General features: G+C 40.3%; 1 protein-coding gene across 2 annotated transcripts; it reads right to left on the reverse strand.

The window, feature by feature from the left end:
• Nucleotides 1–19,922: 19,922 nt before the first annotated feature.
• On the reverse strand, nt 19,923–56,388 carry LRRN1 (leucine rich repeat neuronal 1). Of its 2 annotated transcripts, none has more exons than XM_032458048.1 (2): nt 55,839–56,388; nt 19,923–23,181 (listed from the first exon to the last, which is right to left on the reverse strand). In XM_032458048.1, the coding sequence occupies exon 2, from the start codon at nt 22,900–22,902 to the stop codon at nt 20,752–20,754; it is 2,151 nt and encodes a 716-aa protein (XP_032313939.1). In that variant the 5' UTR covers nt 22,903–23,181; nt 55,839–56,388; the 3' UTR covers nt 19,923–20,751. The 2 variants fall into 2 exon arrangements, with proteins under 2 accessions (XP_032313939.1, XP_032313940.1); XM_032458049.1 differs by lacking the exon at nt 55,839–56,388 and adding an exon at nt 55,706–55,820.
• Between the last annotated feature and the right edge of the window lie 15,701 nt (nt 56,389–72,089).

Below are 72,089 nucleotides of genomic sequence, written 5' to 3' on the forward strand. Positions count from 1 at the left end.
TTCTCTTAGGAGAGAGGGAGAAGGAATGATTGGGAAATGCTGCAGGATTCCTCTGTACCACTGAGGTCCTTTTGAGGTTAGTGGCCGTAAGCTTAAAGGCAGAGCATTTCCAGTGGTTGTAGGTTTTTCCCCCCAGCCATGTTCACTACACAAGTGTAAATTCAAGGTTGTACAGAGTTGGAGTTAGCTAGAGTAGGGTTTGGTTAGAGGGTATGAACACAAGAAGAAGGCGTAGGGGAGAGACGATTTTATGTACATCAAGGAAAGTAACGGTATACCAGGAATACAAGCTGAGTAAGAAGGAAGTGAGGACACATGAAGGCGTAAGGGACAGGAAACTGGCATTAGGACTAAAGCGTTGCTCACCATATTTGGGTACAAAGAATGAACGAAGTAAGCTGGGATGATAGGAGGTGGTGGGTGGAGAATGGAATGTTCGAAAAGAGAGTATGGAGGGTTGTTGGGACTGACAAAGTTCAGAGTGTGGCAGTAGGGGTGAGTGGCTGAGGTCACATGGGGGACAAGCTGATTGGAAGAGAGGAAGGACATTAAGGGATTAAGATGTCAGCCAGTTGGAAGGGTTGTCTACAGCAAAATTAAAGTCATCAGAAATTGTGACAAGAGTAGTATTGGAGATAGTGACAGTGAGTTGGGGCCCAAAATCTCCAAGGATAACTGGGAGTCACCTGAGGGTACGTAGCAGCCTGTAACAAGGAGGAGTCGTGAGTGTTATTGCCAGAGAGTGGGGTGTTTTAAGGAGGAGGGGAGGAGAATGCTCATTAGTAGAATGAATTACAGGATGCTTCAGAACCCTGGTCTTGCCCTAAATGCCGGTACCTTCACCTAACTCCCATAAATAGGGGGTCCTTCTAGGCAAGGGGAAAGGGCTGGGCTCTGCTCCCCACAAGAGAGAGTTGGCATTGCCCGTGAGTTTTGTCAGTTGAGAACAACTGTATATTCCTGGGTCTCAAGGCTGAAGATCAGATACTTGATTGTAGGAGATGCTGGAGGGAACACACCCACTGGTGGAAGGTTTCAGCTCCAGAATCAGAGAATGCTCTATTCAAATGCCCTTTTCCCCGCTTACTAACTGGGTGCCCTTGGGCAAGTCGCTCAGCCTGTTTTTGGCCACCGTGTCCTCAACTCTGTGGTTGATGTCTGAGGTCACAGTAGTGTCTACTTCATCAGATCATGGTGAGGACGAAAGGCTAATCTAAGTCAAGGGCCTTGAGTGTACTATGTATTTGATAAGTTTTACTATTGTTAATATTCAGATTGTGATGTTTATCTTTACTTAGCAAGATTTACTTTGTGAAATACAAAGATTCCTTAAATTGGGATTTGGTTCATTCCTTTCAAGAACTGTACTTGTGATTCAGGTAGGTGCCACCAGGGGGAGTGAGGGCCTTTAGATTTCCCAGATAGACTTCCTCCCAAGGCTGGCCCAGCTGGTTAAGTGTCGCTGCTCAAAATTTGAGAGGAAAATTTACCTGTGACCTTGAGCAAACCGTTTAATCTGCATCTTCATTTCTGTATCTGTAAATTGAGATAACAGCACTTATTTTACCTAATTCAGGATTAAACGAAGAGTCAAATGACAAGTGTGAATTATAAGCCATATTATTTATGTAAATTTAGTAAGAGTTTTGTATTATTAGTATTACTAACACTAGCCTTATAGTCATTTCTTAATGATTTTCCCCCTCAAACATCTGTCTAAACTTATATTTTTATAATTTGGGTTCATGAAATTTTGTCATTCTCCTCATATGTAACTTTTATATAGATAGATCTCAAACAGAAAAAAATCTCTAGGATGGCAACATTGTAACTAATAGTTCACTAGAAAGTAAGTCCAGAGGACAGAGGCTGTCTGTATTGTTCCCCATTCTTAGTGATCAGCATAACTGACACATAGTAAGTGCTCAGTAATTATTGTTGAATCAATCAATTGATCCATCAATCATTGAATCTGTTAGTTAATTGGCCGCTACTTGGAGGAAGCATAGCTTTCCAACCTTCCTCATTTCTAACTGCTCTGAATCTTGAAATCCATACTCAACTCGTACCAGAATATTTGTATTTCTAGAATAAGCCATTTACTTGTGCACCTCTGTACTTTGCCTGTGTTGTTCTGTCAACTGGAATTCTACCCCTGCTTTTCCAAATGACAAAATCCTACTTTTCTTCAAGGATCAACCATAAAATAACCTCCTTTTCTGAAACCATCTCCATTGTCCTTATTAAAAGTTGTTCACTCCCTGCGTTCTGTGTCCAAGGCATTCTGCATATGCTGTTGTGTTTGTATTGACTATCATGTCTTATTATAGCAGAGGGGTATAAGAGTTTTCGTTGTTACATAATGGGTTCCTTATGGGCAAAGATGAGTTTTACTTATAGTTATATTCCCAGTGGTTAGTGCAGGACCTCAAAAGTGGTACACGTCTGAGAGATGCTGGCCGTGTTTCCAAGTTGCAAGCAGGCTGTGTGCTATTTCATACGTGTTATCTTTTAAATTTTTATAGTAGTATACTAGGAGGTAATTACTGTCATTATCTTCATTTTACTAATAAGTTAAAAGACTAGAGGTGAAGTCCTTGTCCAAGGTCACAGTCAGTAAGTGGCAGAGCCTGTGTTTGACTCTGGACAGTTTGCCTCCAGTGCCTGTCCTCCTGAAAACTTTGCAATTAAAATGAGAGCTTTAAATGCAGGGCTTTTGTTTTGAGCATCTCTAGTTCATGTTTCAAGATGCCAACTTTGCAGATCATTTTGGTAACAAACAGGATTTGATGAAACTGTGCAGTGAAGAAGTCTGCTGTCTTTTCTTACATTGTAGTTACTGCTGCCTCTCAACCTTCTTGAGGCAAAATAAAGCCACTTTTTAAAATCTCTTCTTGAAAACTTAATTTTCAACTTCCAGAGGTGCTATGTTTCTAAAGAGAGAGGGGGAGAGGAGCAGAGCACGAAAGAGTAATTGGAAGAATAGGGTAATCGGAGTAATGTGCGGACGGGCCTATTTCTATAAACATAGTTCGGTACAAAGCAGATCCGAGCAGGTCTCGGAAGAGGCTTGTTGATGTTTTCTTTGCCTTTCTGTGAAATTTTCACATCCATTCTCTCCTCCTCTGAACTCCTGATATAGAAATCTCGATTACACAATTTAATATTTGCCTTTGTTTTGTCTAGATGTTTCTCAGCTGTGAGAGTTCCTAAAATTCTAAGATTTGGGGAAGTTAGAGCTAAAAGACACATTGAACACCATTTATCCAAGTCCCTCATTTTCAAATGTGGAAATTGAGGCCTGGCCAATGTGAATGACTTGCCTGAGTTTGCCCAGAAAGTGAAGGACAGGGCCAGAATTGTCAGACAGGTCCGCTTCCTCTCAGACTAGGGGTTTGGACACTAGGTTGTACTGCCTCTTACCTTCTAAGTTAGATTTGTTAAAAAAAAAAAACTCATCAAATATCCATTCTTGCGTTCAGCTGCCAGACATTTACAGAATGCCTCCTATGTGTCACACATGCATTAGGAACTGAGAAACAAGGAATAAACTATGATCCGACCTCAAGCAGCTCAGATGCAGAGACCAAACATTTCCTTGAAAACACATCGTTGCAGGTGGTGAGCATTAACACAGGTGTATATACAGTGCTCCCAGGGCCTCTCTGTGTGTCCAGGTAATTCCCTGAGCAGGAGTTTCCCAGACAAGGTAGGAGGAAAAGAGCAGCCTTGCAGAGGGATGGGTTTTTGCAGTGGAGGAGGGTGGTGTGACATATGAGGTGGGGAGGGGTGAGGATGCAGTGGGACACCTGGAGGGAGGGGGGCTCTTGGGGAGTGAAGGGCAAAGAGGCTGAAGACTACAGAAGAGGGTGTAAGATGGTGTACTAGAAAGACAGACTTTATCATAGAGGGGATGGGAAATTACTTAGCAGGTTTTAAGCAGGAGACTAATAGGATCAGATAATACTCCCTCTACTCTAAAATAACTACCTAGAATCAGGCAGGTACTGGGCAGATAATAACATGAACCTAATTGACTTAGAAACAGAAACAAGATCAATGGAAAGTTTCCAATCACATGTGCACTTTCTTCTTCAGGAATTTCTGAAAAATAGTATGCTTTATTTATTAAAATTTAGCAGCATTTTTGGAAGCAACTACAATGCTTTATATTTATAGTGGTTGCTGTAAAATTTACTGTCTTTTAAATAAAGGAGTAGCTCGCTTATTGTCTCTTATTTTTATATGTTTTGATTGAGATATAATTCATATTTACCATAAAATTTACCTTTGAAAAGTATACACTTTGGGGGATTTTATTTTAGCATATTCACAAAGTTGTGCAACCATCACTACTAATTTCAGAACATTTTCTTTACCCCACAAGAAATCCTGTACCCATTAGCATTCACTCCTAGTCTCTCCTCCCTCCTCCAGCTCCTGACAACCACTAATCTACTTTCTATAGATTTTTTTTCCCAAAGGATTGGCCTATTCTGGACTTTTCATATAAATAGAATCATATAATAGGTAGTCCTTTGTGAGTGAATTCTTTCACTTAGTTTTAATGTTTTCAAGGTTTAGTCATGTACCAGCATGGATCAGTACTTCATTCCTTTTCATGGCAGAATGATACTCCATTACAAATACATGCTGCATTTTGTTTATCCATTCATCAATGGATGGACATTTGGGTTGTTTCCACTTTTTGGCTATTATGAATAATGTCATTGTGGATATTCGTGTATAAGTTCTTGTGTGAACATATGTTTTCAGTTCTTTGGTGTATATGCCTAGGAGTGGAATTGCTAGGTCATATGGTAATTCTATGTTTAGCCTTTTGAGGACTTGCCAGACTATTTTCCCCATTTTACATTCCCACCAACAATATACAAGGACTTTACTTTCTCCATATCCTCCCCAACACTTGTTACTGTTTATCTTCTCTTCATAAAGAGTGGTTCTCCAATTTGGCATTAGCACCAGAATCTCACTATAATGCTGTCCTATAGGATTGCATGTGGATAAAGAAATATAGAAGAAGGCAGCATGGATTAGTGGAAGATGCTCAGAAAGAACTTCAGGGATCCATACTGAGCACTTAGTTTAATAGTGGGTACTTTAAACCCACCTTAACCTTCATTTCTCTTTGGTTTGTTTCATTATATACTGCTTATAATCTGTATTTCCTTCCATGAATGGTGTCAAATAGTAACATTATCCAATTAAAAAAAAATTTTTTTACAGTCTTCTTTTGTGATTCTAGAATAAATTGAGATCCTTCACTTTTTCTGGGGTTGCTCTGTAGATACTTGTAAATTGACTTTTTGTGTTATTTGTGATACTTGGATATTAAACCTTGCAGAAGATGTTGTGAAGCTAAATTTTATCAATGACACCAATAAATTACAAGTCCCTGTTCTTATCTGGGACCTTTTTCAGTGATAATAGACAAGGCCATTTATCTCAAATTGCCAAGAACCCATAGTAAGAAAGTAACATTCCAGGATAAAAGCCACAGAGAGACATGGCAAAGTGTTCTCCTTTTGCCTCTTTTAGTAATATTCTCCATTGCTTATTTAATGATTGAATTGTTGTGGTGGAAGGAGGGTGTTTGCTGCTTTGGGAGGGAATTTGGAAATAGGCTGAAATTTGGTGATATAGTAGAGGGAGGGGGTGTTCCGCCCTTATCACGCCATTGGACGTACACCAACCTGAGGGGTAGATGCCTCCACCTGCATCTCGTTGCCTGAAGGCTTTTTCTGATCACCTTAGTACACTCATCTGCTTGCAGGCTGGATGTACTGGGGAATTACCACTCTGGGAGCAGCCCCAAACCAACAACTGATTAAGAGATGATACATGTATGAGTTTCCTCTTGCTGCTGTAACAAATTAGCACAAACTCAGTGGCTTAAAACAACACAAATTTATTGTCTTACAGTTCTGGAAGTTAGAAGTCCAACATAAGTCCCATGGGGCTATGTACTGTCAGGGTGTCAGCAGGGCTGTGTTCCTTCTGGAAGATCTAGGGAAGACTGTCTCCTCACTTTTTCCAGCTTCTAGAAGTCTTTGGCATGTGGTCCTATATTACTTTGACCTCTGCTTACATGGTTACGTTTCCTTCTCTGGCTTTGACTCTCCTGCCTCCCTCTTATAAGGACCCTTGTGATAACATTGGACCTGCCTGGATAATCCAGAATAATCTCTCTCTCTCAATATCCTTAATTTAATCATACTAGCAAAGTCCCATTTGTAAGGTAACATATTTACAGGTTCTGGGCATTAGAACAAGGGCATCTTGGGGGTCTTTATACTGCCTACCTCAGCATATAAATACCCTAGCTCCTTCACTCCTTGAATGAGATAGCTCTGAGCATATGTTCTGCACAGTTCCCAGAGTCTCCCAGCAGGACTTCTCTCTGGCTATCCACACTGGTTACTTGCTCAATAATATACCCTTTCCTGGTTTCCTTCCTTTTCCTATTTCACTACCCACTATTTCTCAGAATAACCTCTCAGATTTAAATATAGATGGTCCCCAACTAATGGTAGTTCTACTTACAATTTTTCAACTTTATAATGGTGTGAAAGTTGTATGCATTCAATAGAAATTGTACTTTGGATTTTTGATTTTGATCTTTCCCAGGCTAGCAAAATGAGGAACCCTCTCATGATGCCAGGCAGCATCAGTGAGCTGCAGCCCCCAGTCAGCCACATGATCACAAGGGTAAACAACCAGTGCACTTACAACCGTTCTGTACCCATATTACCATCCTGTTTTTCACTTTCAGTACAGTATTCAATATATTACAGGAGGTATCCACATTTTATTACAAAATAGGCTTTGTGGTAGATGATTTTGCCCAACTGTAGGCTAATGTTAGTGTTCTGAACACGTGTAAGGTGGGCTAGGCTAAGCTATGGTGTTTGGTAGATTAGGTGTATTAACTGCACTTTCAACTTATGATATTTTCAACTTTTGATGGGTTTATCAGGATGTAACCCCACTGCAAGTCAAAGAAGATCTGTACTTGCATTCAAATCTTAGGGTCAGCTTCTTACAGCTCGGTTGCTTACTGTCTGTAAACCCTTAGAAGAGAGAATTTCTTCAGGTACTTAAAAAAATGATAGAAGTAAGTCAAAAGGACATAGGAACCAGCTGGAAAGAACTTCCACTAACCAAATCTAGGACAGTAAATAATGATCATAAAACATTACCACCTATTGAATAAAGTAAGAATCCATGAGTTCATTGATAAACAACAAGCAAATAAATAAGAAGGGAAAGTTCCTCCTTACATTCAAATCCAGCTAATAAATGAAGAAGGGAGGATGGAATCATAAAATCATTATTTGGCAAACATCATAATAATAACTGATTCAAGCAAGAAAATTCAGTGAATGCTAAAATCAGGGGGTAAAAGTTTGGGAATAAGAGGAATTTACACAGTCTCAAAGTATTTCCCTACAAGATCATCAGAAAGGGTAAAAGAGTGACTTGACAATGGAGAAATCTGGTAGACATCACCTTAACCAAATGTTCTAACTGGTTAATGGGACATATTCACATGCCTTCCAATATGATGCACTGAGAGGATCTCAGCATCATTTCTATAGTGTTCCTGCCCAAAGTGCATAACTTGAATCTAATCATGAAAAAAAGTGACAGAACCAAATTGAGGGACATTTCATAAAATAACTGGCCTGTCTTCTTAAAAAAAAATCAATGTCATGAAATACAAAGAAAGATGCAAGAACTATTCCAGAATAATGGAGACTGAAAATACATGAAAACTAGATGAAATACATGATCTTGGTTTTGTTTTTTTTTTTTTTTTTTTTTTGCTATATTAATTGTCTTGATTCTATAAATTGTACTGTGATCATGTACAAGAATATTGCATGAGTTCCCAACTTACACTGAAGGAAGGATAGAATGAAAGGTCTAGTGGAAACAGCTAGTAGCGGGGGCTTGAGCTCAGCTACTGCCACAACTCTGCAGCTGTTGACTCCTTGGTGTTTGGCTAGGGGTAGTTCTCTAGTCATTGCCTTCCTCTTTTTTTTTTAAATCGAGGTAATGAGGCTTGAACCTCTCTCTTGCCTCTCAGAAGTGCTGCAGTGATGAATGGAAATGCCATTTTCAAACTGCTGTGGGACCTTAGTGAGGGAAATAGTTAAGTAACAAAGCATCCTCATCAGAGTACAGCCAGCTCTCCCTACAGTACCAGGACCCAAGGTATGGAGTCTTTGCATGTTAGCGTGATCTACAGTGTACTGCAGACGGCCACGTGGGGGAGAGGAATAGACTGCCTTCTTTCTCTCACACCAGTTACCCTGATCTCAGTGCTTTTATTTTCTTCATAGCACTTACCATAAGCTGCAATTAATTAAGTATTTGACTTATTTCTCTCTGGTTTCCCCTCAAGAACATAAGCTCAAAGAGGGCAGGAACCAAGTCTGCTTTGTTCTTGTGTCCAGTGCCCAGCACAGTGCCTGACAAATAGTAGTGGCTCAATAAAGATGTATTTAGTGATGAATGAATGACTTATATAACCCATGACATAATCTTCCTATTCCCTTATGACCGGATTTGACCACATTTGCAAGAAGCTTAATAACTGCCCATCAGCTTTCAAATTTCAATAAACAAATAGACAATTTCCCGTGAATGTGGTTTTAAAGATACCAATCACGGATAACAAATAAATAAGTTGACATGTTGATACCAAACATGTGGGTATCTCCTGTATCAATGAGAACTTCTTAAGGAGCTTCAGCCTACAAATCTGGTAGCTGCGAAATGGATGATTCAGAATGTGGATTCTTTTTAAGTTTGAAAAGTAATCTGTTTATCTATTTTTCTGGTAAAGAAATTCTCACATTTCGTTATGTTAAGTTGCTATAAAATGTGCGTCCGTTTTGTGTCAGTTTTGAAAAGCTAAACTGCTCATACCACTGACGACAGAAAGGAGATGAGGGGCGGTAGGGACACACATTGGGATTAACCATTTGTCCTGGATAATCTCCAACCTGTATACAGCTTCTAGAGGTGTTTGTTTTTGTTTCTATACAGTTTTAAAAGATGGAGCAATTTGTGTATTAAACCTGTATCACAGCAGCCGCTTGTGAGGATTTGAGCCACCTGTCCCTCTAGCCTCCTTTGTCCTGGTGCCCAGGGTCTGACAACCTGGCGTGGCACCTGATGTGAGCGGGGCAGGGCGGACGGAGACTCTTATTAACTACATCAATTCCTTGATGGTGGTTGAGGCTGGGAAAGAACCTTTGTTCTTGCAAGCTGTGCTTCTGTTTTTTGCTTTCTGTATAGATTTTAGGAAGTCTTTTTTGTGTGTGTGCATATTTTGGATGCCTGGTCTGTGATCATAAACCCCTTTGCCTTCTAAAGAATGACTTTGATTTTGTCATGCTTATTTTTCAAACCTCCTTCACCCGCTCCCCAACACTTGTGGAATAAAGTCTCCAGCCTTCACTCTGCATATACTTTTCTTGCAATCGAATTCTAGAATGGTGGTGTGGTGACAAGCACAGATTCTGTGATTAAATGTCTGCTTCTGCCTCTTGGATGACCTTGGGCCAATTGCTTAACCTTTCTAAACCTCCTGTTTCCTCATGGAGAGCACAGTGGAACCTACTGCATTGGGTTGTTTTGAAGATTAATTGAAATTATGCATAGAAGGCATTCATTCATGCTTATGCCTAGAAGTTTGTAAAGGCTCAGTAAAAGGTTGTTATTTTTACCACCTCTCTCCCCTGATCCAGAAAACTGAGCTAATTACTGTTTCAGGCACTACTGCAATTACCCCATAATTTGCATTTGCTTTCAGACTTCTTTTGCCTCATGCTTTTTCTCACTCCTTCCCCTCTTCCCCAAGTTCAAATGCCCTTCACTGTCTGATGCCCTGTCACAGTGTTGCCTCCTATCTAACCGCTTCTACAAAAGTAATGCCTCCTTTCCTACTCCCCACACTTCTAAGTGACCTCTTCTTTCCTTAAATCTCCTTGACGTGATTTTCGGAGGTGAAAGTGGCAGCTACTTGAATCGAGGATGTTCTAGACCCCACGTAGGTGTCTCTTCCTTTCCCCTGCATCTCGGAGGTAAGGCCAGTCCTCCCTAGCGTGCTGCTTGGCCGTAACTGGTAAACACAACTGCCTTGTGATCAGGTCCAGCACACAGCCGACGCTCAATAAATATTTATCCAGGGAAAGGATCTGTGTGGAGTGAAAGGAACGCTCTGTGGCTACCAGATGTATCATTCCATCAGAAGACCTGGTTTCATCTTAAGTTGAAATTCCTCAGGGAGTGTGTGTGGTGAGATTCGAAGAGCCTTTGAGCTTCAAGCCTGGGAGGATTTGGTGACATGTCAGATATATTTTATGGCTCATGGATTTAAGTTGGCTTTGGGGATTCTCCGTGTGAGGGCTGAATCTTCCCAGATTCATGGTCCTGTTCTCTCTGACAGCTATCATTTTCACTCATGGCCCAGCTTAAAAATGGTTGCATGAGTGCTTCATTATTTGAACAGATTATGATGGATTATTTCTGTCCTGCCATCTTTCTCTTTGTGAGATGATGGAGCAAAAGACGAAGCCCCTATATTTTTGAAAAAATGTTTCTTTTCAAGAATAGAATTGGCCTTAAGGTGGGCGGGGGCGTGCTGTCTCTGATTTTGTTCAGCACAGTTGATATGGGCAAGGCATTGAGGTGAAAACATTAAGGAATTTCCCACATATATTATAGGAGCTAAAAGCAAGACATTCATAACCAGAACTCTGTACAATTGCAGATAATTCCTCCTTGACGGACTAAAGTAAATAAACCTGAGGCAATTATTTTTGATGCAAGGTAGGAGAACTGGTGGGGGGGGGGGGACTTAAATTGCCTATTTCTGAAATTCAGGAGACCTTGTTCTAGTTTCAGTCTCTCCGCTCACCAGTTGGGAGATTTGGCCAAATTGACATCTTTCCCTGGGTCTTACAATTTAAAAGACAACTTAAAGACTAGGACCTGCCTCGATTCTTTGAGGTCCAATTAGAACTTCTCTCTTCTCCCCAGGAGAAAACTCAAATTGAGAGAGGGGTTAGGAGTAATCATAGAAATGTCTGGCACCTTTGCCTGGAGAAAATGGGGGTGTCGGGTAGGAGACTGATTCACAAATGATCCATTTAAAAGGCTCTTTTTTTCAGCAAACATCCTTTCTCTGCTCCTACCATGGTGGGTAGTACAGAGCTTTTAGGGAGGGAGGGAGCTGTCTGTCTGCACTGTGCCCCTAAGCAGTTTTCTGTCCACCCTGTCCTCCTTGTTTGGCACTTCTACAGCAGCGGCACGGCGTCTTTCCATTTCTCCCCCAGTGGCATGCCTCATCCCCACACTCTGCCCAGCCTGGCTGTTCGTAGTTATAAAACATGAAAGAGACTGAATATGAATTCCTGCTTGTCTTCAAAGTGCAAAAAGCACTGGGGTTTTTTGTTTGTTTGTTTTGTTTTTTGGGGGTTTTTTGGTGGGGAAAAAACAAAGACAAAAGGATGACTGTCCTATTTTGAATGGGGCTTCCGGAGTTTGGGAATTGGGACGGTGTACTCCACTGAACTATAAAGAATATGTACTCCTCTGCCTGGGGAGTATGTGAGGATACCAAATGCACTGACGGTTGCTATAATCCCAGACAATGTAAGCTGTTGTATGGTGTGTTTAGGAAATCCCCCAAATCCTGGGTCACCACAGGTGGCTCAGCCTAAGCAGACACCTTGCGTTGCATGATTTCCACAAACTTGGACTGAAGTTAAGGCAAAATTTCCCAGGCCTCAACACAGAAGAAAAAAAAGAAAGAAGATACAAGAAATGCAATCTGCTTCCCAAATGAACCAAATGTCAGTCTGTTCCCTGCAGCAGTCCAGAAATCTATTACCAGACAAAACAAAATCTCACTAGGAAGATGAATCTGCTTCTAGCAAAAACTTATTATTCACTCCAAAGTCGAAGTTGTGAATGAACTTGTTCATTCAACAAACCTCTATTGACTTTTGGATTGCCCAGTGTTTTTCATTGCTACAAAGCTGCTTGTCTCAATCTGTGTACCTAATGGAAAGCTAACTATAACTTACATTGTCTGTGTAGGGAGATGGATTGGAATGAAGATACCGGTGGAATGGTTATTTGACTCTCTCTGCAGAGAGAGACCAATAATTCAGAGGGTGGGTTGATGGAATGGGAAAACAGGCTCGGACAAATCTCCCACTGATAAACCACCACTAAGTATTAGGTCCATTGATACACTTCCCAAGACCAGAATTAGGAAACAGAAAGTTTCCACCAGTCTCTTCTAGCTGTCATGAATTTCTGTTCCTGAGAACTAATCAAATTAAGAAGCCAAAGGAAATTCCGTATTTATGGATTCTAGATTCAGAAGTATTTGGATTAGGTTACACCACAATGTCTTTGACCTGTTTTACTTTGGGGAACAAAGAGGGGCACAAAGTGTGCATGTGGGGGTAGACGTGTCAAAGTGTGGTTTGTTCTTTATTGCTGTTCCCAGCCTGAGGCCTAGTTTGTTACATTAAAAAAAAACAGATTTTTTTTCCTAAACAAGTGAACCAGGAATATTTGTGTTTAGCAAGCAAGAAGCAAACTGAACAGGGAAATTCTGTGCTTTAAAACCCCACATAACTGATTTCCACTTTCTGAACACGTACTTCCTATTTCCTTGATACCACAGTCACCAGAGGGAACCGGAACTAGCTGCAGGCCACAGACTGGGGTACACGTAAGCAGTCAGGGCAGTCTCTCATCTGTTGAATGCTTGGGTTGCATGCATTTCCACAGTTGAGATTCCACACTGAGGCCCCGGGGCTTGGGAGGCTTATCAAGTTGCTCCTGCAAGCTTCTCTTATCTCACTTCCCCACGGATTGTGAGGAATGGCTAAATGAAGTCAGACTGGGAGCCTCCTGGCGTGACTCAGCCTCACCTTCTCATTTTGGCACAAGAACTTGCTGTAACTTTTCCCCTACCTCAGCTTCCTACTTACTCACTGTGTATTTTTAGTAGCCCCTTTGCCCTCAGCAGAATGTCTCTAGAATCCCCAGCTCCTAGAAGAAGGCTTCTTCCATGTCGACCCTCACTCTGTGATCGGGGGATTTGCTCCCCTTGCCGAGGATGCCCGCCCCCTGAATGCTGGCTCATTGAATGCTCACCCCATCTTTTAGTTCTGACCTTAAGTAGTGAGATTTGAAGTTTGTGTTCCCCAACTACCGGGGTTCTTTCTCCTGTGCTTTCATGCCACCATGGCATCCTCTTGGTGGTAGCTCTCATACTGGGTGGTCATTTATGTGGACATTCACCTTCCTTTGCACCTGTGCCCTGGAGAGCAAGGGCACGGGAGGGTCTATTTTATGCCCCTAGTGTTTGATGCAGAAACGGTAAAACACTCCCCAAAGAAGGAATTGCTCAGTTACTGGATATCCATATGATTATACAGACTTTAACAACATGCTTTACAGAAGAATTTAATGATATGAGAAGATGCTTACTTTTTGCATGAAGAAAAAAAAGCAGTGTACAAACCCATATGTACCAGGATTCTAATTCTATATTCATAAAGATGTATATTTTAATAATTATATGTATATATGCATATATAAATATACACAAAGAGGGAAAAAAGGACTAGAAGAAAGTATGCCAAAATCTCACTTGGTAATTTTGAAACTGTGGAATTAAACACTATTTGTTCTTAATATTTTACTCTAGCTTCTTTATAGTAAACATATATTACTGTTATAATCAACAACAAAAAAATACCATTTAAAAATGAATGGCAGATGGGAACTGTCTCATAATGGCGGGGGCACACCTAAGCCAGTTAGGATAAAATCTGATGAAATCAAGCATTGTTGTGTGTGATATTCTAACAGGAGGGAAAATAATATGGGAGCATATACTTTAGTTAATATTCATAGTGGCCTTTTTATGGCTTTGTAAGCAGCTTTTGGCAAGAACGAGCTTTTTGCAGGAAAGCACTCTCTGCAGGAGGCCGCTTCTGTCTTGTCACTAACCTTAAACCAGGTGCCCCCATGCTCTGCTCATCTCTGGTCATCTCAGGCCCTAGCACACCTTTCAGATCTTTTGATCACACAATACCTTGCCTAACCTATTGATTCTTTCCACAGACCAAAGAAGTAGAAATGAAGAATGAGTAATTAATGTCCTATAATGGAAGAGAATATGTATATCTGTATATGATTGAATCACCATGCTGTACACCAGAAATTAACACAACACTGTAAATCAACTATACTTCAATTTTTAAAAAGTAATTAACAGATGACCAGATCTCTTCCCTAGCTTCCCCTTCAGAAATCTCGCGAGCAAACTGAACAAAATAGCATCCGAGGAAGGATCAAGTCACAAGCCTGTGTGCAGAGGGGGGATGGCTATGACTCTGACCCTCTATCTCAATGATTAACTGAGATTACTTCCCTTTTTCCGTTCAAAAAACTTTCATGGCTGACAGAATCTTCAGAGATGGTTTTTGGGGGGACACTGAGCCCACCATCTCCCCAGATTGCCAACATTCTGGTTAAAAGCAACCTTCCTTTCTACCAGCAGTTGCCTCTCTCACTGGTATTGATTTTCGAGCTTTGAGCAGCTGGACCTGAGTTCAGTAACAGTTTCATTGGTAGAACAGGAGGTATTTAAACCAGTTTGCTTCTTAGAAGATAGAAAGTAATATATTTTGAAATTAAGGGCTATTGAGATCACAAAGATATGTGATTAGACATAAAACTTTTCACTTAATGGTTCTTCAGGGAGTTTAATCCTCCCTTGCATCCTGTTTCCCCTGGAATGATTTACAGGAAAGTCAAGATTAGATTACACATGGCATCAGAACAAGTCATTGCCTTGGATGATGGGGTATAGCTTTAAAAAACAGATCAGAGAAGTAACTAAAATGTGAGACTAACCTTAATGGTTACAAAGGAAAGGAGTGAGACAGCATCATTCTTCCTGCCAAAGCCTGTGCATTAATCTCTCGTGTTAACACACTTTTGTGGGAAGGTCCTTGAAAGATCCTCACAAGGTCATGAAACCTATCCTTTTTCCTGCGCCCCACTCTCAAGGAAGAACTAAATCAATTAAGCAAATGAGATGGCCAGCCCAGTCCTCTGGGTGCTTCTTTAGCTACAGAACAGTTTAGTGGTCAGTCTTGGTCCTTGGAGTCTGACAGCCAGGGTTGAAATCTTGGCTTCAAGTGTTGACTTCAGATTATGACTGATGGACTGAGGCTCAGTTTCTCCATGTGAAAAATGAGGCTATACCTATTTCATAAAAATAATTACTTCATAAAGTTATTGAAGATTACATGAGATAATACAGGTAGAGTGCTCAGTACATTTGGAGCATGCCACATGCCCAAAATATGGCAAAGTATGGTATCTGCTCCTACTCCCTAACTGTCTCTCTTTTTCAAGCTGTTTTTTCTTCTGCAGCTTTGGGTATCGTGCATTTGCTTGTATAGAGTTGCTGACACAAACTTTGAATAGTTGTCCTTTACTTTTTCCTCTCTTTGGCTTACTGTTATTTCTGTGTATCGATCTTAGGTTTGCGTCTTAAATTAGGCCCCTGTACTCTGAGGTCTTACTGCTGGGCAGTGCCTCCCTTTGCTCGGTTTTTCCTTCTGTCTCAAGTGCCCAAATTGGCTTTTAGCTTGCAGACCATTTTATAACAGAAAAACAACAAGTTTTAGTCATATAGACCCTGAGTTTAAGTTCTGCCTCTTACCAGCTATGTGATGTTAGGTAAGTTGCTTGCATCTCTGAGGCTAAGTATTCATTTTCCTCCTCTCTAATAAAACAATGGTACCTGCCCCACACCCACCTCCTGGGGCGGGGCTGGGGGGGTTGGGATTAAAAGGATTAAATGTAACTCATCTATGTGAAGCTCCTAGCAGAGAGCTATATACACAGAAAACATTTCTCCCTCCTTATTCCTTCATAAATCACCACTGTAAATTTGTTTTTCTTGCTTCCAGGACCACCCTATGTTGTTTATACCAGTGAGACACGCTAAGGTGCAGGCTGATGCATTAAAATACAACTTAGTTCAGGAAAGCCCCCCTATTGGGAATTCATGACCATTCTGTCAGGGCTCAGGCTGAAATTCACTTTGTCAGTTTAATCTCGTGGGAGAGGGAGGGAGGGAGGCCAAGATGGGAAGAAGGCAGCATGGTCTGGCCCACTTTGCACTCAGAGCTTCTTTCATGAAGTTCGTGAAGCTGGTTTTGCTTCATACTGAGTAGTATAAAACTGACAAAATGGAGAATGTCAGGAGGGCTATCACATTTATTAAAAAAAAAAAAAAAATAGACATCATTTCAGTGTCTTCTGCTCCAGATGGACTTTTCTCAGGGGAACAGGGAGATTCCTGAATATAAATATCACACCAACTCCACAAACTTGGTGATTGTACAAAAGCCATTTGTTTCCAACTGTGTCGGATACACCCTTGCAACTGCCCAGTTGTATGAATTTCACATTTTCCCCCTTTAAGCTTTGGAGCTGCACATTGAGCCTGTCACTCATTTTACATAAGCCTTCCATGGTTACTGCTAGGAAAGAATGAACTTGGAATCTCCTCCACTAAATCTTTAAAGTTTAAAATTTTCTCAGCAGAGGAGAGTATACGGAGAATTGAAAGTTAGAATTAAAATTTAGCCTGATGTGAACATAGCTTTGATGGGTATCTCCCAGATTCCCAGTGCACAAAAGCTTTTAAGGGGGAAGAGAGAAAAGCGTTGACAGAAAGCTCAGTGTCATCTCCCATGAGTTCTCCTGTATTTACTCTGCCTTCCCCATGTGCCCTGTGACCTCCAAACTCTACCCTTTGACAGAAGCCCCATCTCCACTTTAGAATGGTGCTGGATGGGTGGAGAGGAACCTGGAAATAAAGGGTCCCATCGTGGTCACCCACTTACAGAACTGTACGGGGTCAGGCAAATGATTACTCCTGGGGCCTTGGTTGTCTCATCTATAAATTGGGAAGAATAATACTCAATTTATCAGGATGGCTTTGGAGATTAAGTTAAATCCTCAGTTTCTCAGGATCTGTAGTACAGAATAGTAGCCTGAAACACACCACGGTCAAATGGCTGTGGGATATGCTCTGTACTTTTTATTAGTACCGTCAAGTCTGAGGAATTCTACAATACAAGAAACCCATTTAGTTCTGTTAACCTGTGCTAGGCAATGCTGAACCAGCGGGTACAAAAGTGATGAGTTTCTCACCATCTCCTTATTCTTAACCCTATACCCTAAGTTCCTGACTTGGAGGAACAGAGAGAAGGAGCTGGTACCACTGCAAGTAGGGGAAGAGGGAGAGCAGAGGAGTCCTGCCCACACTAGATGAGATCAAGTCCTGCAGGGGTTCTAGGCCAAAATCATTCCAGAGCTCTGGACAGTGATTCTCTAACTCATCTTTTAAGAAACATTTCTCTTCCAGCTAATCCCTTATGAATAATAACCAAAAAACACCTCTATTTGCAACAGGATGAGAGTGAAAGAATTGAGGTGAAGAAAGCATTTTCAGTTGCTGTTAGAATGCATCAGAAGCAGTGAAATTCCCCTTTTCAGTGAGTAGAAAGGCTGGAAGTGTGCTTTTCCCAGCAAAGTGTTAGGGATGTGAAATGATTTTTCCTATCGGTAAAAGCAGTCATGAAGAAAAGAAAATGCCCTCAGAGATGCATACAGAGGTAGAAAGCAAACACCAAGTAAAGGAATGATTGTGGTGTCCTTACAAATGAATGAATGAAAAAACAGAGAACTACTTGAGAGAAAATAATGGACTTTGGGATTGTTTGTGAAAGAATGGAGGTGATTCTTCTTTGTCAGTCACGCAGCCAAATTAGAAAAAAATGATAAACATGGGATTTGTTTTTATATTCACGACATCAGTTCAATTTATCATTAACTGAGTGGGCAAATTTGGGAATGCCTGTTTTAAGAAACTGCTCCAAAAATAACCTTGTAAAATCAGGTTAGAGACACACTATATGCCCTGAGGGCGGCAGGGAGCAAAAGGGAAAATATGAAATTAGAAAGTGACCTATAACAGTCACTTCATTGGTAAAGGTGATAGAACCTCCATTGTCAGTCAGGACCTAGTTCGATGTCTAATTTCACTGGCTGTCTAACTTATCAAATTAAATTAAGTACAAATGAGGAAATACCTGGCTAGGAAGAAAATACCATGCCATTTTGCATTCTATCAACTGAAAACCATACCAAGTGGCACAGACAAGGAAGAATAAACTCAAATATTTTATTGGAGGAATAAAAGTTAAAAGGGATTTTTTCCCCCCAAACTGGCCTGACAAAAGGTAGTTGACAACACTTGGATTCCTTGGTGCTTGCTATATGTCCGGAATAGAAAAACGTTTGTTTTCTTTCATTTATTCCACTAATATGAGTGCTGATTATATGCCAGGTTCAAGTCAGTGCTTTATGGGATAAATGATGCCTCCCCCTGCCTCTGGGCTGAATGCTTTAGTGTCATTCCCCTTTCGCTGCAGAATTAACAGGAGCGTTTGCTGGATAGTTCTCTCTCCATAGACAACTGAAGACAAGAGTCCCCCCAGTAGGAACCCCGCCCCCCGCCCCAAGTTGCATCCAAAGCATCTCTCATTCTCAGCATTTCCCACATGTACTTGGCAGTGCCAACAATGTAGAAGCCTTCCTGACCCTTTGGTTAGCCCTTGTGCTAAAATTTGTCCTGAGTAAGTGGGAGCTTGAGGATACAGTGCATTTTTGAAGCAAAGGCACCAGAGGTTAAGGAAAGATGAAAAAGATGAGCTCTGCCTGGGAATCTAGAAGGCTGCGGGACCCAGAGCAATGGAAGGAGGGCAGAGTTCTCAGTGAGCAAGAGAGTCTGACCAGGGCAAGGTACAGATCTTCCCTGGATCTAGGTCTTCCTGCCAACAAATGAAGGCTGTGGCAAGAGACGCTTCTAGCTCAGGTGCTCGTTGTGTTTCTGTGCAGCTCACTTGCTTCAGCACTTCAAATTTTCTCCACCTTGGAAATGGGAAGGAAGGTGATGACTTTTTTCTAAGTGATTCATGAAACAAGGAATTTTACAGACAGAAACCCTTCAGCCTTCCTCACCTGTGCTTTCTTCCTCCCTTTTCTGTGCTTTATCAATCTGCATTTTCAAATGGGTCTCTTCCCCTCTACCTGTACAGTAACCCCCCACCCCCACCCCACTTTGTGGAACTAGCCTCCTACCTAAATCTGCTCCTTCTGTTTCAAAATTTCACACCACACACATTCCCCGAGAAACACTTAATTCTGCTTCTACATATTATTCGGATGAAAAATGCCAACTGTAGATAAGTTGTTCTGTTTCCTATTCATCATTTACTTTCCTCAACGGATCTCTCCCCACTGATACGTGGACTAATATGGGTCTAGGCATAAAGACAGCTGTTAAAGGAGGAATCACATGGAATACATTTTGGACACTACATAGCTGTGTGTTTTAGACTTTCATGGGGAATGTGGATACTACTTAAAAAAAATCAAATTTTAACAAACCCTTATAGAAAAGGAATGTGACAAATCTGACATATCTGTCCCTTTCATTGTGGGATACAGTCATATACCTTTATCCTTCATAGGAACTTTCCCTTCCATTAGGTCTGGTCAGTAATATTTAAAATATAGAAATCCTGTTCATTAAAATAGCTTCATTAAAATATTTATTTCTTCCTTTAGAAAAAAAAATCTAAAACTTTTTAGGGCCCAGTTTTAAAAAGCAACATGCTGTAGCTGATTTATTTTGGTGGTTGTTTTTAGGGATGTGAAAAATATCACCACTGCAACTAGCAAGAACTATAAATGATACGTTATTGCAAATGTTCTAAAAAATCAGAACAAAACTAATTTATTATAATTCTGTCTTCATTATACACCACATGTTGGTGAGTTAAACACAACAAAATTATTGTCTTTTCTTTTAAAAGTGTCTACTAAAGATAAAAAGAATAAGGTAACAATTAACATGTAGTTTGTTACATTAAAAAATCTGATATACATATTTCTATTGCCTGTTAGCTTGTTCTAAGCCTTTTAACTATTACAAAAAAAGAAAAAAAAAAAGAAAAGTCATTATTCAAAAGCAAACATTCACTTCCGTTGATACAACATTACAGTACAGTCAACTAACATCATTCAACAAAGGTAACAAGTCTAACCTTAGCTTCTTGAGTTAAAAGTCTGTAGACCAGATTGCTACAAAAGGTTCAATGCTGCTTCACAATTGTGTTAGCTTTTTGGAGGACATGGTACTGTCTGCTGATGGCTTCAGAAGAAGGGGTCATGCTACTGGTAAAAGCACAGGGGAACCCCAACCTGTCATTAATCATTTTATTGAGCATTGTAGTTAGAACAGCATTATTGAGTTTAGCACAACAACTAAAAATAATAATAATAATATAATAATAATCATAATCATAATAATGATAAGAATAAAAACCAAACACAAACTGGAAGCCTGGAGATGCTGCCAGCTGTGTCAAACCCTTGCGATACGCTATACTAAAAAAATCTGAAATATCCACCCGTCCTCTCCACTCTGCCACAAACTAGCAAAGTCAAAAATACAAAAGTCTTCAACTTGTTACTTTTGCAGAATAAAGCAAAAACGTCTTTGTGCTCCTTACTACCAGAAGCAAAATATCCACTGAGTTACCACATGTAATAGCTTCTGGATGTGTCAACTTGGTTTGGCTTGGTGTCTGCAGAACCATCTTTGTCTTTCTCGCTGTCACCTTCCCAGAGGTTAATGAGTGGTGGGTACAGCTCATTTAGTGGGATTGAAGAGGTTTTTTGCATATACTTTTTTAATGAATGGTGGTAGTTTTTTCTCTTAAATCTTTTGGCAATGTACACAGCAATGGACGCAAGGCTGATGACGGCAAACATGGACCCCATCACTGCAGCAAGGGCTGTGCTGGTTTCTTGATCAGAAATGTCCAGTGCGAAGGCGGCGTTTTTGGTTGTGACATTAACACATGACCTTTGAGTCTGCTGATGAATATTAGACACTGTGAGACACACTTCATAATCTGTGGAAGGCTGAAGATGTGTCAGGTTGTATTCGTGAACGTCTACTGGGACCCTGGCGGTGTATGTTATGTGGGGGTTGTCAATCTTCATGGTGGCAGATGACCATCTTAAATTTGATGTCATGACATTGGAATTAACTTTCCAGGACACTAAAATGGAATGAGATTCTGTCTGCTTGACGTATATTTTCAGCACTTGAGCACCATCCAGAAGGGTTCCGTTAACCTTAATTGTCACCACTCGAGTGTCTGCCCCTTCAACATTCTGGGCAACACAGGTGTATCTGCCTGAGTCTTCAATTTGTATGTTAGCTATTTCCAAGGTGCCTTCGCTGCTTAGCTTGTATTTATCTGAAAGGGTTTCCACAGTTATCTTATTTCCAAGGGGAGTGACCCAGTAAATTTCAGGTTCTGGCTCGGCCATGGCCCGACAGTCTAGGAAAACTGCTGCGCCAATATCCATGTTTAAATGATTTGGGAAGGTGTCGTGAGATATCATTGGGAGGCACTGTTCACTTGAATCCTGGATTAAAACTTCCTTCACCTGCTGCCCTCTGAATTCGGGCGGCATGGCACAGAACATGGATAAGGGCTCCATGAAGCGGATGTTTGTCTTGTTGGAGTTAATCCAGTGAATGACACAGTCACACCTTAGGGGATTGCTGTGGATGCTGATCTCACGCAGATTGGGAAGGGATTCTACTGTCTTTTGGTAAACGGCATTCAAGGCATTGTTGTTCAGCATCAAGCTTTCCAGGGCGGGGACACTTCGAAAAGCCAAGCGGTGGATGTAAGATAATTTGGGGTTATTGGTGGCTTCTAACTTTGTGAGTTCAGGCAAGTTATCCAGGGCGTAGCGGTCCACAGAGACGAGTTCCCCCATATTGTTGATTCCCAGTTCTTTTAACCGGAGCATATTCTTGAAGTCCCCTTCCTGGATTTTGTGTATGGGGTTTTTGTTGAGGTCTAAGAATTTCAAATTTGGAACTTTTTGCAGGGCAAGTTGAGGGACTTTGACTAGTTTGTTATCATAAAAAGACAGGCTCTCGAGGCTGTCCAAGCCCACCAGGGCATTTCCAGGAATATCAGTGAGATACATTCCAGCCAAAACTAAGCTTCTCAAATTTGAGAGGGGTTTGAAGTTCATATCCAGAATTCCAATCACAGGATTTTCCCCAATCATGAGAATTTCCAGGTTGGGTGTTGAATCAAACCAGCGGCTATCAATAATTTTCAATTTGTTGGAGTTCAGGTGAAGCCTTAGAAGATTTTTTAAGCCTGAAAAAGCATTAGCAGAAATAGTGCTAATCTGGTTATGGTTGATGTAGAGTTCTTGAAGGTTGCTTAGGTCTTGCAGACAATAATCATTCATTTCTGTAATCTGATTTTCCTCCAAATGCAGAGTGGTGAGCTGGGTCAGGTTTGCCAGACCTACCTCCTTAATATTTGTAAAGTTGTTTTGGGAGAAATCTAGCTCAGTCAAGTTGAAAAGCTGCTGAAGTTCATCCACAGTCTTTGCAATGTTGTTGCTCTGTAGGAGAAGAACTTGTGTGTCACTCGAGAGGTTACTGGGAATCCTTGTTAAGCGGAGATCGTTGCAATCAACGGTGGTGGCTTCTCTATAAGTTGATTGTGGGGTAAACCAGGGCCTGATTTCACATACGCAAAGTTGTGGACACTCACTGTTTTGTAGGGAAGACCCAGTTAATGAAGTCATTAGCAAGCCCAGCACCAACTGGCAAGCTGCTAAAACAAAGCTCATTCTAGCCATGCTGGCTTGCTGAGCAAGCTCAACCCCTCACACTTGTTAAGTTTTAACAAAAGGTGAACACTATACAGTGGTATGAAAGACAGCACGCAGAAAAAGTAAACATTCAAGCAAAGTCTCTGCTGAGATGTGTAGAATTCCAGAGTCTGAAGGGACAGTTTTCTGGAGTTTTCAAAAGGCAGGAAGCAATTTGGAGCCTTCTAACTGTGTCTCTCAATTCCAGGCATGCGCACAGCTCTGTGGCATAAGTTACTTCAGCCAAATCAAAGTCTGGAGATGTGCCTGAAAATTAGATTAGGACAGATGTTACGTTTATTCCATACGCTTTCTACGTTATAGCTTTTCTTTTGTCTACTAAAAAGGCATAATCACTTAGAAATCTAATAACAGAATGTTCAAATTAACTAAACAAGCTTTTAAATTGTAGAATACTTTTAATATATTATTACACTTACTACACTAAAGTAATTTTAGAGTTCCTTCACTTTTACAATTGAATTGGGACTACTTGTATTACTGGGTAAAATCATTAAATACACATGCACCCAAGTTTAACAGAAACACTCAGAAAAGCACATAGATGTCATTTCTTTAAAAACAAAGGTATCTGTCTTTCACTTTCTAGCTTACTTCATTTAGTATGATAATCTCTAGGTCCATCCACGTTGCTGCAAAGGGCGTTATTTCATTCTTTTTTATGTCTGAGTAGTATTCCATTGTATATATACACTACATCTTTATCCATTCATCTGCCGATGGACATTTAGGTTGCTTCCATGTCTTGGTTATTGTAAATAGTGCTGCTATGAACATTGGGGTGCATCTATCTTTTTGAATTAAGGTTCCCTCTGGATTTATGCTCAGAGTGAGGTTGATGGATCATATATTGAGTATATTTTGTTTTTTAAATGAAGTAAGCCAGAAGTAGAAAGACAAATACCATATGATGTCATTTATATTTGGAATCTTAAAAAATGACACAAATGAACTTATTTGCAAAACAGAAACAAACTCACAGGCATAGAAAACAAATTTATGGTTTCCCAGGTGGGATGGGGAGGGATAAATTGGGAGTTCAGGATTTGCACATACTAACTACTATATAAGATAGATAAACAATGAGATCCTACTGTATAGCACAGGGAACTATATGCAATATCTTGTAATAAACCTATAATGAAAAAATATGGAAAGGAATATATATGTATATGTGTACCTGAATAACTATACTGTATACCAGAAACTAACACAACATGGCAAATTGACTATACTTCAATTAAAAAAAAGTGGTGGCTTTAGAAACCACATATATTTATGGTTCCCCAAAATCAAAAGGTCATTCCTCATAAAAGCAAAATGTGAAAGCCAGCTTATTAAAAACTCAAAGTTCACTTTTAGTTATTTATACTTTAATTAAAATTTGTTTTCAGGAATTTGTTTTCAGGAATTCTTTCTTTTCCACATGCTACATTCTGTAGACATATTCACAGATGATCTAGCTCAATTATTCTTATGTAAAAAATTAATTTAACACAATAACAAAAGTAAAGTATCAGTTTTTCTTGTATTCTAACAGCCACATCTGATCTGGTCAATAAAATTGTAAAAGGATCTATTCCACCACACTACTGGCCTTCATTAAAAACACAAATATACACATATATATATCTCACATGTGTGATTTCATCAATCTCATGGGAATGTCACGGCCACTTAATACCTATAAACCATGGATATGTTATTTAACCTCCTAAAGCCTCAGCTTCAACCTAATGTAGGATTGGTTGTAAAAGTATCTCTGTCATAGGATTATTGAGAGAAAAGGGAATCTCTGTAAAGCTCTTAGTGTAGTGCCTGGCAGATATTAAATGCTTATAAAGGTTAATTATATTTATTATCACCTTATTATATCTCTCATCTATTTGATTTTAGCTAAATAGTGTTTATTAGAGGATAAGTAGAAGTAGAAAAGCTGGAAATACTTGATTTTATTTAGCCATCATCTATTGATTTTGATAAGGTTTTCTGAGGTCAAATATCTATTGCTTACCTGCTTATGAAGATAGTATTAGTAGTTAATGACACTAGTTTTCTGGATTCCAATTGAGTGTAAAAAGCTATTATAGATTCAGTGTCTGTCTTGCTTTCCCAAGCCTAGCCTAGTCACTTGCTAAGATATTAAAAGTAGATATTTCCTTACATTTGTCTTGTTATAATGCACTTGAGCTTTGAGTACTGAAGGAACTTCATGACTAGTGTTTTCTTCATCTTCTGTAAAGTAATCTCTATAAGATTATTGTAATGATTCAATAAAATAGAGCATATAATGTGATTGAAGCCTAGTGTTCAACACATAAGCTCTCAATTCATTTTAGCTTCTATTATTACCTTTGTACTTTGCAAAACACAGTTATCCTTGTGATGGACCAATAAATATAATAGAAGAGCCAGTCCTAAAATTCTGAATTTGTTATATTTTCATAGAAAGAATGAAAAGTTCTACATTTTTTGGTTTGTTTTACAAAATACACAAACCAAGTTACTGCTCTAGTAAGAAATTTTAGACACCATCCAGTCCTGACCTGGCCAAGTCAGAAGTGAGAGAAGGAAGTGAATGTGTTGCATATGCTGGATGCTTGCTGGATGCTCCACAGGAAGAAAACAGTGCCATTCTCCTTCCCCCAATCTGGTTACTTTACCAGACATCATGGACATGGACACGCAAAACTTTTCAATATTTAACACTACCTGATTCTGACTTTTATCAAGAAAGCCCATAAAATACAAACAGACCTCTAGAACAACATTTTTCAAATATTATTAACTCCACAAATGTATTCCACTCTATTATTTCCATTTAAAGCAATCCTAAAAAGAGGCAGCAGTCACAATAAATGTTCAGTTAAGAAAATTTTTTGCCACAGGTTATTGTTTGATTTTAATTCAAAATAGAAAACCAAGAAAATAAATCTACCTTTCATAACTCTGAGATGGAATTTCAACTAATTATTGTTTTGATTGGATTGAAGGAAACATAGCAGGAAGCAAAGGATGTATTAAAATTGTGTTAGACTCCCAAAACAATCTGTTACCCTGGAAGATATCTTTTATGTGGCTATACTTTGAATATTAGTAATATTCAAATTTATGGAATAATGCCTCCATTTTAGTTTAAATTAAATGATTTGAGATTATTATACTGAAATACTCAAAATCTTCTTTGACATATACACATACCTCTTTAAACAAACAAATACAATGCACAAGCTCAGAATGTCAGCTATCATACCAAACACAGAGGGAAGACATTTTCCTTTCCCACATTTGCATTTGGCTCCTTTGGGAGCAGAGAGTGAACCTTCCTTAACACAAAAGAAGGTGCTTAAGATGCTTCTATTTGTATACCACTGTGAATTCTCTTTAGCATATTTTCCCAGCCTAATTTTTGAACATGAAATTATACATAGAACAAAGCTTCACAGACTCTGTATACCATTTTTATATATTTAAAACCTAGGTCATGTCTCAGGAGCTAATCATGAACAGTGTTTAAAAGTAAATCCATCATTCCAACAAGAGAAGAAAACTAAAGACCAATATCTGATGAATACTGATGCAAAAATCCTGAACAAAATACAAGCAAACTGAATTCAACAGCACATTAAAAGAATTATATACCATGACTAAGTTGGACTTAAACCTAGAATGCAAAGATGATTCAATATATGAAAATCAATCAGTATAAAACCCCATATTAACGGAATGAATGACAAAACCCACATGATTATCTCAGTTGATGCAGAAAAAGCATGTGACAAAATTCAGCATGCTTTCATGATAAAAACAATCAACCCACAAGGAACAAAAGAAAAAGACCTCTACACCAGAAATTAATACAACATTGTAAACTGACTATACTTAAAAAAAAGAAAGAAAGAAAGAAACAGAAAAAACCTCAACATAATAAAAACCCTATGTGAAAAGCCCATACCTGAAATCAGACTCAATGGTGAAAGAGTGTAAGCTTTTCCTCTAAAAGCAGGAACAATGCAAGGATGCCTACTCCTATTTAATTTAGTACTAGAAGTCCTAGCCAGAGCAATTAGACAAGGGAAAGAAATAAAAGGCATCCAAACTGGAAAGGAAGATGTAAAACTATCCCTGTTTGCAGATAATATGTTCTTTAGAAAGCCCTAAAGATGCCATACAAAGAGAGCCCAAATTGTTAAAACTAATAAACAATTTAAGCAAAGTTGCAGTACACAAAATCAGTTGGGTTTGTATACACTAACCAAGACTCATTAAAAAAGGAAATTAAGGAAAGCATCCCACTTACAATAGCATCAAAAAAACCCACAAAAACTTAGGATTAAACTCAACTAAGAAGGTAAAGACTTGTACACTGAAAACTACAAAACATTGCTAAAAGAAATAAAAGATACAAATAAATGGAAAAACATTCCATGTTCATGGATTGGAAAAGTTAATATTGTTCAAATGTCTGTCTACCCAAGGTGTTCTGCAAATTTGGTGCAATCCCTATTAAATGGCAGTATTTGCAGAAATAGAAAAAGAAGTCTTAAAATTCATATGGAATCTCAAGGAACCCTGAGTAACCAAAACGATCTTGAAAATGAAGAACACAGATGGAGGCCTCACACTTCCTGATTTCAAAACATTCTAAAAACAAGAAGAACCAAAAATGGACATATAGACCAATGAAACAGAGAACCCAGAAATAAACTCTTCCATATATGATCAGATGATCTTTGACAAGAGTGCCCAGACTACACAATGGGGAAAGGATAGTCTCTTCAACAAATGGTGTTGGATACCCACATGCCAAAGAATGAAGTTGGGCCCCAAGAGGATAGCCACTGTCAAAAGAACAGAAAATAACAAACTTTTGGTAAGAATGTGGAGAAATTAAAACTCTTGTGCACTACTGGTTGGAATGGAAAAAGAGTTCCTCAAAAAACTAGAAACAGAATTACCATATGATCCAGTAATCCCTCTTCTGTGTATGTATCCCAAAGAATTTAAACCAGGATCTCAAAGAGATATGTGTACACCAGTAAATTGCAGTATCATTCACAATGGCAAGAGGTGGAAGTAACGCACATGTCCATTGACAGATGAATGGAAAAAGAAAAGATGGCATATACATGAAGTGGGATATTATGCAGCCTTAAAAAAGAAGAAAATCCTGTCATATTTATAGTATGAATAAACACTGAGGACATTACACTAGACCTTAACAAGCCAGACACAAAAAGACAAATATTGTATGATTCCACTCATACAAAGTATTTAAAATAGTCAAAATCATAGAAACATAAAGCAAAGAGGTGGTCGCTAAGGACCGTAGGGAGGGAAAAGAGAGGATTACTGCTCAATGGGTGGAGTATGAGTTTTGCAAGATGAAAAAGTTTGAAAGGTCTATTGTACAACAGTGTGAATATATTTAACACTACTGAGTTGTGCACTTAAAAGTGGAAGATGGTAAATCTAATGTTACAGCTTTTTATTATAATAAAATAAATTAATTATAACACAGGCCAACTTTTATCACCCATGTACAAATTAATGATATTAAATTCTACAACAAATAAAAAATGAATGTCATAATTTTTTTTTTTAAAGTAAAATTGCTTTGTTCTAGGGCTGACTGGACTAAGTCGGTCAAATTTGAGAAGAAAATATCTTCCACAAGTTAGTCTGGCAGTTTAAAGGAACGATCTCTTAAGTAACAAACCATGACTTTAAAGGCCCAAAATTGGCAAGGGGTGCCTCTCAAAGAGGCCCACAATCAATTATATAATTACATTTGATGCTTCTTTTTCCAATAATGCATGTTTAGAACACTCTGCTCTGAATATAAAATTCGAAGGAAATGGACTGTGTGGTCATCACCAGTGAAACTGGCACTCTCCCCCATCTCTTCCACGGAACGTCAGACGGGATGTTAGTTTAATAAAATCACAATAGTTGGTAGGACTTTGAGCTAGGATCCTTCTGCATTAGGTCCTTATGGAGTTGGGTGAAAGAAATAACCAAGCACAGTGAACATGATGGTTATGTGAATTCTAGTTATATTAAACCCAGATAGCTCTTAACTCACAGAAAAGATTCTGTCCTGAGGGAATCAAGTGATCTGTATTTACATCTGATTTCACTTATGAGAAGTGTTACCTTGTATGAACTACATACATTCTCTGTGTCTCAGTTTCCATAGCTAACATTAAGGCCAATTACACATACTTCATATATGAAAATTATGAAATCTAAATAAAATAATCTATGTGAAAGTACTCACCCCAGAATCTGGGAAAAAGTCCAACACAGAGTGAGCCCTCAAATCTTTATTTGAATCTCTGGAACCTCATCAAGTTTGCCATTAAATCTCATTCTCAGCCTGCAGGGCTTTTGGGAAGTAATGAATAAGCAAATCTCTTTTAAGACTTTTGGGTATGACACATATTTAGAAAAAAAAGGGTTTTTTTCTAATTATTTCTAATTATTTTGAAGGTACTCTTGTTTACCATTTCCATTGTATTTTTCACCAATGTTAGTGGAATTAATATTGTTAGAAATCCAGAGACCAAATATTGTACTAGGGCTAAATTACAGCCCAATGTAGGCAAGCAAATTATGAAACACAAACACCCACCCTGGAAATTAACATCATCTCATAGACATTGTTAATCTTAACAATGAAGAACTAAAATCTTGATCCCCTAAAATATGAAGAAAGAAAATGCCTTCATAGGACATGTACTTTTACGCAAAGTTTCTGTGGTGGCCAAATTCACACCATGTACGGAATGTTCAGAAAAATCATTCTTTTAGCTCTGTGGGTTCCCAGATAGATCCAGGGCTCATGCAGGATCCAGATTTATTTATTTTCTTTTGGGGATGGCTTCAATAATGGAGAAACGGGATTTTTGTTCCTTCCTTCTGGCAATGTAGAGCGAAACTCCACGCTATGGACTGACCTCCCAGGGGGATTCCCCCTGTGTCTGAGGCTGCCTTGACTTCTGCTGCAGGTGTAAGTGGCTGATTGTTAGACACATAAGGATATTAAGCTTTCTCAAACAGAAGCTTAGCACAGAGTTGGGAGTGTGGCTTCTGGAGAAACAGACCTGGTTTCAGATTTAGCTCTGTGACCTTGGGCAAGTTATTGAAGCTTTCAATGTCTGATTCCTTTCTTTTAGAGAATAAATATCATAGAACCTACTTTTCCAAGGGTGGCGAGAGGATTAGGATGAGATGTTAAATGTGTAGCTTTTGGCAGAGGGCTTGGCATAGCAAGTGCTCAAGAGAGGTTAGCCATTATTATTTACAGGCTTGATGTTTGACTCTGGGTCTCTTTATGGGCCTTGAGGATGAAAGCAAGGAATGAGTAGTGGAAATCAGCAGTGGGTGCCTCTTGTGGTATTAACAACTACAAGTTCTGAAAAGGATCTGGCCAGAGGTTTCTAATGATGTAGATGACCAGTGGAGGTAGACCCAGAGAGAGAGATTACCACAAACTCCTTATGGAAGGTGTATTTTATTTCCCCTGGGAAGGAAAGAAGGTCTTGCAAATGCATTCTGAACGCTGAATCTGCATGGACTATTTTAAAAGACATTAGTTTCTTAGACTTTCTTTTGGCCCCTGACCCTTTCTGACTTTTAGATTTCTTTCTCCAACCATTTTCCAAAATTATGTTCCTTGTTCACACATTATCCAAAGCAAAGCACCCTGTAGTGTGTGTTAGTGATCGCAGATGGAGGGTGCGTGCGGGAGGAAGAGTTATAATAGTCTCCATAATGCATTAAGGAAGCAATAAGGTGCATCCCCTTGCAAGGACATAATGGAGCTTGCTGAGGCTCTTTTGCATAAGGAACTGTTCCTGAGAGCCCACATTATTCATCAGCAAGCAGTGCAGCATGGTGTGTGAGTGGGCCGAGCAACAGAATGAGGACACCCGGGAAAGGATCCTTAAATTTGGCTTTACCACAAACTTTCTAGGTGACCTTGAGCAAGTCCAGTGACTTTGTGTCCTATTTTTTTTATCTTACAGTAAGTGGGTTGAGAGGAAAGATAGTCAGAGCTTCCTAGGTCAAAATGAACCTCAGGAAGTCATCTTACCAGCCCCTTCTCCAGTGTCATGAAAACCACACTTCCCACCATTTTCCTCCTGCCCTCCCTTCTTCCTCTGACCTCCCTATCCCCTTTCCCTCCCTTCTTTCTTTTCTTTCCCTTTTTTGGTTATTAAATTGTTACGGAGGCATGTAGTTTGATTATGCCAAGATCTCAAACTGCAGTTTCTTCAGGGGCTAGGAACATAAAGTCAGTTGAGTGGTGCACAGAAGGAAGTAGCGGTCATGTAAAAAGCTGGAGAGTGTGTGCCCTCCATAAGTCATCCATGGATGTTTATAACTGTACAAAGGGAAAAAAACTCGTCTGCTTTCTGAGGCCTTTAATGGCATGTGGCCAGTTTGTAATCTCTGAATTATTGAAATATAAAAACAGTTATAACCAATAATGCTTAGCTAATGGGAGTATTTGATAAGCAGATATTAATTTTCAAATATTATTGGCAAATACTCCGCATGTGAAAATATATGATTAGAAATTCAGTGTATTATGGTGTGAATCTTTGTTCTGAAGAAAACTTTTTTACCGCTTTTTAAAAAAGCATTACATTTACCAAAATTCACTTTACACTCCTCTCTTTTGGGAAGACCTACTTTTAAAGCATGGCAGAACCTCAGAGACCCCTAGGTGATCCAAGATGACGCAGTTAATTGACAGAGGAACAAAATAATAACCAAGTGCCTTGATCCCTAATTCAGCATTTCCTGACCTGACCACTTGAAAATTCTGTTTTGGTTTTTCTGGTTCCCAGAGAAAAAAATTGATTGTCCTTTCCCTCGTTTTATTTTGTTCTTGTGTATTTGTTATTCTTAATTAATAAGGACTCAACAATTCTCTGGTTTGCTTGGGCGGTACAAATGCACTAGTGTGTAAAGCTGAGGTTGGACACAAGTGATCTTTTGATTTCCCCTCCTTTTCCTTCCTCTTTTGGGCCGGGGTGAATCCGTCACACTACAGGTGCAGTATCAGCCAGCACCTCTGGGCGAAGCTCAAAGGTGCAGCTGGTCTCCAAGCTGAAGCTATAAGCTGAGGCCACAATTCATGCAGCTCTTGAGGGGAAACTGGGCACGGCCAGCACATTAGCCCTTGGAGGAGGGTTGGCCAGGCACAGTAAACAGGACAGGCTGGGACTACACGGACTGAAGAATTACAAAAGAAGTTTTAAAAAAGCAAAAGAAAAGTGAAAGCCAAAAGCCCAGACAGAGCCAGATGGCATGAATCCAGATCTAAGTAGGTGGCTTGGCATGGTGGGGAAGGTGCTTGTGGAAGAGCGCAGGGGAATGACATCTACTTCAGATTCTGATTTGGCTTCAACTGATCTAAAGCAAGCAGGCTAGCCTCCCTGTGAAATGAGAGAAACACAAACTGTGAAAGCTGGCTAAAGGCCCTGGAGATCACCTGGCACATCTAAAACAACCTCTCATTTCACGGAGAATACCTCAGAGAGGTAAGGTCACGTATTTGGAGGCCAAGCTTGACTGCATTTCTATTCTCCAAATACAGGATCCTTTACAGAACTCTGCACCGCTTCACTTAGTCTAAGGTTAGTTGAAATTCATATTCTGGCAGGGTCTGAATGGGTAGGGTCCAAGACCCTTTGAAGAATGTTGGCCTCTAGCACTCCATTAATCAGTTACCATTTATTAGAAGCATAGGAAAACATCATTCAATTTGGGAAGAGTGCAGTGGCATGTTTAGTAACCTCCATCTTGACCTTTGCTTAGGTAGGTAGGTGGGTAGGGTGGACAGCTCAATCAATCATGCTGATGGCCAACTTATTCCAAAAAATTAAGTCAGGTCAGCTTAACAATGTTCATTGATTTTTTTTAAACATGGCAGTGAATTTATTATAATGGTTGATCTGTTCTACATAGGCACGGCCAAATCACAAGTTTAATTTGTAAAATGCATATATTAAACTTCTTTTAATTTGATGATGGATTGTGTGTTGCCAGCTCTGTAAGGGCATAGATATATTCAAATGTAAGAAGTGTTAAAGTGGATTTGAAAAATGAGTAGGAGTTGGAAGTGGGCATTCAAGATAGGAGAGGCCTTGTGAACAGTACAATAATGATGTGAATATAGTTAACTTTATAAATAGATTTATTTCAATAAAAGGCTTCCTACGTACTAACCACTATAGTGAGTGACATATGTATCTGGTATAAAGTGTGATCATCCCTGTTTTTCTTGGAGAAGTCAAGGCACTTGTCCAAGATCTCAGACAAGACTGGGTAAAGGACGTAAGGTTCATGCCCCAATTCTATCTAATTCTGAACTGGAGGTAGCTCAAAAATCAGAGGGTACAGAGATCGGAGCACTGGACTGACAGTTAGGAGACCCGAGTTCTTAGCTCTGGTTTTGCCTCCAGCTCTGATCACGTTGGCCATCTTTCTTGCCTGCAAGTGCTGAAATTGGGCCAAACCTAGATGATGTTTAGGGCTCTGTCAGCTCCAGGGTTTTAGGCATTTAACACCTCTTTTCTGGGTTTCTACTCTTAACGGCACCCACGTAAGCAGCACTCCTTATGACTAAAAGCAAAATGCTTGATTCTGGCTTTTTATGAGAAAGTGTGTTTCACTTTTTTTTTTTTTTTTTTTTAAAGAAATGATCTAAAGAGGCAGACAGAGCTAGGGCCGTATACTGGCACTACCTACGTTGCCTTGGGCAAATTAGTCCAACTCTCTGGGCCTTGGTTTCCTCATCTGTTGGAAGGGGATAGGGTTGTGGGTGTTGTGAGGATTAAATAAAGAACATGTCTTGAGCAGTGCCTGGTACATAGTAGAATCTCAATAATCATACATTTCCTTTGGAGTTCTCAACTTAGGAAATTAGAGTCATGTGCTGAAAACCTAAGTTAATATCTATTCTTCCAACAAGGAAATTAATACATTTTTGAGAATTATCTGGGATAGCTTTCTTTTTCTTTTCTTGTCTCTCTCTCTCTCTCTCTTAAACTCAGCCCTTATTTGGTGCTTATTTTTCCCTCACAACATCCTTGGGAGATAGGAACTATGATTGTCCCTTTTCCAACTAAAGAAACCAATGCATAGAGATATTAAGTAACTTGCTCAGGACATACAACTAGAAAGTGATGGAGCAGAATTGAAACTGAGACAGCCTAGCTCCAAAGCCCATGCCTTAAACACTACCTCCCACATGTCACATGATCATCCCAAAGAACCCCTGACTTTGAATGGGACTGTCGATGAAGTATCTAGAGTATAGCATTTATAACTCCTAAAGGCAATACAGATTCTTCCCAAATGGCTGGAGCTCGATAGATCACAGTGAGCAACTAGGGATGGTTCATCTCTTTGACAAAGAGCTTGGGTACCAGTGAGACATCTATCCCTCAGTTAAGGACAGAACAGATTTCTAGAATACTAGAAAGGCTTTAGAGCAAAGGCACAGGAGTAGTTTTACAGTTTGGTTTGCATTGAATCTTACAGGAGAATTTGGTCGGTCCCACAATTTTTACTTTATTTTATTTTATTATGAACTACAGGTGTATAAGCAGGTTCCTTTCCCCTCAGACTAAACAATGGGCAGGACTCAGAAAAGGCTCAACCTGCAAACTCCCCAATTATCACATGACTGCCTTCAAAGTTCAATTCTCCCTCTTTCCCAGCTTATTTACAAGATTGTATCTTCAAAAGCAATGTCATTTTTGGAATTAAAAAAAGGTCACACATTTATTTTAATGAGATAATGCTAATTAAATCTTTGCATGCTAGTTACTTAGGATTTTGGTTTTGCTGTTTAATGGTAAATCTCTTTGAAGAATTCTCCTTTGCAAGCACTATATTAAAAAGTGCATATACCTCTCTACACTCAGAGAGACTGAATGACAACCAAACCATTTCCTTTTCTCATTGTCTTGGAAATAAGTGTCCCAAATGAGTTCAATCCTTCACCAAACAAACAAACAAAAGAATAAAGCAAAGGATGGGCATTTAGCAACACATCTATATATTGATCTTAGTTACTCTGAGTGCAAAGATGTAAAGAATAAGCAAAGTGAGTTAGATTGTTAGCCCAAGAAAGATAGGAAGCATCTTTTCCAAATAATGAAATATTTTCTAGCCTTGAATAGACGCTTCCCATTTTTACATCTGATTCTTGTTGTGGGGTCGCTTTGGCTGAGCAGTCAGTACTTACTCATAGCAGTGAGCTCTTCCAGTGCAACACGCACTGCTGTAAGCACTTTACATAAATTATTTTATTTAATGCTCACAAGCCTATGGTGTGGGAACCATTAATTTTTCTATTTTTATGGATGATGAAATGGCGACTCAGAAAAATGAAACAAGCTGGCCAAGATCTTGAAGCCAGCAAAGTGGTGCAGGTTCTGTGTGAATCCAGGCATCTGAGTCCAGGGCCCAAATCTGGCTCCTCTACTGTCTCAGCTTGTCTGGGTAGGAGGGTCCTTGCCAATATTTCAATCTGCCAGGACGAAAGTGAGTTTCACGGGGTAGAGACCCTGTTTCTGTCTTGTTCACAATGATACTGGCCTGGCATCTACATAGTAGGCACTCAGTAGATAAATTAAATAACTGACTGAATCAATTAAAATGTGCTTTTCGGATCCCCAAGTATGACAATTTGAAGCTTGCAAATGTTCACAGTCCTATTAGGTCTCTCCTACATTTGGGCTGATATGAACCCTATGCTTTTAGTAGTCATACTTTTATTTAAAAAAAGAAGAAAAGAAGCTTGCAATTTAGCACATATCTGCTCCCTATCCACCCTAATGCTTGTGATTTAGGAAAATCCTGCTCTGATTCATCTTTTTTTCCAGCGTCTAAGGAAATCAGGATTCAGTCTAAAAGCAGAAGAGGTCTAATAAACTGGTACCTAATTTAATTTGCTAAATTTAATTAAATTAAACAAATACACATTGGGTGTTTACTGTGTCACAGGGCCAGAAAGACCAGACCCTGCCCTTTAAGAATTCATAATCCTATAGGGAGAGTGTAAGACAGATACACAAGTGACTGCAAAATAAGATCGATGTCAGAAGGAAGGGGTGAGTAGATATATGGATACTTGGGAAGGCGGGTTCCAGTGGCCAACCTGTGGCAGCTCCACTGGCGCTGTGCAACACAACGAACCTTCTGATGACTGGAGTGTTCTGTATTGGTACTTCTGGATAGGGTAGCTATTGAGCAGCTACAGCGTACATGAAATGTGGCAGGTATGAATGAGAATTGCAATTTAAAATTTCTATTTCACCTTTTCAATTACATGGAAACAGCTGGATGTGGCCAACAGCTACCATTATCAGGCAGCAGAGCCCTAGATCTACAAACTTTGCTGTTCATTAGACGAGGGATCTGTTGAAGAATGCAGATTTTCATGCCTTGTGGAGATTTTGATGAAGTAGGTCTGGGATAGGGTCTGGGTGTATGAAGCTCCGCATAGGGCTCTGATGCAGACCAGGTTTAAATACTCCAGCCTTCAGCTATCCTGGCTCTGCTCTGCCCTCTTACCACCCAGAGGGTCCAGCAGGAATGTTGGCCTTGGCCTGATAACTGCAAAGACGTGGGTTGACTTGGATTTGGTGTAAGCCATTCTGTTTCCTTCCTCTACTCATTTATCCAAGTGTTCCTAGAGGTGACCCAGACTCCACGCTAGTATAGAATTCAGGTCCAAGGTTGTATACTATTCCTCTTGGTAGGCACTGTGCCTAACACAGCTCCTGGCCTGTGAGTGTTCAATAAATGTTGGCAGAAACAAACAAGATATATACACACAAAATACATTTCTGACAGTCTTCCACGTAGGGGGCCCAGCACTCCATAGAACTAAGTCCACCTGTTCAAACAAGTGTATGGATGATGGAGTACAAAAAGGAAACGCAGGAAAGCCAATGCACTCTTAACAAGGGTCATAATTTGATTCCAGAAGGAAATTCATAAAGAAAGAATTCTTTTGTCTAGAATCTCAAGATAAGGCTCTATTCATCAGACTAGAGCATCTATGTTCAAACCAAGTATCAGAGTGCACCATTGTTCTCCCTACCATCTTTGAAAGTAGTACTCCTCACAGAACATTTTGCATAGAAAAAAACTAACCAAAACTGTTTAACCCTGTAGCAAGTGCCATGATCCTCTGCATATTTCCTAAAGACAAGGTTGAATGTACGAAACTTTAGAAATTAAGAATTTTTTTTTGATGGTGTTTGCTACACAGTGCCTGGTGGAGTGCTACGTATTGAGTGAGCACTCAAAAAATGGCTGCTGAATGAACGAGTCTTTAGGTGATAATACCCTTATCTCTTCTGTGCTTTAGGCATTTTAGTTGCCTCCCATCAAAAAGATTTGTCTTTTCTGGATCATACCCTTGGGAGAGATAACTGCAGAAGATGTGAGATAAGAGTAATTGTAAAAACCAGCAAGGCAAATTCATATTATGGTGGGAAAGGTGGAAATGGTTTTTGAAAACTCAGGAAATTATCTATTTCCCACGAGAAGAAAAGGGATGGGAAAACACGTCAACTGAGACGGCAGTGCGTTGCCAGTGAAGGCAGAGATTGGGGTTAGGCAGCTACCAGGCAAGGAGCACTAGTTTGCCAGCCAACCCCCAAATTCCTTGCTAGGAAGGGGCAAGGGAGGGTTCCTGTGTAAGTTTCACAGGAAGCGAGACCCTGCTGATATCTTGATACCTCGATTTCAGACTTTTAGCCACCAGCACTGTGAAACAGTAAATTTCCTTTGTTTAAGCCACCTAGCTTTTGGTACTTTACCATAGCAGTCCTGAAAATACTACAGTGCTGCGTGTGTATAAGCTACTTTCCTAATTATGTTTATATAAATGCTTATTTTATTAGCCATTTAAGGTGCTGACTGTCCTCACCCTCCTCCCCACTGCATATGAAAAGAAGCTGTTTTCTACCATTGCCTGTACATCTTATGGAGAGGGAAATACCCATTCTTAATTTTAACAGCTGTGGTAAACTCGATGATCTTTACAGCTTCCTCTCCAGGACTTAGAAAGCAAGACTAATACTTACTCATGAACTATCTCAGCTCTATGCCAAAATCACTTTTCCCCTAATATTTTGAAAATCATACACCAGGTACAGTTTGAAGAATTCTTGACCCTACGGTCTTTCAAATCCCTTTTAAGTCTGAGATTCTAAGACAGGCAAAGGAAGATGGGGAAAAAATGTTTTTTTTCTGTTTATAACACTTGTAGGATCAAGGGTTTTTTTTTTTTCTTTCTTTCTTTGTAAAAAATGAGCTGTTTGCATAACTGGAATCATAAAGTAGCAATTTAACATTAGTGACTTGAGAAACTGACAGAAGGCTAAACAGAACAAAACAGGAACCAACAACTGGGCTATTTTTATTGCTCCTTTTTAGTACTAGCAAGTGCAGTGATATAAAAACTACCATGAAATCAATTAATTTTAGTCTTTTTACAAATTATTCTAATTCTCCTCTCGTACTATGTCTATATGAAATAATTGCTTTGTAATTACTGACATGATTAAATGTTAAATAAATGTGAAATCTTTAGTTTGGCAGCCTTAATATGCCTAGAAGGCTCCGTTTCATTACTTCTTTTTAAGTACTTCACAGTATATTGCTTAGTATTTTCACTGCAAAGCTTTTACCATGCCATGTTAATAAATGCTGCATAAAGAGCCAGTTGCTACAATGGTTCTTGATTATACATTCAGAACTACAGAGAGACCAATGGAAAAACAGATCATCGTTGGTACTGAAAGTGCCAATATGTAGGCTGCTAACACCAACACTGTAGATTTCTGGATGCCAACCAAGTCAAGCAACTCTATTAGACTGTATCAGATTTTCTTTTGCTCCCAGATTGAATGAGAGTAGTTTGTAATAGTGGAAATAACTTCTCATCAAAAAGAACGGCAAACATTTTCGCATGCATTTCAGAATATTTCTTGCATTTTTCTTTGCTCAAACAGAGTTCTGTACTATCTTCTGTTATACTTATTTCCAGTAGTAATCTTTATTAGCTAACTGACATTTTCATAAAATTTTTATTTAAAAAATGAAAACATCCAATGTCCTTAAGATGGGAGCCTGTATTTTAGCTCTGATCTAGTGATATTTCTCTAAAGAATCTGACTGCTTACAGTTTGCCAATTAGAAGACTAAGTGCAGTTTGAACTTTAGACTGAGAAAACGTCAAGAACATATATCCCTTCCACATTAAAATGTTCCTTTAAAATTTGGAGACCAATATACAGAGTGTACATATCTATAGCATAAGAGTTCCTGCTGCTCAAGGTTAAAGACTGCAGACTGCAGTATTTGGGTGAGTGACAGGATCTGCCCTTCAACTTGATAGACCTTAAGCACATTGTGTTTCTACAGAATGCCATCTCTTTCAAAGAAGCAAAATAAAGCCATCTGTTCCTGAACTCTTAAAATAAACCTGGTTTCAAGTTCTTTTTCTCGACTATTTTTATATGACTGTTCTAATAAAGACTCAAAGAACTTGACTTTCTTCATCATTAGGAGAGGATGAATATAATGTAAAGTGTGCCTGCTTGTTCAGACCTTCCCTCTGAAGGCTTAGGGGCCACAGTGGCTCTCTAAGAACAGCGTCAAAATGGCCAAACGCCAGGGATGGGGAGCAGGATATAGAGCAAGGGGGACAGCATGGTGGAAAGTGCCTTACGTGCTGCATTGTCATAGCACCCAGTGGAGGCAGATGTGATTATTCTCATTTTATAAATGACCTTAGGGCTCAGAGATTAAGTGCCTCACCAGAATTCCCACAGCGATTTGGTGAAGAAGCTGGTATTAAACCCAAGACTGTTACATGCTGAAGTCAGAACTCTGTGTGGACCCACCTGCCTCAATGATCTCATTGGACCTCCAGTAAATATTGTCAGTGCACTGCAGCATTCTCACAGGTACATATAAGAAAACTAACTTGTCAAGTAGAACCTTGGTTTAACCAGAAGATTAGGCTCAGGGAATTTGCAAATTCAAAGGTTTCCTAGAAAGCTTTTAGATTTAATCTTTAATACCCACTTTCTTGCCTTTGATAAGAGTGGTTAAATTTTTGGTTTTTTAGAAGACATTTTTTTCTTCAAGACCCTGATAATGAACTTATATTGGAATTTTTTTTTTAAATCTAAAGACTTGGTTATTAACTTATTTTCTTCCAATTTCCCCTTTTCTCCTGTAAGTGGACTCCAGAGGAAAAAAATTCTAGTTAATTAGAATTTCTGGTAATCAGGTTTTTAAATTGTTTTGGTAAATTAAAATCAGATGAAAGCTACCTCCTTGAAATAGTTTCTTATTATAGATTCTCCTTGATGCCAATGTGTTTGCCTATGTTAATATGCTTTGAAACTAATGGTCCAATACTCAAAGTGCTCAGATCGTCCATGACCTGGATGCCATAAATCCACCAGTGCACATTAGTGGGATGGTCCTTAATTACACAGTTTAGGCTTTGTGTAATCAATGGTGCAAAACAACAGCTGAGAACATTAAAACGCCAGCAGGCATTGTAAATCATAATGCATTGTATAGTCTCTCTTCAATTCATGTGTCGTATTAAATTAAAAGTAAAAAGAATGGTTTTAGTTAAATATCTATATTGCCACTCATAACCATTAAAATATAAAATCATTCAGTGCCGTTATAAGATCACCTTTATTTCTTTGCCTCCTAGTTTTCTAATAAAAACTAGTTACTTTTTGAACTTTAAACATAGGAATCACATTTTTAATGAAGCAAAATTAAAGTTATCTCTTAGAAAGGTTGACTAAAATAAAAAGGTTATTTCTTAATAAAATGCATTTTAAAATAAATTGCAGTACTGTGTTATCTATCTAGGACTAATATGCACCTTAAAAGCTTTCTGTAGAGTTTTAGGTTTAAGAGTACACCACTTAAACTGTGAAATGTTCAAACGGTTATAATAGTGATGACATATAGTTTAATATTGGTTCATTTTTACTTCAAATTATATTTAAGTGAGGATAATGAAGACATAATTTGAACACAAGACCAAAGAAAAGAATTATTTTCTTGGAGAATTAGCAACTTTAAGGAGCAAGCTTTAGCAACTTGGGATAAAATATGAACAGGTAGCTTATGTTTGCTTCAGGACTTTTAAGTCTCAAAAACCTAACAAGCCCCTAACATTTCTCTTGTTAGCACTCATGAGAAAATTCAAGATTCAGAAGTATTACCATCAGCATGTGGCTGGCAATTAGGCTGTTTAACCCTTCAAAGGAATGATAGAATTGAACTAGCATAGCTGATTGAGGAACTCTTCTGTGTGAAGTGCTGTGGGTGTGGGGAGGGGGGACGGGGTGGGGGTGAAGCAGGGCATCCAAGGTGGAGAGGAAGTTGGATGCAAAGCAGTGGGATCCTAAGCCAATCATGAGCATTTCTTTCCAAATCCAAGTTTAGAGACATTACATTATTAGCTTAAAATTGTTCTAAGTGAATGTATTTACACCACAGAAATTGGCGAACACTGCAGATTTGGGCTTATCTTTTGGAGAGCTAGCTGTTAAACATTTACCAGCACACCACTGGTGTAAAGGCACCAAAGTAGCAGGGTCAGAATAAGTACACGAAATAGGAACTAGTTCATTCTGAATGGGATTTAAGGTCTACCGAGATAGGAATGAAAACCAAGACAGAAAGGAAGGAGGGTGCCTAGCTACGGAGGGCTTTTGATGCTTCACTGAGGAGTATTCGCTCAGTGTATTATTCTTGTCAGCGACCTAGCAGAAAACAGAAGGTACATTCAAAAGGGAGTATATAAAGAAAATTTTTAAAAGGGACCATTTATAAGGCATGGACAAGGTTAAGGTAAACTCAGAAACGATGGCCAAACACCCTTGAGCTAGCTATTGAAGGAAGCAGAAGCCAACAAGAAACCAGATGGCAGAGGACCCACTGAAATGGTCAAGTCTGATTCCCAGAGTAAAAAGCAAAATGGAGAAGAGTAGGGTGGATCTGGAGGGGTATGGAGAATATCCAGCAGTCTCAAAGTCAGTGGGGACCACTAAATGTCTTTGTACAGGGAACGATGGGATCATTTCTACAATTCAGAAAGACTGAGTCATCTCAGCTCTGTGTAAGAAAGGAGGAAACATGGGGAAAGCCATTAAGAAGCACTTACAATAAGCTAAATGAGAAGTAATGAGGACTGGAAGTGGGATTGCAGTTATAGCAACAGAGATGAAGGGCCATATTTAGGAGACATTAGAGAAATGTAAGTAGAGAGGTATCTATCAGATATTATAGTTGACTAGTAGACTGGAGAAAGGGGAGGGAAGAGTTAAAAATAATACCAAGGTATTGAGCCTTGGATGACTCTGAGATTGTGTTTGCTAAAGCAAGATAGGGCCTGCAGGAGCTTATTCTGAAAGTGGGATGAGTTTCCATTTGTGTGATTAGAAGAGGGAGAAGTTGGGGTACTTCTGGTTCCCTCCCTGCTGGACCAGTGTGTAGTGACTTTATTTCTCTGTAGACTGCTATGGTATCCTCTTGTACAGCCACAGCTCATTCTGGATCCAAATCATTGCCTCTTCTTGACCCTTCCATGATGTTGTGATTTTGGGGATGAAAATATCCAGCAGGCATTTGAAAAGACAGGACTGGAGTTTGGGAGTGAGATTATGGCCAGAGATAATGTTTTTCTCACAAAGGTCTAGCATGGAAGACTTAAGATTGCAAGAGCCATGCAGAGAAAAGAAAAAAATGTTATGTTAAGGGTTCAGGGGAGCCAGAGATGTATTGCTATAAAGCACAGTATGAGTACGAAGGATGACTGCATTTTGCTGAAAAGTAAGCGACTATCTCTACCAGATACTCTGATAACTAACTGATGATAGTGTCTGAATTAAGTTGTATGTCAATACAAAGATGGAGCTAATACAAATTATTACAGGGGCAGCAGGCTAACCCAGTGTTGATCTCTGTATTATGAACCATAATAATTGAGATCAGGCAGAAAAGTAGATCTCTCCACGGAGGACAGATCAATAACAACTAGGTTTTATGGTCATTAGCACCCTAATGAAGTTATTCACCATCTGAATCTCTTGGAGGATCTTGCATACTCAACATCACTCACCTCTTTCATGTTAACACCGGCCAGATGTGGCTAAATGCAATTTACATAACGGAGATTTTGAACAAGAATGATATTCCACACATGAAGGAAGCATTTGCATGCCAAGCAAGAGGTTTTTTTTTTGTTTTTTTGTTTTTTTTTGTTTTTAAAGATAGCCCTAAACTAGTATTTAAAAATTTCCATCTGTGGGCAACACAGTTGATGTGTTGTCTGTTAGCCAGTGTTTTAATCAGGGGTTCATCTACAATAAAAGGAAATGTGTTGCGGGGGCAGGGGGGAAGGCAGTGGAAAGCAGAAAATAAAAGAAGATATATGAGCTTACAAGATATTAACTATATACCACTTTCACATCCATGTATCTTTAACCAAGGGGGGAAGTCAAACAACATGCCCAAGACCACAGAGAAATGAATGCAAGACTCCCTCCTTGCAGTGCCCTTTAGCTCTTAGATCTTGGCATGCCAGTCCAAATTATGCCAGGCACAGGGATGCCACTCAACCAGCCCGGGCCCCTGAACACTTGCTCCTGCAATTTGTCTCTCCAGGAATTCAAGCCTTCTGTTGTCTTCCCCCTTCCATGACTGGAGTCAACACATCCCACCCCTCCTGTACATAATGCAAACTCTCCCTCTGCGGAACCTCTTAGTAGTCTTTCTTGTCTGAATACCAGTGTAGTTTGGAGGACAGGAGAAAGGAAGTTCTGAGTTAATGGTCCCCCATTTTGTTCTATTCTAAGCCTCGATGGTCTTCTCTCTGTTTCTCAAACCCATCAAGACCTCCACGTCTTGGCTTGCAAAGCTCCCTCCCCCCTGCACCCTTTGGCCTGGGTAACTCTCACTTAGCCTTGAGATGTTAGTTGAAATGTCACTTCTTTAGAGAGGTCTTCTCTTAGAAGCCTCCATGTAATGTTCTCTTCTGGCCTCATGAACTTGTATTTCACCGGACTTAACACAGCCATACTTTTATATTGCCTTATGTGACAATTGGATTAATTTTGTCTCCCCCATCAGAAAGCAAGCCCCACGTGGGAAGGGACTGCATTTTATCTGTTTTGCTCACCACTGTATCCCCAGCTCACACAAAACGATCTGCACAGAGGTAATGCTGTCAGATTTTCCAAATGACTGAAGTAAATGATTGTCATGTTCTTAACACTGCAGCAAGAGCTTTCCCACACATCCTCACAGCAACCTTGTGGGTTCATATCCTCCATCCTACAGATGAGAGACCTTGAGAGTCAAATAAATTAAGTCTTTTAACCAAGATCACCCAGCTAGTATGTGACAAAGTTGAAATCCCAGACCCATCTCATCTGAGCCCCTCTTTTTGGTTTTTTTCCATTGTTGTGGAATTTTCACAGACGATCACTTAATTATTATGTCTTGTCTCTATTCACTCTATCTCCCCAATGAGTTTTGAAGCTTATTTGGGATGGAAATAACACCTTGTACATTTTTTTCACCCCCCCCCAACATGACCCCGCTAATAGCACTTGATATTCTACATGCATTTAATGAATACTTTTTGATTAATAACATTTCCTTGGCATTAATAACATAAAGGCATCCCCAAATGAGTTCAGCGTTCTATCATAACCTCTCTAAAATAGTAATGCACTAACATCTCTGTGTATAATACAGGTTTAAGAGCTAATATCTACCCAACTATTTAGGGAATAAATTTTTTTTAATTATTTAGAAGAAACAGTATGGCAAAATGAAATAGACATGACATTTGGTGGAAATCCCTTTCCTCTTTCATTCACTCAATATTTTTAAGTGTATCTTCCATGTGCCGAGTACTCTTCTAGGTGCTAGGGTCCCAAGGCTGAGTAAGCCATAGTCTCATCGCTCAAGGTGCTGTTTGGTGGAGGGGTCTGGTATTACAGTGATGTAAAAAAATAATCGTAAATTAAGATAACATGCTATGCTTGAAGGGAGGACCCGGAGATGTGGGAAAGTCAAGGACAGTGTGGCAAACTTAGCCTGGAGGAACACCAGAATTAAGAGTGCCTGGTCCTACACACTAACTTGTTGTGAGATATTGGGCCAATTGTTTGCCTCAGGTTTTTTTCCTTATCTTGAAATACTTACCTCCCAGAGTTGCTATGCCCTCCTCTCAGCACACTTAGAAAATGCTGATTATTAGCGAGAGTAGCCAGAGGTGACTAGCTGGGCTGGGTGGGTCTGGCTGTCCCCAAGGGCAAAGAGTATCAGTATCTCCAATTACCTGTAAATGCACCCACCTACCAACTGGGAAGCGCAGATGAGGAGGATTAAATAAGACAATGAATATAAAGTTCTTTATAAATAATTATTAGTTCCAGCTCTCAAATAATTCAAAGAAAATGAGGCACCTAATAGTATTCTAATCCTCTTCATCATGAGTAAACGAGAATCTAATAGCTAAAACAAGGTAGAGGCTATCGAGGCTTAATCGTAGAAGCATCTTCCTGTGTCCATCCACCATGGGTCTCCTTAAAAGCACCAGATTTGGCTTGGTTGGTACTTCCTCTTGCTTTGTGAATGACCCTGCTCCCAAAAGGACTCTAAGTTACACTGCACTGGGTTCTGGTCTGGCCCCAACCAGAAGCTTTGTAGTTTGGTCAAGAAGCAAGATGATAAATGTTATGAAGATGGCGTTACTAAGGATCAACAATAACGGTGGTAGCAGCATGATTTATTGAGCATGTTCAAGATGCTGGTCACTGTTCTAAGAGTTTGACATGCCCCAACAACTGTATTACCTAACAGTGGATCCCAGAGGGCTGAAGTTTGGGGGTCTGTTAGCTCTAACAATGTCTTGAATTGGGCTCCTCACTGGAGAATGATAGCTCTGAACTGAACCTGTTGTCTCAGGTTAGAAAATCTGATTCCACGAATCACAACTCAGGGGCATTATGGTCTTGTCAGAGAGAGTGGATACAGAGCAGGATCTAGAAACAAAAACGGCTCTAATGTATTCATCTGTTCTTCCAAAGCACATCGGCTGACTCAAGATTTCTTGCATGTCTGGACAAATATGAAGCTCTCTTGGGGTCCACAAAAGGTGATAACCATGTGAATTACCAAATTCACAAATACCTAGTCTGAATCTTGTCTCTTAAAATATCTCCACTTGCCTCCAAATGAGCATCCAGACACTCTGGCAGTCAGAAACACCAGATTTCCACATAATAATAATACCACTGCTATCCGTTGCTACTGTTTACTAAGTACTCCCCTTGGTCCAGGAACTGTGCAAAGAGCTTTAGACGCACGATCTCACCGAGCAAGTGCAGTGATTCTGTCAGGCGGGTTCTATTATTACCTCCACTTCACAGATGACGATACTGAGGCTCACTGAAATCACTCCAGGCCATAGCGCTAAGATGCACATCTGGAGCCAGCTCTTCCCAACTCTAAGACCTGCCTCGTCTCCAAGCTTTTTGTCCTGCCTTGGGCTGTACATCCTGTAACACGATGGCAAGGACTCACATTGTTCGGATGCATCACTTGCATTCCAGAAGGATCTCTTAAAGCAAAATAGTCTTTAGAAGCAAATCTCGAGTAGTTTCTAATATTATTAGACAGCTTTAAGCTCTTGTAAAAATCATCCAGTACCTTTTAGAAGGATCAGCAAGCTACTTATTTCTGCAAGTGTCAAAGTAACTTTATTCACAATTAATATTTTCACTTCTTTTTTCTGTGCAACAGAAAAATGCTTTTCAACTTTTAGAAACCTTCTAAATTTAGAGAATGATATAACTCAGTATGCCGTGTGATGGTAACGGTTAGGAGAATGCAATCTTTAAGTATGCATTTTCGTCCATTTAAAATTGCTTATTCTAAATACAAATTTTAAAATATGATGCTAATAATTTCAATATAATTTTAGAGGATAATTCAGTGATGATTGGTTAAATAAGAATACCAAGCTAGATTTCAAAATTTAAAGTAATAAAAAAATCATCTTACATAAACCTTACTTTAATAATGGAATTACAGAATTTTTAGAGCCAGATGGGCTATGAAAGCTAGTCTAGTCCAATCCTTTTGTTTTATAGCTGCAATTAAAGAGAAATAAACATAGCAAGTACTTTAACAGTACAAGTTCAGAGTCAGACCCAAGTTCACATCCCTGCTCTGCCACTTACAAACTCTGAGACTTCATCTGTCATCCACAGCCACAGAGCCAGCTCTTCAAAGTGCCCTGCTGAGAAGGCAGGACTGCTGTAAAATGAGAATTCCAGTAAAGGACTCCCCTCTAAAACAGGTGTATATTCATTCATTCATTCATTCATGTGACAAATATTTACTGAGTACACACTAGTTTTGTGGCCTTGAGCAAGTTACTTAATTGCTTTGTGCCTTAGTTTCCTGAGCTGTAAAGCAGTTATCTACATTTAGAGTTGTTGCAAGGATTAAACAAGTGAATGCAGATAGGATGTATGGGATGGTTCCTGGCACACTGGAAAGGCGCAATAATGTTGAATATCACTATCTTTCTCCTACTGCTACTACATTCTATATTATTAATTTGGGACCTATATAATATTTTTCTCCTAAATACTAAAGCATCTCATTTGTATAGAGCTAATCTCACTCTATTGCTCAATCCTGAGGGTGAAGCCATTTGGAAACTTCCTCAGCAGGATTCTATTTTGACAGTGTTACCCTTCACGCACAAACAGAAAACTGTCCCACCAGCATTTGCCCACATACTTTGTGTTTTTCCTTCAGATAGCTTTGAAGAGACCCAGGTTTTCACCTGGCCTCCCAGGTGAGAAATGATGAGTTTGTGAGTATGTGCAGAAGTTGGCTGGGATTCCAGAGACAAGACTATCCCCATAGGACAGAGCAAAGCTAACTGGTCCTTCAGGGGGTTAAACCTGACGTGTAGTTCTCCTTGGAAAGAACCATAATCAGCTGAAGCATAAGAGGAGAAATCCAATAATTGCCACTCCAGCGTCTTTCAGTGGTTCTATCATGGTTGGATGAGTTAATATAGATTCCATCAGTGTCTTGGAAACTCTCAGGTCATGGCTGAAGTCCTATATTATTCTCACTCATGATCTTGGAAATCACAGAATTATGAAGATGAAAAGAACCTTGAGCAGTCAGGCAGCTTCTCAGTCTTCCTTCTCACAAGAAAACATTATACCATCCCAGAGAAGTCAGAAGTAGTTACCTCTTTAAGATCTTGAGTGAAGGCTCTCCCCCAAACCCATTTTTAATGTGCCAATCTTATTATTAAAAGCAAAAACATAAACTTCTCAATATGGAATCTGCCTTCCCTGTGGTGTGTGTGTGTGTGTGTGTGTGTGTGTGTGTGTGCGCGCGTCTATGTATGTATGTGTGTATGTATATATTGGTCATCATTCTCTGGGAGGAAATTTAAAATATCCCCGCCAAAGAAAAAAGCAAAAAGCAAACAAAACCAAAAACCATGCTACTACTGCGTCTCTTTCCTAAGCAGAACATCCTCAATTCTGTCCACATGTTCTGGGTTTTCATTTTCTTACCCTAGCATCATTCTCCTATGAACTTTTCTTCCCAGCTTGTCACAAGTATTTTTTAAACTTCTAAAGTCAGCTTAAAATAAAATATTAGAGGGAAAGTGTGATTAGTCCTTAGGTGTCTGGGAAACCCAGTTTAAGTTTCTCTGCATGACACATTTTAATTGATGCATCCCAGATCCTTGCTCTCTCTGGTAACCCAAGAGCTAGAATGCTGAGTCACTGTCGTATTATTACCTGATCTGACTCCATGGCTCAGGAAGCAGCCCTGGTGTGAACGGGAAAGGCAATGGGTCTGAGAGAGGCAGGGAGGCTAGTCTTATCCCAGGTCCGGTGTTTCCCTAAAGGTGTGACCTTAGGCAAATTGAAATTGGGCTAGGAAGAGGAGCCCTGAAACCTCTCTTTTATAGCTAAACCTTAGAGAATTATTAAGTGACTTGTCCAAGGTCACACTGAATTTCTCCATGGCTCTGATCCCTTAGTCACTGAAAAAAGGGAGAAGGAATGATAATGTTGTCTCAGAATGCTGCCGGTCAAATGAGATACATATTTAAGGACTCTGCAAAATTTGAAGTTCTAAAACATGAGGCATTACTCGCTTTGTCAGCTCAGCCACATCTTCTCTTGATGCAGCTTGTACAGTCCTATGTTTCTTGCCACTGACATTCCTTCTGTTTCCAGCCTCCTCTCCTGATAAGTCAAGACATTCTGAATTCTTACGGAGTCCTACAAAGAATGAACAACTCCATCCCCAGTGTAGAGTTCTTGATAGAGTTAAGGTGTCTACCCTCTCTCAACCAACCATCCAACTCACTGGTGTTCAATGAGATTAGATCTAAAATTATCTCCTGCCAAGCATGGGTGTTCCTGGTGATAGCCTGTTTTGGGAATTAACCAGAATGTTTCATAAAGCCTTTGCAGGCAGCCAAAATCTAAATGAAGTCTCCTTCTTCTGTACTTCCGTAGCTCACACTTTCACCACCACCACATGCTTTATTGCACTTGGCCAGTCTCCTCTCCATGACCTTCACTGGACTTAAACTCACTAAGGGCAGAGCTGTGTCCGCCAGAACAGGGTTCCTCAACCTTGGCATGACTGACTCGTGGAGCAGATGCTTCTGTTGTCAGGGGACTGTCTGCGCATTTTAGGATGTTTAACATCATGCCTGGCTTCTAGCCAGTAGCATCCTCCACCCCCAGCTGTGACAATAACTGACGAAAAATGTCTCCAAATACTGTCAGATGCCTGGGGGGCAAAATCACCCCCACTTGAAAACCTCTGTGCTAGACCTAGCCGAGTGCCTTTCTGTGCTGGGCACTCAATAAACACTTGTAGATGATTACATGACTGATGGTGACAAAATGCTTATGACAGAGTTAGTGTATAAGCTGCAGAAAAATCAAGCTGATTTCTTTTGATTTTGGTACCTCCTATAAAGCTTGGCACATGGGTGGTGCCCAGTATATATTTACCAGGTGAACGAGTGTTCTATGATCATAAGCAGCTTCCTGTATCCCAGGTAGAATTCTTTCCCTCAGGCGAGTCCAGGTGAGGTGGTGGGGAATTGTCATTAATAGGGGGAGAACCTTTTTAAAAGAGCAAAACTGTTCTTAGCTGTAGGATTAGGAACCAGAAGAATCACCTTGCTGTGTCTGCCAGACCTTTAGCTTCCCATTCAATCACGGCATATAGAGCAAAAATCAAATTCTTTGCAGGGGTAATACTAGAAGCATCTTCCAGTGTCCTTGGGTCCTTGGATAGGAACGCACAGTGCCGGGAGGGCTGCAGGACACCCAGAAGGTCACACATTCAGTCATTAGTGTCAGATCTGGGAAATGAGCCTGCGCCTTCCTGACTCCCTGTACAGTACTTGATTACAGTGATTATTATGGATGCAAATTAAGCTTTATTACTATTGTGAAATAACAATGCAGGTTAATGATATTCTTTATTGCTATGCTAACATTTTTTCTAGAGGGGAAAATTATAGGCATGAAACCAATTAAGCAACCTTTCTTTCTTTGTAAAGCTTTTTTAGTTTTCCTAAATGAAGATTCTCTCTTTGTGCTCACTGCTTCATAGTGCAAACTGATTTTTTGTCTCCTAGGTCTCACTGAGATGGATGCTACTACTGGTGTGGTCCTTTTCCCTGTATGAACCAAAAATGACTGTGCTGATCCATAACTGCACAAAGGGCAGTCATGAATAAAAGGAGCAAATATTTTGAAATGAAAACTTAATGGACATTGTCCTGTAGAGGTAAGGCATTGTTGTAAATGCTTCCCTTGGAAATCTTTGTTAGTCAAAGGCTTGCGTTCGCCTGTTCCTGGACCGCACTGTAGGATGGCTCTCCTCCCGTGACTGAAATGGTGGCTCCAAAAAATGATAACAGATTAACTCACTTATTCCTCAAACTTTACATAGTTGTCCTTTACTCCCAGGTCTCCATAATATTTGCCCCAAAAACCTTTCAAGTGGAAGGATGTAATGTCACACGTATATTGTTAATGTAACTATGGTAACCAGAAAATGCCACCAGTGTGCCTGTTTCATACACAAATGAGGGGACAGCTGTGGAGTCCACATGTCTGCCAGTGGCATAATAGATGTGAGCCAGGATGGCCTGGGTCAGAAAATTACAACTCATTTATATTAATCAGAGCTTTCAAGTAACATTTCAACCTCTGAGCTATGAAGAGTGTACACGGAAGGCAACAAGCCACCGTAAAAGCAGTTTTTACTCCACAGTTTTTAGAACTAAATGTTGTAAGTAAAGGCAGCGGCATCCTTGGAGGATGCCAAGTCAGAGTTGACGGACTGCCAGTGTGTGTCACTGCAAGTTTAAGCCGAGTTTCTTTGCCTCTTGGGGATGATTTGCAGTGTGTTAAGTACAATGGTTCCATTCAAGTTCAGTGTTTATGTTAGTTATGGTATTGGAGGCAAAGCTTCCACAAACCTTTCAGCAGTCTCACTGATTATGGTCATCAGTCCTTCTAGCCCTACGCCCCCAACCAGGTCCTGATACAGATGAGGAAACTGAGGGTTGACGGGATTAAGAAACTGACCTAGGATCACCTGAGTATGACTAGATAGCTTACTTAACAACCTAGTAACTGATAAAACTGCTAATATCCTACCTTTGTTAGACCTTTTGAAAACATTCAAAAAGTAAAAAAATAATATGTAAGCTTGCATATTGTTTCTTTAAAAAAACACTATCACATAAAATGGCATATATTTTAATTATTAAATAGTATGCTTAACACGTCTATAGGGTGTCCATGAAGTCTGGAAATATATACTATATTATCTTCTCATGTATTGTAATTGTAATGTCAGTAAACCACTTATTATACATTTTGCTATGTTTTGAGACATGGATGCTACCTACATCCACTGGTGTATCCATAAAGTAGGTGAATGGTACTATACTAAAACCAGAAAATTTAAAAAGCAAACTTCATTTAAGAAGACTTGCAGAACGAATGGTTTCCTCAGTCACTCAAGTATTGAATATTACTTACAAGGTTTAACTTTTGACTCTATTCTGCACTTTAAGCCAAGAGAGAATACATGTTTTCCTTACTTCATCTATATAATTATAATTTCATCTTGAATAAAATATTAATCAAAGCTCTATTCATGAGTTAAAGATACTTCCATTGTTCCCAGAAACCAAAATACGATTACAATTCTAAAACAGAATTTGCTTTATCTCCAGATTGCCTTAACCCAAAATAGATGTTCAGCATAATAATTTTTTAAAACTAAATACAAAATTTGAGCAACCTTACATTAGTGCACAAGTGAATCATTCAAAGAACTATTATTTTGTAACCTAAAAATAAATTATAAGAAAGCATTATGAAAGTCTAGTAAAAAATGACACCCAAGTCCTATAATTTACCATATTTTATTCATGGCTTATGGCTTATTTATGGTGGCATAAAAGGCCCACCATTCTGTTTATTTATCATCATACCCAACTGGCTTGGGAAGTAGCAATATAATTCTGTAGAGGCAGGTTCTCTTTAGTACCTGCTGGGTTTGTCCCCATGAGTCTCACTGCTTTAGAATATGTGCTAATTGTTCTAACAGTTCAGGTCAAGAAGCTCGCCTTAGCTGAGAGAGATCAATGGTTGACTTTTCCCTTGCTTTTCGGGAATTTCAGACACTGCCCAGAACTACCTATGTTATTGTTCAGAACCAGAGTCCACAGTTGGATCTGGTCTAAGATTTTATTTAGCAGCATGATCCTTTTCTAATAACAAGTACTTTATTAATTTTATTTACCAAGGAAGGGGCCCTATCTTCCCTTTCATTAGACTTGCAGAATAAAGAGTTCACACAGGCAGGATAATAGCCAGAGATAAATTCTCAATGTGAGGCTTTGGTCATTTTAAAGTTACCATGTTGTTTCAAAAATAGCTAGACGATAACTTCACAATAAAATGGCTTATTGCCTAGTTTTAAAATGTCAACTGCATTTTATAGTTAGCCCTCAAGTCCATAATAAAGACAGAATCCCAGGCTTAAGTCATGTAAGAGTTTATTATAATGATTTGTTACTTTCTGACTTCTGGATAGCTCTAAGACAGAAAATGTAATCTTGGCTATACCATTTTCTTACTTAAATTTGACTCAATACCTTTTTCCCCTCCTGGGAAAATACTGCCTTATGTGTAAAAAGCCACTGAACCAGCAAAAATAACTTAGGAAACATGTAAAATAGCAGGCTAACATCTGTTACCCATCCCCCAACCCCCCCACACTGAGCCTCAAAACAATGTTGTCTTTTTTTTTGGTTGTATTTTAATGTCCCTTTCAGTGAATATATAGAATACAGGGGCAAACGCTGTTCAGTGAATAGGCTCTTTTTCCCTTCGACAGTGTTTGGGGCTGACAAAAGAAGAGGCCACTGGGCTGGCTTGTCAGTAGGTATAATCCCAGGGGCTCACGTGCAGCCCACACTGCCTGCCTTTTGTTCAGCGGTTGCACAAGGCCAGGAGGTGAGCAGTGCAGTGGTGTATTAGCTACTATTAGACAAGGCAGAAAGTTCCCTATTAGGGTGTCCATGGCAAGACTGCCTCCCCATCCACTGTTCTGTCCTGTGACCCGAAAACCCCTCAGGTGACTAGGAATGTGATGGTTTCATCACCTGCAGTTCTGCAAGTTTGGGGCCTGTTACTAAAACAATTTTGATTGGGCTATTTACTTGCTAGTGAGATCTTCCTATAGTCAACTACAAGTATCTTCTCTAGTGTGTATCTCTGAGGATGGAGAGCAAATGTAAGCAGGAGATGAGATTCCATAAAAAAAAAAAAAAAAAAGGAGAGAGAGAGAAGAAACTCTAAAAGTTGAGGGGTCAATTCAGCAATTACTTCAAACAACCAAAAGTGGAATTAAGTTACTGTCTGCTTCGTATAACCATTCTCACTAGCTCAGAACATCCGGCTTGAATATTGCACGAAGACACACAGCCAGGTAAAGAGCAAGCAGTACTTGGCGCTTTCAGTACAAAAGCACTCAGAGAATTTGACTCTTGAATAAAGGTGTCAGCAAGACTTGGAATTTCCAAACAGAAAAACTCACACTGCGCCTTTATTCCATTTTCTTAAGGTCTATTGTTAACTAAAGACTCCTTGTCTTTTCAAATTCCTTCATGTGAATGGATGAGGCCAGACATCTGCCAGGATTTGCTCACATTTGCATGCAAATCAGAGTCTTTCGGACACACGTGGCCCTGGAGCCAACAACACCACTTTCACTCTAGGACGTAACACTGATCAAAGTACCTTCCTGAACTTTCCACTCCTCTAGTCCTAGCTCTTAAAAATGAAGTAACGAGCATATTCCAGTAATACTGATCCTTCAGACCATCGTGGCAAAGCAAATTGCAAAAAAAAAAAAAAAAAAAAAAAGTCTTAAAAAAAAAATCCTACAAGCAAAAGCCCAAGTCAGCAGTACCTGTTCCCTCACTGAATTCCACTTTTCCCCTATTATCTAGGTCTGGGAATGAAAATGTTAGTGCTCAAAGTGGCATGAGATTTAGAGAAAGGTCATTTTCCTGGACTCTCGGCCTTTGCCTGTGTGGTTCGAAAGCCTCAAAACTATTCACACCGGGTCATTCATTCATGCATTCATTGCCTGTGGCTGGGGCGGTGAACCCAGCAGGCAAGGTCCCCCTCTCCCCAGAGCAGGTACCACTCCCGAACCTCCCACTGCAAGTATCATGCCGGGTCCCTCACATCGGTCCTGGGACGGGTTTTCCCACCAGTCCCGGGTGCTCAGCGCCCCTCCAGCTACTTGATCTTTTCACCCTACCTGGGTCTACCAGACAGGGACTCCCCTCCATGGTGGCAGTCGCGGCAGCGCCCTGGGAAGTGCGGAGTCGGCGGCTGCCCACACCCCTCTCCACGCAGCACAAAGGACACTCGCTGGCAAACTTTCCTCGTTATCGACCCCGGCCGCGCGGGGAACCCAGCACCGGCTCCACCATGCCTGGGGCGGACCGAGGCTTCCCTGACGTTCCAGCATCCCTGGCTGAAAGCCTCCTGGGCTGCCACCGCTTCTGGGCTCAAAACGTGAAGGGTGAGGTCTTTCCCCTACTTAGACCACGCGACGGTTGAGTAGATTCTTCCGAATGCTCGGACTTCAATACACTCAGTGCTTTGTGAATTACACCCCTGGCCCCCTTCTTTACTGACAAGGCCACCTCCAAGACATCCTTCCTCTTTTCTCTTCCCACAGCTTGCTACCTTCTTTCCCCCTCTCCCAGTCCTCTTTCCAACTTCTCAGGCCCCTTTCCGCGCTGTTCTCCGACTCGGGCTCACATCCCAGCAACCCTCTTTCCTCCGGATCCCCCGGCATCACCCTCCCCCGCGTCGGTCCCTTCAGTCTAGCAGGCTCGCCTCCAGCCATTGCCTTTTGCCCATTTCTGTCCGGCCTTCCTTCCAAACTATCGTTCTCCCCGACCCCTGTGATTTTTTTTTTTCCCGTAAGGTTACTAGATTCCGGTTTCCCCGACTTCGTCATTTTCCCCAGCTCCATGAGCCGCGCCCCCTCGTACCTCAGAGGCCCGCGATCTTGTCCCACGGTTCCCCAGACCCTTCTTGGGCCCGCCGCGCCGCCAAGTTTGCCTCGACTTCCTCTCGCCGCTGCCCACACCCCCCGCCGCCGCCCGGCTGGGCGAGCGCACTTACCCCGGGGCCCGGCTGGCGGGAGTGTCGGGGTGCGCACGGACCAGGCACCGTCGGCGGCAGCAGGAGGAAGAGGAGGAGGAGGAGGACCGGCTGAGCGGCGCCTCCTTCCCAACACACTGGCACTGGCTCCTTGGGGGGCTCCCGGCAGAGCACCAAGACGGGAAGCGAGGCAGCGACACGAGCAACAGCTGCTGAGCGGGCCTGGGCTCAATCCGGCTGTCGGAGGCAGGACTGGAAAAAAGGGTAGAAGTGGGGTGCAGAGGGCGGGGCAGCGAGCTTCCAGGTCCGGAGGAAGGCGCCCGGGGCGCCTAGGGATGTTACGGCGCGGATGCCGCCGTCCGCGCTGACGCCGCCGGCTCCGCTCCCCGCCCGGAGGGCGCTGCAGGCGCGGGCGCGCGGGCCTCGCCTAGCTCCCCGGCTGGCTGCCGGCGCTCTCGGTGCGCCCCGCTTTGTGCTCCCCGCAGCCAGCGTGCACCTGGTGTAAGCAAAAGCGGTCAGCTGATGGGCTGCCAGCCGATTGGCTGCTCCGCGGTCTCCTCCCCTCCCGCCCGACCCCCTTCCCGGCCTCCCACTCTCGTCCTCCCGCCCCCCACACCCGCCCCCGGCTCAGCCCCGTGCTGGGGCACCATCTGTAGCCGGCCCAACAAAGGCGTAGCGCCGCGGGTCTCGGGTAGGTCGGCCGCCCTGCGTCGCCGCCGCAGCCGCTGCAGGGAGCATTGGGCCGCCGCTTTTTGTCTGGGGGACGACAGGCTGCGGCTGGGTTAGGGAGGCAAAGCACATTGCCTTTTCTTAGCAAAAGACATACAAAAAAAAAAAAAAAAAAAAGCCCATGCTAGAAGGCCAGCTAGGCACAATGGGGCCAGATCTCTGCGCAGCGTAGAACTTGGACTTAGGGACTGAGAAGCAGACAAAATGCACTCTGGGAGAGAGCCGAGACTCAGTATGAAATCTGACCCTTCGTCTTAAATTGAATGGTGATTCCTTGGGCTGGGTATACATGCCTAGGTGTACATGCCTGGGTGTGCACACACACGCGTGGCTGTGGAATTGGTCTGTGCCCTTGCAGCGGGAAGAAAGTGTTCAGACACTTGAATGGCAAAGCAGCTTCCGGTTTAGGGAGGCTTTCAGAAAAGGTTTCTGAAACTTTGTAATTACAGTTTTGTGATGTGTTAGGTGTGAAAGTTGTGCTCAAAGAAGCAGAAGATTGAGAATGCAGCCTTTTTGAAATGGGGAAGTGTCAGAGAGCAAGGTGGAAATGGGCTTTTGGAAACTGCACATGAACCTGAGTTTCAGCTTCTAAGCGGCTAGTTTAGAGCCAGGCTCCAGAGAAGCTCTTTGTAATTGTTGGGGGATTTGCTTTAAGCTAGAGCATTATTAACCTCAGTGCCGAGCAACTTCAGGCAAAGGTATGTGGTGACATTTCCTTATGATGTCCAAGCTTCGAACTTCTGGGGAATTTGGAAAGATACATTAATACAGAATCGTCTTTTGAATTCTTATAAGGACATAGTATAAATTTAACAACAGTCTTATGTCTTGATTTCTATAGCATTCCTGGTGTATTTCATAAATGTCTGATAAATACTTGATGCTTTCATATGTCCATTTATTTTGTGTTATCCTGAAACTGTCATACAGATACCAGTGAGACATGGTGTGCCTTAGAAGGCTCTGGGGAAAGAAGATACTATGATTCAGGGAAGAAGGCAGGTGAAGAGTAGAAGAACAGCTATACAAAAAGGCCCAATACAATAGGGTGGGAGGGAGCTACCTATAAAGATTTTAAAACTTTCAAAGCAAGTTGAGTCTAGAACCTTTCCCAAGAGTCATGCTTTTGTCTCTTTCCCACTTTCTCATGATGATTATATGTAGCTTGGATCTCTGGTGGAAAACACAGAACTTGAGCGATCAAGAAAGGTAGAAGACAGGTTTCTTTAGGTTTTGGGGACTGTCCCTCTTGGGGTGGAAAGGAGATGACGTTTAACCCGCACGGTGAGGCTTTACAGAAGTAGGTCCTTGGGGGCAGTTGAAGCAATTAAAGGTGATGGGGAGTTACTCTTTCTTGGAGTCAAGGTCTCTAATAGCCTCCAGGTTTTGGAATAGACTTCACGAGAATGGTGTGAAGCCCAGCTAAGAAAAAACAAGTCAGGCATTAGTGCGTGAGCTTTGAAACCAGGCTGACACTGCTTTAAATTCCAGCACTGCAATTTATGAGCTGTGTCCCTTTGGGGCAAGTCAGTTTACTTCTTTAAGCCTTAGTTTCCTTGGCTATAAAATGAAGTTAATAACAGTTCCTATCCCAAAGGGTTATGCTGGTTAAGTAAGCCTGCAGAAGGCTTGATGCAATTCTTGGTATATAGTAAGCATTCAACACATGGAAGCACTCAGTATTATTAGCCAGGTAGTGAAGACTAAAGCAACACATCACGTCAGACAGGTGGGATGATTGTGTTGCAGAACTGACACAGGTCACAGAATATCTTAAAAGCACTAATAGACTCTGTCTCCCCCCTGTTCATTTCTTTTTAAATCACCATATCATTTATTTAAACTAAGTTCCCTCTTCCCCAAGGCAAGAATGAGAAAGGAAGCTCTGCCTGTTTCCACTTGACCACTGCATATATGTGGCTCCTGACAGAAGGATCATTATCATGAGGAAGAAATGTATATGCGAGAGTTAGGGAGGCGGCCTGGGAGGGGGCTGGGGGGAGGATGAGGATTGCGACGTGTTGGGAAGATTGCTGCAGGACAGAATAGGACAAATGGAGGCAGAGCATTTACAAAGGAATCTGAATTTTGATTCTGCTACTGGAAATTTGATGAACTGCCTACATGGCTAATGGGTCCAAATTTCAGAAACTGCCAATTTGTAACTCTGCAAAGGGGTTTCAGGATTATTTTATCAACCGACACTTAAAAGCCCCTTGTCGTTGGGGTGAATGAAGAGGAAACACTCAGTCACTCCTAGTGAGCTCACACAGTCCTGGGGTCCTAAGTGTATTAGTAAATATTTATTTATTTCATACATTGGGGACCTTGGAAGCTTTAGTGGAGAATGGAAGTAAGTGGATAGAAAGCCCCTAGGGTTCCCAGGAGAGCCAGGTCTTACTGTTGATGTAGGGAGGAGTTCTTGCCCCTGGAGCCGGCCGTGTTGAGACACTGCAAATCCCTCTGGGTTCCCCCACCATCCCCCTGAGGTTCTTCAACTTCAGTTTGAAGAAACATTTTAATTGGTATTAGCCTAATTGTACTGGTCTATGTGGTAAATGAGGGGATTAAAAAAAAAGATGAAACTTTAGAGGGTGGTCATATTAGAATAATCTTTAAAAGGACATCTATATTTTGAGAACAAAATTATAATATGCCATTCTAAGCCACAATTCCTTAAAGTTGAAAATATCTCTCTCTAATTGAAATATTAATAGAGTGCTGGTAGCCAGTGTTCTTTCCAGCCTCTGAATTAACACTGTAGCTTTAACATAATCATCACCAAGCTCCTAGAGGATGATGACTGTGCAGCTCACACTTTGGTGATTGTTGTGATCATCGTTAACTTTCATACCAAATGTGTCGTTTCTCTAAAAATTTTTAACAATTGAGTGGTTTTACTGTATATACATAGTTCCTGTTCTTTCAGTTTTGTTCTGCATATGAAATCATTACAACACAAAAAAGTATTAATAAATTATTAATAATCATTAATTAAATTATTTTAGCATTTAAATTGATAATTTGACATGGAACTAAGGTGACCAACTGTCTTGATCTGCCTAGAATTCTCCAGGATTGAGTCCTGAAAGTTTCACATTTTCAGGAAGACCCTCAGTCTGGGTCAAACCAAGATGGTTCATGGTTCTAAATAACTCACATTAAGAAGTTTATGGTACTATTGCAATTTTCATTGGGTTATAACCTTGTAGATACACCAGTAATGCCCTTATGCTGGGCTAGATCAAGAATCCTGCTTCCACTCATAGAACTTGATTGCTGCATAGCCCTTGGCGTCATCTAATCCAACCTCCTTATTTTATACAGAAGAAAACTAAGCCCTGGAAATTGTGGCAGTCTGTGGACAAAGCCTACACTAAAAAGCTAGACTATATACTGTTTGAAGGCAGAGACCAGATGGCCAGCTCCTAGCCCCGCACCCAGCATGCTATAGGTACTGAGTAAACAGCTTTTGAACAAATGAATTGAATCAATTAATAAAATAATGTCTTTTAAATAGAACACATTGTATCTTGAGCATTTTCTTTATATCATTAAAAATTGTTTGAAATTATAATGCTTTATGGCTACCAATCTTCTGTTGCTGAGAAATAAGGCCTTTATCAATTATTCACTAAAATGTATGTTACAGTAAACATACTTATTAGAAATGGCCATTTTGGTTATTGAACTATAGATGCATAAACTATAGCTTGGATTATCAATTTAACATATTCCATTTTTTTTTCTATTTTCATTAGTACTTATTTTTAGACCGCCAGGCCTTACTGAAAAATAAAGGTTTACTTTATATGTTATTTGCTTTTTTACTGTAAAGATTTTAGTTGATAAGTTTGTTTTCAATTATTTGCTCTCCATTCTGATTTCTCTTTTGCCTGTATGATAATAGCTAGCATAAATTAACATAAATTATTTACTCTGTGCCAGGTAATACACTTGGTAATGTTTCTCATATTGAAAGAGGCCGTATACTATAATAGTTACAAGCTAGAGTTCCTTATTTGTGTTACCAAAGTTTCTATTCCAGCTCAGTGTAGCTGTGTGAATGTGTCTGTAATTGCATCTGTATTGTGGGGTTTCTGAGGATTAAAGAGATATGTATGTGCCTAACATATAGCAAGCATTCACTAAATATTAGTGTATTAGTTAATATACTGCTAGCTGCTGGGACAAATAAACCAAAGAACCCTAGGGGCTTAAATAGGGCAGGTTTATTTCACACTCATGTAAGAGTGTGTTTCTGGCTGGGTGGCTTCCACTTGGTCATTCACGGCCCAGGCTGCTTCCATCTTTTGATTCTTCTTCCTCTGTTTCTGCAGATTCCTTTCCATTCACAAAGAGGATGGGGAAAGAAACACAAAAGAAAGGACCATGTGGGGAAACTTTATGGGCCAACCTAAGAAATCGCTCACATCACCTCCACCTCTGTTCTTTTGGCAAGAACTCAGATACATAGCAACACCGAACAGTAGGGGAAACCAGCGAAGGTAGACAAGGTAAGTGTCTAACAGTAGAGAAAATGTTACAATGTGCTGCATTACAAATAGAGCAACATGTATTAGAAGCATAGCAATCTCTCCTACTGTTGGCTTTCATCTTGCTTAGTCCACGTAACAAGTCTGATAAGGGAGGAGGGAGGACTTGACTCTATCCTGACTGACGTCACCACATTGCCTTCCTCAAGGTCCCAGAGACAAAGCAGGGAGAGGAAACTTGTCAGCTGCCCCAACAGCAGCTTGTACTGCTTCTTCTTTCAGTAACCATAGAACTTTAGGAAGTTCAGAACCTTTCCTTGTAAGAAAATGCTTAGAGACTACTGCACTGGAATTCAGTGCCTCTATTATCATAAATTTAATATCCACATTTACTTTTAGTCCTAAGGGCCTCCCAGGCTATAAAGGAAAGATTGGCAGGCAGCATAGACACCACTGGTTTATACACATCCTGCTCACAGAATTTCCCTCCATTTCACCCAACCTTCCTCTGTCAAGTGTGTCTGCATTCTGCCTGCACTTCACTTTATTTTTATAATAGAGATGCTCACACTCTAGCTCTGAGCACATTAACAGTCTCTTCTGAGTAAAACATTGCCCCCATTCCATTTTCATGAATAGTTAGGTCCTCACCTACTAGACTCATTATCTGCTGAAATCCTTATTCTCTGAAATTTGGTTCACTTTGTACCCTCAAGTCTGTATCCTGTCCAAACCTTGTACTGCACAACAACCGTGTTCCTGAAAGGGGACTTAGTTTTTGAGTTTTGTGACTTTGTGAGAAGAGAAGGCTGCAGAGAGATGTGCGATAAATAAATGGTGACTTAGACCGGTCACTGGAAGCGAGGCTATATTGCAGTTCAGTTCAGCAGTATCTCAGGATTTGAGGACTGAAAAGAACCTTAGAGATAATCTGGCTCAACCCTTTCATTTTACAGATGAGCAAATTCGAGTCTCAAGAACACCAAGGTTTCCATGTACTTCAGAGATTCTGTGAAGTTTGGGTGGATTTAAATCCTTATCCAAGGTCATACTGCTGGTTAATAGGAGCACGAAGCTTAAAATCTAGTTCTTGGGATTTTTAGATCAGGAATCCTTCTCTAGTAGTGGTGTAACTATGACTGAGATCCTCAGGCCTCCCAGAATTTTGTGGATATGCTCTCAGGAGTCTGCTAGGTTGCTATAAGAAATTGATATTTGTTTAAGTTTCAATAATCTGAAAAATTAAGATAAGCATATTCTGAATCATTTGAATGACATCCTTATAACTGAGTGAAGAAAAATGCCATCGAGTGCCAGTGTCTGTGTTTGTGCTTATGATCATGTTGGTGCCAAGCAGTACCACTTTAAAGTATGTGGAACTAACAAGAGAAAAACAGGGCAGTTTTGATGTATAAACGATGTCTTCTCAGTGGCCAGGTGAAGGCCACATAGTATCTCAGCACATTCTAAGAAAGAAGGAGTGGGAGAAATTTCATGAGTTAAAAGTGAGAGGAGAGAAAAAGGATAAGAGAACTGAATCACCCACAACACGGGGTAGTCTAAACTCCAAAAGTGAAAGTGTGAGAGTGAGAGAGAGAGAGAGAGAGAGAGGGAGAGAGAGGGAGAGGGAGAGGGAGGTGGGGGTCAGGACCATATTCACTCTTGAGAGGTGACTTAGTTTTAGAAAAAAGGGAAGAAGTTCAACTCTTACATAAAGTTGATGATAAAATTGATGGTTGAATTTGAGTTGAACTGCTTTGGTAGTTTTTGTTTTTTTTTTTTATAAACAGTTTTATTTAGTTATAATTACTGCTATGAGTTGAATTGTGTCTCTACAAATTCGTATGTTGAAGTTCTAACCTCCAGGACCTCAGACTTTGGAATTTTCCCATTCATAGTTAAGATTTTGTTTTGATAAGAAGAAGAGGAAGAAACATATAGCAGCTAACTCTTATCAAGTATATATTATGTCCTATGCATGGTGCAATTTTTGCATGAAGTCCACGTAGTTCTAACAACAATCCTCTGAGATGGGTAGGTATGATTATCACTCACGTTTTTCTCAGATAAGGTAATTGAGATCCTAACGAGTGTAGATAGCAGGCCCCGGGTACCAGAGCGCATGCTCTTAACTATGGGAAGTCTGTAATCTCTGACTCCATGTATGCTGCAACTCTGTAGTCTGAAAGGCCTGCACCATTTTGGTCATATAGACATAGATATACCTTTGGGGAAAAATTTTTGTAATTAAAAAAGCAAAACAAGTTGATGTAGTGTTCTAGAAACTGTCTCCAAATATCTTAATACTTTCAGAAAGGAGGAGTCTGAGCAATACTACCCACATTTTATTAGAATAATGGAGACATTCACAAAGTAATAAGACCTGAAAGTCCACAACAGGATAGTTGAAAACTTTTGAAATGTAAAAGGAAACAAAATTTTAATTTGTAAAACTGGAGCTTTTTAATAGATGTGCACAAAGGGCCAGCCAAAGGCCACCTAGGTGATTCTTAAGGACTGAGCAATTGAATGGCATGTAGTTTGCCAGGGACAAGTCTTGGTCACTCTCTGGAACATTATTTGGTGAGCCTTTCATGAGAATGGGATTCTAAACTCAGATTTACCACTAATAGCTTCACTTCTCTGAACCCCAAGTTCTTTATGTATAAAATGAGGTCACTGATATAAGCTGTGGTTTTCATTTTTTCTTCCTCCCAGAATTCCTTGGTTAAATTAAATCATAAGGAAACACTATATCAAGATAAAAAAGCAAATCTGGGTTTTTGGTTACGACAACCAAATCTACTTGGCTTAGGTAGGAAGAGCTTTGCTAAAAGGCACTAGTTAGCCTACCGGGTCTCTGGCAGGGCTGGGCAGCTGGGCGTGGGTATTGCCTGCCCGGGAACAAAGCGGCTGGAGAACATGCCCCTGTTCTGCTATAAGTGACATTGTTGCTCGCTTATCCCTTGATCCCTACCCCACTATGGATGGAAACCCAGAAGCTCTACACAGCTCTGCCTAATGATGCTGCCACTATCCCTGCTGGAAGATATGGCTGCCTTTTCATGTTGCTGCCTTGTACCTGTGTGTTGCTTGACTGAACCCAGGCCCTGTGCAGGACAGAAAACCAGGCAGAAAAGGGTGGGACTGGGTGTTGGGTGGGCCAGCTCACAGTATATGCCATCAATGTGCATTGAGGGTGGCCAGAGTGCGAGTCCCTATTTGACCTTTACCTGTCACTGTCCTTTGATGTTGGTGGGACCCTGTTGGCCAGTGACTCACTGAACAGGCCCCCAGGCCTCTGCAGATCAAAGCTAGAAAACCACCAAAGTAGATTATTTTTAAAGTTCTGTCTAGTGTTAAAATTCCTTGATTCTATGCATTTCCAAGGTTAAATTAGAGGAGTTTAAAGAATTATTCTCCTGGAGGACTCAGCTAATTCCAATATATTCTCTATAATTATCAGTAGTTAAGGATATTATACCCAAGGAGTAGGGCTTTATCTACATTTACATTTTGGTTGATTCCCTCAATTAGCTATGTCAGTACAAGAATATTCCATTCACACATGGGGAAAGGAAAGGGAGGGCAAGGGAAGGATAGGGGGAACATTTGACAAAGATATTGTATGCAGTTTTTTTTTTCCAGAAGGGCACATTTTGGGCCTTTCAATGGAATCATTTTTAAGTTGCAAGTACTCGCAGATGCAGGTATAGGAAAACTGCTTACAGTTTTGGGCACAAGTTCGGATCTGCAAACTCTAAGCTCAAAGTTCCAAAATCAGAAGAAAGAACAGGCAAACTTAAGGTACCCTAAATTATACAAAGGTCTGTTTACATAATCTTTTCCTCCCTAATACCTCTCAATTACCAAAAGATAACTATTCTGGTTATTACCAAGACACCTCAAAGACAACAGAGATGAATGAGGTACCATATTGTTAGGCATGGTGTGTCCATCAACTGTATGGTATCGTGGGATATACTGTGTCCTTTAACCTAAAAGCTTGGTCTCTGGATTCAGTCCCTTTAGAATTTATCCATAAGTCAACTTAGCCACAAGATGGAAGTAATAATAGTAAGTGTGTCATGTTACTGCAAGTATTAATTGTGCTCATTATTAGCACATTGCCTGGGACATAAGAATGTTGTCCAGTACAGTCATTGGGTCACCTGCCTTGACCTTTGCTCCTTTGGAAACCCAGTTGGCATTGGCAGTTGAGCAACAATTTGGGGAGGCTGCTGCCCAGGAGAGGGAAAGGAAAAGGCAGATCACTCCCTTCCTTGGAACATTTTTATCTCTTTAAGACTGCCCTTACTGTTGATTATGGGCTGATTTCATCTATACGTGATTCAGTAAACCTTGATGAACATCGACTAACGGCAAAGCATCATGGCCCATGACCTGGGAGACTGGATAAACAGGGGCATTGATTCAACAGATATTTGTTGAGATTCTATTGCATTTAGAGGCTGTTTTTGACTCTGAGCTTTAGCTAGGCCCTAGTGGATCAGATGTAGGCTGCGGTGGGGACATGGGAAAGTGACGTTAAAGAAGCAGATACTAGGGTTGACTCTGCCCCTGTATCCGCCCCTGTATATGTGGGAAAACCACAGGTAGGGTGACCAACTGTCCTAGTTTCCCTAAGACTGGGAGGTTTACTGCTGCACAAAATTTTCTTTTTTAAGCCAGGACTGAGTGATTTCCCAGGATGCAGTGTTTTGGTGCCTAAAACCAGGAAGGTCCTGGCTAGACCAGAATGAGCTGGTTATACTAACAGATTTTATATCCTTGATGAGACAGGTTCTCTACCATTGAGGAGTTTAATTCCCTGCATTTAAAATGAGAAACTCTGCACTGGGATGTAGCTGTGATGTGGTCCAGAGTGGTCTGGAGTGGGATTTAAGAGAGCAGCTGAGACCCTGAGACCCTGGCCATAGCTCTTGGTATCGTGATGACCCTTGACAAATTAATAACCTCTCCAAACCTTAGCTCCTTCATCTAGAGAAGCAGGTATCATTTGGACACTTAATCACTGTGTGTTTGAGTAAGTTAAATGAAATAGTACGTGTATAAGTGCCTAGCACAGAAAGGAAGTATAATATTTTTAAAATTTCCTATCTTCAAATGAGAAAACATATTACACTGGCTTAAAGATAAGAAGTTTCATATACATGTGCTTGTCTGCATTAACCTTCCATTATTTGTGCTTCATGTATTACTGTGGAAATTTTCTTTTAATGTTTCTATTGGTTGAATTTCTAGTTACTAACAAAATTGTAACCCCCTCAAGTGCATGTGTGATCTTTTTATGTCTTGGATATCTCCTAAAAGCTTCTAGAACTTAGCAGGGTCAAATTTTGGGAACACAAAGTGCTGAGGTTAGTTTGCAATGACCTGAGGATAAAATATGCAGCAAATATTTTGTTTATTTTTTATCTGCTTTTTCAACTGCAAGTCTATCATGATAAATGTTATTTTTATATAGATCAAAGGAGCCAGCTCAGATCATATCTTTTTGAAGCCTCCCCCTTACCTAAGTTATTGCATTTTAATCCCTTTATCTGTGTGATTTCCTTGCAATGTGCAAATTTAATGGAAAGGAAAGGTGGCAGAGACAGGACAGATACACACATTTTGCCATACTAAGTAGGTAGAAATCGTTCTGTGCCTGTGAGCCTGAGAAAACACAGTTGAAATATCAAGCTGTTAAAAAAGAAGAAGAAGAAGAAAAGAAACAACAGTCTCAAAATGGAGTTACTTGTGCTAAGTCTCATTCCAGCAAACCAAGACTTCCTACCTAACCTAATTTCAGTTTCAGTGTCTCCCAGGAATGTGACCTTTAACCAGTCAATGGAATTACCTGGTTAGTATTAATGTGGTAATCTGCCTGAAAGCCCCTTGCCTTTCCCCAGAGAAAGGTGACCTTGCCTGAAACAATCCATTCTTTGCTAGATTAGCTTCATTGCCCCGTTACCTTCTGCCTATAAAAGTTTTCTGTTTTGTATAGCCACTCAGAGCTCCTTTCTATCTGCTGAGATGGGGTGCTGCCTAATTCGTGAATCATTAAATTAAGCAATTTACATCTTCAAATTTACTGAGTTGAAATTTTTTTTTTTAACAGATTTGGTGGCAGCGGTGGAATCTAAGGAGACTTTGATGGCTTTGGGGACAATGAGAAATACTGGTGTAGTACCCACAAACTCTTCTGAGTTCTCTTTCTCGCCATTTCTGAGGGCTATGGGTAAGTTCCTCTCGGTTCTGAGCTCCATTCTCTTTGTGTAAAGCTCCTAACCAAATTGACTTTTCAGTCCAGGGCAGGTCAGCATGAGCTAGCACATGGTTCCATCCAGAACTCAAGTCCCTAGCCTTTGGTTCAGCCTGCAATTCCCCATTTGGTTGGTAAAATTCCAGCTGTTGGTTCTGCCCCCACATTGGGACATTAGCATTCCACATTGGGAGCTATTGGCAGTTTAGCCAGCAGTTCCTCATTTATTTGGAATCAGTCTGCAGTCCCCACTCTTTGGGATCTTCTGGTTTAGCCCCTTCCTCAATTCCTCCCTAGTTCTGTGGGAATTGCTGTTTGTGTATATTGTGGGACACAATGCAGTGGCTGGTGACATGGTGATGCATGGGTTGGTAAAAGAATTTACCAGAGATAAAGTATGAGAACAGAAAAGGAGTTCGTTAGGTGCACTGACATAGACAGCAGCTGGCCACACAGATGAGAGATGCCTGTGTGAGCACCGAGGGTCAGTTGTTGGGGTCTTTTATAAGGTAGGGTCACATGGTGCCAGATTGGCTTGTGTACAAGTCTCTGAATGGTTGTGGATGAGGTAAGAAGTTTAGGGTCTATGGAGGGCGATGGGGTTTGTGACTCTGGTAATGTGGGCTGCAACAAGCCAGCCTGAGCTATTGTGAGATTAGGCATTACCTGGGGCTATTAGTTTTTTAGGGGAAACACCCCCAGTAAAGAAAGTACTTTATCTGTTGAGGGGTCACAGGCAGACATCTGAGAGCCCAGAAATGGGGGTCGTTGGACTTTTAAGGATGTCAGTTGTCCCAACAGTGTACACAGAACCTTCCATTGGCCAGTCCACAGTAACATCTCATTGGTAATGCTGGTTCTTTAATATGCACATGAGATAGAGGCTATTGCTAATGGGGATCTCAGAAGCCAAAAAACCGCAAACATGTACATGAATCGGGCATTTAAAAGCTGTCAGAGTGCTCACTGCCTAATACACCCATGTTTGTTAGGATGAATTGGTCATGGAATGGGTTAGATTGATACTAACCCACCAATCTCAAGCAAACCTCTGTGTAATGAGTTACGCTGTAAAACATCACACATTCCTAACGCAGAGGCACCCCCGTTTAGTGCTAGTTTGGCTCCAAAAGACCCAAAAGCTTAGCCAAAGCAAATATATGAACTAATAAAAATAAAGCAGGATCCTTAAATTTCAAATAGTCGAGCATGCCACCTCTGGCATACCTGCTTATTTTTTGTCTAAGAACTATGGTCCTAGAATCTATAAATATCTACAAAAATGGCTAAATCTTATTAAAGACAATCTGGAATTATAATGGCCATTATGGGGAATGTTTCGATTAGACAAGATGTCCATTTAAGAAGTGGAGCATGAGTGCAAGGGTTCCTGAATTAAACAAATAGAATGGGAAACTTATTTTAATTGGTATGCAGAAGCACCCAAAATACTTCAAGATTCCAAAATAGCCTCACCAAAAAATTAGTAGCAAAAGACTAATGGAAATTTGAAGACCAAGAGGTACCTAAAACAAAGGACAGTGAAACTGACATGACGCCTACTGTTCTCCTTTATCCTTTCTCGGATACTCACATTCTACTAACTGTCTACCTTTCAAATATGGAGAGAATATTGGACAGTTACCTTTTAAAATAACACCACCTGAAGTTGTGTATTTTGGTAGGACCTGATGAAGCCAAAAAATGGATGTGGGAAGCAGAATGACATAACCCTGAGGATGAGATCCTCAGTGTTCAACATGATTTCCTCATGGACCAAAAAAAAAAAAAAAAAAGCTCATGAAATAGCAACCAATCTTTTAAAAGCCATTCCTAAAGTCTTCCCTGCCCACATTGATTGGTCTGTTATTCAAACATGCAAACAAAAGAAAGTGACTTTGTTGCAGATTTTAAAGCCTGTCTGGAAGCTCTTTTCCTAAAGCCTTCCAGGTTTCATTCAGTAAATGAGTTCATGCCACCTGCTCTAGCTGCCCTGTTTGTAAATGGATTATCTCCTGAGATATATGGACTAATAAAAAGGCAGAAAATAGGATGGGAGGCTACTGGTTTGACTGAATTCACTTTGAAAGTACTTTGTGTTGTGGGACACAACGCTGCGGAGGTGGTCAGGCCAATGACGTGGGTTGGTAAAAGAATTTACCAGAGACCAAGGAAAGTTTAAGAACAAGGAAAAGTTTAATAACTGTTTTACTCTGCCATAGACAACAGTGGGCCACACAGAAGAGAGGTGCCTGTGGGAGCCCCAAGGGTCAGTTGTTGGGGTCTTTTATAAGGTAGGGTCACAAGGTGCCTGATCGGCTTGTGCACAAGTCTGATTGATTGTAGGTGAGATAAGTTTAGAGTCTGTGAAGGATGGTAGTGTTTATGACTGATAATGTGGGCTGAAACAAGCCAGCATGAGCTATTGTGAGAGTAGGCATTACCTAATGCTATTAGTTTGTTAGGGCAAACATGCCCAGTAAAGAATATACTTTATCTGTTGAGGGACCACAGGCAGACATCTGAGAGCCCAGGAATGGGGGTCATTGGACGTTAAAGGACACCAGGTGGCCCTATGCTTTGGAGCAAGATCACGAGCGAAAATCTGCTAAGCCATTGACCTTACACCTACAACAGCTCCAAGGTCTGGCACCTAAAATAACACCTGCACCTTCTATATCACACCCTCCTAAGCATCCATCATCAAAATGCTGGCCCAAGGATTTTTATCTTATTTGTAATCAGCCTGGGCACTGGGGGAAAAAAGTTGTCCTCAAAGGCTCTGTGGAAAATCTTCAACAGTAACTCAAATGCGCCCATATGTACCCCCAAAGTGGATCCCCCATGGGGTCCCTTCAAGAGCTGATGGGCTCTGGTAAATTGCTACCAGTGATACTTTTAAACAGCCAAGACAAAACTAAAATTAAAATTAATTAAAAAGATCTTACCAAGTTCTGGTAGATATTGTAGCTACACTCTCTACTTTAAACCCCACTTAGAGCCTGCAGTTGGGATCCTGAAAAAATTGATAAGAATTCTTACTCAGAGGCTGCTCTCCTGAATCTCTGCCTATAATACCAGGTAGAGAGAGGAAAATAGAATATCTTCTGCATCCTTTCGGGGGACTCTTCTTGAATCCAAGAAGGATTATTCAATATTATCAAAACTGTTTACTGTTGGTCCTGGCTGAAAAGTAACAAGATATCTGAAAGGATTTTTTTAAAGTAGTTCTGTTATCACAGGTTGGCAAATTCAAAGCTGATATTCAGAGCCTGATAGGGATTTTTTAAGGCCTTCTCCCCTAAGCTAAAATAAAACTATGTGCCCAAAGGGAAAGAAAAACCTTCTGAAGCTTTTGTGAAAGGATTTACTAAAAACATTCCAAAGACAAACAGCTTGTAGGTATTGTAAAATTTCTGGCCTTAGGGAACAAAGTTCTTCTTGGAGAAACTTGCATTCTTTCTCAGTGCTTTGAGATGTAAATGTTCCACCTGGTATTCTCCTAGAACTCTTATCTTCTTATCTAGGCCATCTCCTTAAAATGAAAACGTCAGGGAAGTAATTCTTACCAGAAGAAAAATCAAAGGGGGAAAGGTTATTTTGAAACTTTGGCAAATGGAAAATCTTAAGTGTCTTCCCCACTAATATTAATAAAAACTAGCCATTTGAGTAGGTAACCTTAAATTATTCCATCTGCCAGAAATGTAATTTAGAATCCAACCATTTTTATAATTAGTGAGTTTTGTGTTATTGTATCTGATTCATGGCTAAAATTTTTAAACAAAAGCTATAAAGTGCCTGTTTGTGTCTGAGTGTATGTTTATGTGTATCTATGTGTATGTGTTGTAGATGTATGGTATTTTCTACCTCTGGATGGTATTAACTATAATTGATTTGTAGAAGAGCTCTATGTGATTGGTTTGAAGAGAAGTAATTGCGAATATGAATTAAAGATTCCTAAAACTCTTGAAAATAGAAAACCTCAAATGTTTTTCAAGTTCACATGATACAGGATTAATCTTTAGTGAATAAAAGCTGAAGTTGTTGATTTAATTAAAACAGGCATATCTTTAAGAGTTATCAGCATTAAATATAATATTTCATTCTACCTGGGCTTACTAATTAAATAAGTTCATGTTATCTCTTTAAAATTTGTTTGCCAGAAAAATAACTTAGAATGATGATTATCTGTGTCTAATGAAGTTTTTGTAGGTAATCTAAACATGATTGTTAAGAACAAGTGGTTTAAATAGACGTAAATAAGCTAAGAGTTTCTAGGTGACCTTTTCATCAGAGGTTCCAAAATCTTTTGGTTACTTGTAACCATGAAGTTTTGCTAAGTTAATTTACATAATGAGTTAAGTAACATTTGTTAAACATCTAGGTTATCTCCAAATAAAATAAAATACTGAAATATTACTTAAAATAGGCTTACACATTTTTGGCTTCCTTTACAGAGGAACTAAAGATACTTGGATCTAAGGGTAAACACGCTTTGTGCCACACTGGAAAATGTACTATGAAGAAAACATACTTCTAGGAATTATGAAATTATTTACAAATTTGTCAGTTACAGACAATTCACAACTGTTTAATGCTTCTAGAAAGAAAAAGGGCAATATCTCTGTATGCATGGAAAGTAGGATTGTGTTTTGGTAAGAGAAGGAATGAAGAACAGAGATGCAGTTTGTTGAGGGTAAAAAAAGTAATTTTGTTCTAATGTGAGACTGGTTATTTCAGAATGGGAAAGAGGAAAAACAGAATCTGAATGTAAAAAGA

The sequence above is a fragment of the Camelus ferus genome, chromosome 17 (genome assembly GCF_009834535.1).
Source record: "Camelus ferus isolate YT-003-E chromosome 17, BCGSAC_Cfer_1.0, whole genome shotgun sequence".
NCBI classification, from domain to species: domain Eukaryota; kingdom Metazoa; phylum Chordata; class Mammalia; order Artiodactyla; family Camelidae; genus Camelus; species Camelus ferus.

Excerpts from the sequence above, each read along its gene's own strand:
- LRRN1 (XM_032458048.1), bottom strand. The coding sequence starts at position 22,902 with ATGGCTAGAATGAGCTTTGTTTTAGCAGCTTGCCAGTTGGTGCTGGGC.